The sequence below is a fragment of the Oncorhynchus masou genome, unplaced genomic scaffold (assembly GCF_036934945.1).
Source record: "Oncorhynchus masou masou isolate Uvic2021 unplaced genomic scaffold, UVic_Omas_1.1 unplaced_scaffold_1024, whole genome shotgun sequence".
NCBI classification, from domain to species: Eukaryota; Metazoa; Chordata; class Actinopteri; order Salmoniformes; family Salmonidae; genus Oncorhynchus; species Oncorhynchus masou.
The window spans coordinates 141,632-213,720 of NW_026999929.1; the positions used below are offsets into that span (position 1 = coordinate 141,632).

Below are 72,089 nucleotides of genomic sequence, written 5' to 3' on the forward strand. Positions count from 1 at the left end.
AATTTTCATTTAGATAGAATGTAGATTAATCACAGACAATAATTTTGAGATACTATTCTAAATTAAATGAAACCGTTCCACGAAAATGTGCATATGAAAATCATTACTGGCACACAGATTGGTAGAAATGGTCAGATACATTTGCACTCCAACTGGAAAAGGTTGCATACTGCTGCTGTAGTCTATTACTAGTCTATCTATCTGTAGTCTATTACTGCAAACTTCAGGAGCAGAACGGCAGAATTTACAAAGTCCAGCAGCGGAGGGGGCTCCCTCCGGTCAAAGTCCAGCAGTCGGAGGGGGCTCCCCGGTCAGGTTGTGTCAGGTTGTGTTGACGAGCGGCTCCCTCCGGTCAGGTTGTGTTGACAGCGGCTCCTCCGGTCCGGTCAGGTTGTGTTGACGAGGGGCTCCCTCCGGTCAGGTTGTGTTGACGAGCGGCTCCCTCCGGTCAGGTTGTGTTGACGAGCGGCTCCCTCCGGTCAGGTTGTGTTGACGAGCGGCTCCCTCCGGTCAGGTTGTGTTGAGGTTGTGTTGACGAGCGGCTCCCTCCGGTCAGGTTGTGTTGACGAGCGGCTCCCTCCGGTCAGGTTGTGTTGACGAGCGGCTCCCCCGGTCAGGTTGTGTTGACGAGCGGCTCCCTCCGGTCAGGTTGTGTTGACGAGCGGATCCCTCCGGTCAGGTTGTGTTGACGAACGGCTCCCTCCAGTCAGGTTATGTTGACGAGCGGCTCCCTCTAGTTATGACGTCAAGTAATTTGTGTGTCTTAATTATTTAATTAAACAGAATGCTTCACTTCACTAGGGTAGGGGACAGCATTCAGAATTTTGGATGAAAAGCGTGCCTAAATTAAACTACCTGCTACTCAGGCCGAGAAGCTAGGATATGCATATAATTAGTAGATTTGGATAGAAAATATAAAGTTTCCAAAACTGTTAAAATAATGTCTGAGTATAACAGAACTGATATGGCAGGCAAAAACCTGAGGAAAATCCATCCAGGAAGTGCTATTATTTTGAAAGGCTGTTTTTCCATTGAAAGCCTATCCACCATACAAAGACTTAGGACCCAGGTCACGATCTCTATGGCTTCTTCTACATGTGGTCATTCTTTAGGCATTGTTTCAGGCTTTTACTCGGAAAAATGAGAGAGATACATATCCACCATAATTTGCAAATAAATTCATAAAAAATCCTACAATGTGATTTTCCGGATTTTTTTTCTCATTTTGTCTGTCATAGTTGAAGTGTACCTATGAAGAAAATTACAGGCCTCTCATCTTTTTAAGTGGGAGAACTTGCACAATTGGTGGCTGACAATACTTTTTTGCCCCACTGTACATCCTAGAAACCTGGTTAAACTATCATTATGACATAATGGATGAATTCTAGAATATACTATATAGCCTAGAAACCTGGTTAAACTATCATTATGACATCATGGATGGCCAGTCCTTGTATTCATAGTGTAGTGAATTCAGGGTGAGGCCCTGAGCTGAACTCAAACCTGGGTCCAGCGACTGTCAAGCCAAAACCTTAACTGTTACGCCAAGATGTCTGAACTTCTTGACGAGGTCGCTAGGTCTTGGGTTAAGGTTTCTTCAATATCGTTCTCTATGAATTTGAGAGTGGTTACACTTCTCCTTCCCCCATCGGTTAACCAAGTTTCTGGGCAGCCATTTTGTTGCTGTTTAAAAAAAACCCACAAAACCCAGCAATCTGCAGTTCAAACAATAACAAATCTATCATTCCACCACTATTTTGGTAATAAAAGATTATGGGGTTGGAGAAATGTAACTACAGACAGACCTATGGATGCAAGGACTGACCATCCATGATATCAACATTATAGTTTTAACCATTTTGAAGCAGCAGGGTAGCCTAGTGGTTAGAGCGTTGGACTAGTAACCGGTTGTAACCAGTAACCAGAACAGGGCTCCGGGCAGCCGAGCGGAAATGGAGGAAAACTCGCTCCCTGCGGACCTGGCATCCTTTCACTCCCTCCTCTCTACATTTTCCTCCTCTGTCTCTGCTGCTAAAGCCACTTTCTACCACTCCAAATTCCAAGCATCTGCCTCTAACCCTAGGAAGCTCTTTGCCACCTTCTCCTCCCTCCTGAATCCTCCTCCCCCTCCCCCCCTCCTCCCTCTCTGCAGATGACTTCGTCAACCATTTTGAAAAGAAGGTCGACGACATCCGATCCTCGTTTGCTAAGTCAAACGACACCGCTGGTTCTGCTCACACTGCCCTACCCTGTGCTCTGACCTCTTTCTCCCCTCTCTCTCCAGATGAAATCTCGCTTCTTGTGACGGCCGGCCGCCCAACAACCTGCCCGCTTGACCCTATCCCCTCCTCTCTTCTCCAGACCATTTCCGGAGACCGTCTCCCTTACCTCACCTCGCTCATCAACTCATCCCTGACCGCTGGCTATGTCCCTTCCGTCTTCAAGAGAGCGAGAGTTGCACCCCTTCTGAAAAAACCTACACTCGATCCCTCCGATGTCAACAACTACAGACCAGTATCCCTTCTTTCTTTTCTCTCCAAAACTCTTGAACGTGCCGTCCTTGGCCAGCTCTCCCGCTATCTCTCTCAGAATGACCTTCTTGATCCAAATCAGTCAGGTTTCAAGACTAGTCATTCAACTGAGACTGCTCTTCTCTGTATCACGGAGGCGCTCCGCACTGCTAAAGCTAACTCTCTCTCCTCTGCTCTCATCCTTCTAGACCTATCGGCTGCCTTCGATACTGTGAACCATCAGATCCTCCTCTCCACCCTCTCCGAGTTGGGCATCTCCGGCGCGGCCCACGCTTGGATTGCGTCCTACCTGACAGGTCGCTCCTACCAGGTGGCGTGGCGAGAATCTGTCTCCTCACCACGCGCTCTCACCACTGGTGTCCCCCAGGGCTCTGTTCTAGGCCCTCTCCTATTCTCGCTATACACCAAGTCACTTGGCTCTGTCATAACCTCACATGGTCTCTCCTATCATTGCTATGCAGACGACACACAATTAATCTTCTCCTTTCCCCCTTCTGATGACCAGGTGGCGAATCGCATCTCTGCATGTCTGGCAGACATATCAGTGTGGATGACGGATCACCACCTCAAGCTGAACCTCGGCAAGACGGAGCTGCTCTTCCTCCCGGGGAAGGACTGCCCGTTCCATGATCTCGCCATCACGGTTGACAACTCCATTGTGTCCTCCTCCCAGAGCGCTAAGAACCTTGGCGTGATCCTGGACAACACCCTGTCGTTCTCAACTAACATCAAGGCGGTGGCCCGTTCCTGTAGGTTCATGCTCTACAACATCCGCAGAGTACGACCCTGCCTCACACAGGAAGCGGCGCAGGTCCTAATCCAGGCACTTGTCATCTCCCGTCTGGATTACTGCAACTCGCTGTTGGCTGGGCTCCCTGCCTGTGCCATTAAACCCCTACAACTCATCCAGAACGCCGCAGCCCGTCTGGTGTTCAACCTTCCCAAGTTCTCTCACATCACCCCGCTCCTCCGCTCTCTCCACTGGCTTCCAGTTGAAGCTCGCATCCGCTACAAGACCATGGTGCTTGCCTACGGAGCTGTGAGGGGAACAGCACCGCAGTACCTCCAGGCTCTGATCAGGCCCTACACCCAAACAAGGGCACTGCGTTCATCCACCTCTGGCCTGCTCGCCTCCCTACCACTGAGGAAGTACAGTTCCCACTCAGCCCAGTCAAAACTGTTCGCTGCTCTGGCCCCCCAATGGTGGAACAAACTCCCTCACGACGCCAGGACAGCGGAGTCAATCACCACCTTCCGGAGACACCTGAAACCCCACCTCTTTAAGGAATACCTAGGATAGGACAAAGTAATCCTTCTCACCCCCCTTAAATGATTTAGATGCACTATTGTAAAGTGGCTGTTCCACTGGATGTCATAAGGTGAATTCACCAATTTGTAAGTCGCTCTGGATAAGAGCGTCTGCCAAATGACTTAAATGTAAATGTAATGTAAATGGTTGCAAGTTCATATCCCTGAGCTGACATGGTACACATCTGTCAATTAACCCACTGTTCCTAGTCCGTTATTGAAAATAAGAATTTGTTCTTAACTGCTATTCGGTGTTGATTAACATTGTTTCTAAACATTATAGTAAAAAAAGCTTATTTGGGGTTCTGATGGGGTACAACAGTTGTACTAAGCTGATGAGGCATGTGTTATATTCTTCAAGAATCAATGGCTGTAAATAAATAATTTAAAAGTCACAATATGGATGTAGCAATTGCAGATTTCCGCCTTAACACCAAACATCAGTTCAACTGCAGAGTTTGTGCCTCTGTTGTTAAGACAGTACTTACTAGTGTTAATCAGGGCCCGTTCATCGTTAGGACCATTGGATGCCTTAAGATGCGTTTGGGAAACCGGGCCCAGATATCCAGGTTCCTCCTCCTTTTTCGATGTAACAGTCATCTCCTCCCCCTCCTCTTTCACGCCATAAACTGCATCTTCCTCTCCTTTTACTGTGACATCATCCTCCTCTTTCACTCTGAACGCGTCCTCCTCTTCTTTCACAGTAACGGCCACCCTCCCTACTTCTTGTTTTACTGTGATATCTTCCTCGTCTTTCACTCTGAACGCGTCCTCCTCTTCTTTCACAGTAACGGCCCCACTCCCTACTTCTTGTTTTACTGTGATATCTTCCTCGTCTTTCACTCTGAACGCGTCCTCCTCTTCTTTCACAGTAACGGCCCCACTCTCTACTTCTTGTTTTACTGTGATATCCTTCTCTTCATTAGAAGGAGAGTTGCTTAGTGACCGCATGGTCGGGGATGTTAGCTAGGCTAATGCTAACTTAACCAGCCCGCTAGCTGAATAATAACAACACCGTAAATATGAAATTAAATCGGAGAACTAACTAGACGATAGAAGTGGGTTTAAACACAGTGGCTAATATACACTAAAGCGTCTAAAGTAATGTATTGTTTCGCCTATTTTGTCCTGCAAGCTACCGTGCTGTCTGACTAACTGTTGTTGCTGATGAAAGAAGCGTTCCGTCCACTAGATTATACGTCACACCAGCAGCATCGCCTTAAAGTCTCAGACCGCCATCTGCTGACTGGAGTGGGGAACGCAGTTGAGTAAAATGTATATTTTATCTTCAGACAACAAGTTAAAGTGTAGGAAGCATGAGTTTTTACTCACCAGTGTAACAACACAGTGTGGTTAAATACTTAGTAAGCTATTTGTTGTCACGATATGGTTACCTATAAGGACAAACAGTTATGTTTTTGCGTTATTACATATTTATTAACTTATTTTGTGAACTCTTCCAAACTACCCAAAATGCAGTATTTCTTAAATATATTTATCCTTTATTTAACTAGGCAAATCAGTTAAGAACAAATTCTTATTTACATTGACGGCCTGCCCCTGCCAAACCTAACCCAGAGAGGATGCTGGGCCAATTGTGGGAAGAGTTACTCCCAGATTCCGTGTGGTTTTTGAGCTGTTAGTTGTGTGCTGCCCTAAGGGACTCCCAATCACGGCCTGTTATGATACAGCCTGGATTTGAACCAGGATCTGTAGTGACGCCTCCAGCGAAATGCAGTGCCTTAGACTGCTGCGCAGCTCGTGTGATAAAGGTATGGGATTCTGGGTAATCCACAGCAGATTTATGGAGAACTTGAAAATGTAGTGGTCCTGAGATAGAAATGTATAAAATTGACATTACGTTTTAAATCATACATTAGCAATTTATGTTTTAGTAACTACTGTTGTTGGTTTGGCGTCAAGTCAGCCTCTCTTTATATGTTATTTGACAAATCTCAGTTTTCCATGTGGGTTTTATGCTAAAGTTCCCTCTTTCAAGTTGGTATCTAACTGGAAAATGCATCTTCTTTAGGTTTGCTATTTTTACCCTGTCGTCTACTGATCATTCATCCACACTGTGTGTCTCATCAATGCAGGTCATTTATGACAAATGTATAAAGTACACGTTTTATAAACTCATGAACACCAGCCAGTTTATCAGCCGGTTTTATTAGTTTAGGTGTATTATACTTCTTCGCCACCAGAGGGGGACGTTGGGTAATATTTCAGGTGAATTTGATAATTTTTTGATACTAAAATGGATGACAGTTTATTCTGATGTAGTGAATATGAGACACATGGAAATAATGTATTTATTTTTCTTATTGTATATTATGAATTAGTAGGAATTGTTAAATCCACCATACGATCACAATAACTTTGATAGACATTTCAGCTGTTTTTTTGTTAGTATATTACAGGGCAGATTAATGTAGAATTGCTGTGGGAGTGCTATTTATATCCCGTCACTACTGATCATTCATCCATACTGTGTGTGTCCCATCATTACAGCTTTGGAAATAAATTAACTATCCATCCATTGCTCCTTCCTGTGTTGACTCACTGACTTGAGAGACCAGGAAGGTCACACTAGCTCAATAGGTTGATATCGAGCTCAAGCTTCACCTCATATGAACTGTGTGGTTGTGTTATCTACTGGGAACGCGTTCGCACGGTAGGCTCTGGGGCTTTCTTGCCGTGGGATCAAAACGACAGAGGAAATCAACCTGCTTGCTCTTTTTTGTTTTGTCAACTTTTCAATGGGGATGTTATGTTTGATACCGGAGGTACGAGGCACGCGTCCAAATCGCTCAGCAGTAAACTTCAAAGCAGTGTGCTGATGCCTGTATCACTTTATCAGCAGCATGTCATCAATGACGTCTGAGGCTTCGTTTCATCGATCAACCACCTGATTGGTTTGGTATTGGGCTTGTTTGACTCTGTAGGCGACTGCCAACTGACTGATCTTCAAATCACCTTACATCATAAATAACGACTCATTATTATTTAAGCAGTGTGTCCCTTTATCAGCATTGATCAATGACTTTTGAAGATGAATTTTCTCCCATCATTCTCTATGTCTCTGATCTTTTGAACTGCAAACACGTTTACGTTTTGTTAGTTTGGTTCAAAATGGTCTCGGTGCTGGTTGGTTTTTTGTTGTTGTTGATACAATTGTCTGGAAATGCTTTGTTTCAGGAAGCTTTGTTTCCCCATCACTACTTTTCAGCATGTTTTCTGTGAATTAGACTACGGGAGTTTTGTAAATTTTCCGGTAGTTGGTCTCTGCTGACCATAACCGCGCTGGTTGGTTATGCCGTTTAGGCTAATAGCTAGTTGGCTAAATAGCTGCATATAGCTAACGTTATCTGGCTGGCTAAGATAAGAGCATATAGCTAACATTCTTTGATATTTGGTTAGATGGTGTTATATTTTTCCAAAACGTTGGTTTACTTTAAACACTCAAGTAATGAGTGCAAACGATTAGTTTAATTTAAAGTTCTACATTTTAAATGATTTCGGTTGTAGTTTACATCATAGGGACTAGGCTGGTCCTCCATATTACTTCACACCTGACTTTGGCATTCTCCTGAATTCTGATTGGTTTAATGTAATAACTCCAAATATACAACTGTGAGGTGTTACTTTGCAGTGGGAAAAATATTTTATTTATCTTTTTATAAACAATACAAAACATACAAAGGACAACATCATACAAACATGAAGTACATCACACCTGCCCAGACCCACTAGAACACACCTCCATCTCCATTAACTACATCACACCTGCCCAGACCCACTAGAACACACCTCCTTCTCCATTAACTACATCACACCTGTCCAGACCCACAAAAACACACCTCCATCTCCCTTAACGACATCACACCTCCAACTGTCAGTTGGTTGCATGAATAACTATGATTACTAAATGTTACATAATTGTAAATATGAATTATCAAAAACAAATGTACACCGCTTTGTTAATATGTATTGGCAATACTTCACTTAATGGTGAGGCATGGAATAATAAAACATGTATATTTTGTCAGGCCTGAATGTTTGAAATATGAGGTGATTTCAGTCATGCTTCTTCAGTAGTGGAATTAAGACAATTAGCACTTGAATGTTGTCAAGAAATACAGGAGTGATGTTAGATTGTTAATAACATTGATTATAGACTCAATTTATTATACTGCGTCCAGGCTGCAAGTACGTTGAAATTAAGTTGTTTTCAAGTCATTGAAAAAAAACGACCCAAAAGACATAATAATATAATAATAATATATCCCATTTAGCAGACGCTTTTTGTCCAAAACTTTTGGGGCCACTACTTTTTGCAATGGGTGGCCCCAGTGGAATAGAAACACGCTTGGCGTTGCAAGCGCCATGCTCTACCGACTGAGCCACACAGGACATCTTAACTTTCACTTTCAACCAACATATATTGGACTTCAGGCATCTTTTTAATGACATTTTGGGGTGTCCAAATCGATAACCAATACGCATTAACAGTTTGATAAATTGAAAATCATAAAATTTAAACAAACGTGCAACAATAATCATTTTACTTTTTAAAACAAGCTCCACAAGCACCAGAAACACTGTTATTTTGACAGTAGCAATAAATCACTGATATCGATTAGAAATCAGGTTGTACATGATGTTGGAACGAACACACACAAAAAAAACACCTGGAAATGGGAGATATCTTTTACCTCACTGGTTAGAGGACAACCTGCAGAAGACAGTCAGCTACATTTTGGAGTGATGCATTTAAATGTAGGGGTCGCTAAACAAAGGAACGCAACACTTATTTGTCATCACTCATCGATATCACGTTGAAATCAATTGTGCCGAGAGGGGAGAGATGAGGCTGCAAGTCCTGTTAAAACTAACGCAGCAAAAACCACACGGAATCTGGGAATAATGTGTACACCACTGGTTAGAGGACAATTAGGAGAAAACAGCCAGATACATTTTGAAGTGTTGCATATTGAATGAGGTGGGTCACCAACGTGGTCAGTGGAACAACTCTTTTTTTGTTAGTCACTTTTTGTGACCAATTCAGGCCTAGATTTCCCCCCTGAGGCTAATATCCATATCATGTTGAAATCAATAGAACAGGGGACAAACATTTAGGGTTCTACATTGTGACGTCATTAAAATACTTCCTCTACAATGTTAAAACATTCTACATTGTGACATTATTTCATTGATATCATGAAACAACTCCTTCAACTATGTATTTTCTGATGTTTAATCAGAGATCTTTTATCAGAGTATCTCTTGTCACATTGATCACAGCTATGAGGTTTCTCTCCTGTGTGTGTTCTCTGATGTGATACCAGGCTGTTTGACTGAGTAAAACTCTTCCCACATTGAGTACAGCTATAAGGATTCTGTCCTGTGTGTGTTCTCTGGTGCAAAGTCAGCTGGCTAGATGTGGTAAAACTCTTCCCACAGTGATCACAGCTGTAAGGTTTCTCTCCTGTGTGTGTTCTCTGGTGTATTGTCAGACGACCAGATGAAAGAAAACTCTTCCCACACTGATCACAGTTATAAGGTTTCTCTCCTGTGTGTGTTCTCTGGTGTACTATCAAGCTGCTTGAGTGAGTAAAACTCTTCCCACATTGAGTACAGCTATAGGGTTTCTCTACTTTGTGTGTTCTCTGGTGAGATTTTAAATGTCCTGAAGAAACAAAACTCTTTCCACAGTCAGAGCAGCTAAAAGGTTTCTCTCCTGTGTGGATTCTCTGATGTCTTTTAAGGTCTGCCGAGGAGGTGAATTTCTTCCCACAGTCAGAGCAGCAAAAAGGTTTCTCTCCAGTGTGACTTCTCTGGTGTAGTTTCAGTGAATCTGATCTTAAGTAACTCTTCCCACAGTCAGAGCAGCAGTGAGTTTTCGTTTTGGGTCTCCGCTGGGGTTTCTTCAGGTGTTTTGATCTGGTTGCGGAGAGACTCTTCACTTTCTTGTCAGCATCATGATGTTGTTGAGGCTCCCCAGAGGATCCACGATTGGCCCGTCTCTCTCCTGTGTGAACAACAAAGTCAGATGATTAAAGGCCAACAACAGCAGAAGTCCACTGTAAAAGGTGATGCCAACAGCGTAGCCATGATGTTGTACAACAATTGTCTCTAATGAATGATTATTTGACAATGGACTGCACTGTTTTTTTTTTTTTTTTTTTTTTTTTTAAATCACATGAGAAGTAACATCGACGAGTGTAGGCGAGAAAGTTATTACAGTTGCTGAACCCCTAAGCAGTGTGCCAGACGACTGTCGCCCTTTCTAAAATTGCCGCACAATTGCCATATGTTCAGTTGAGGTCGGATGTTTAAATGTATTTGGCTAAGGCATGTAAACTCAGTTTTTCACAATTCCTGACATTTTAATCCTAGTAAAAATTCCCTGTTTTAGGTCAGTTAGGATCACCACTTTATTTTTATGAATGTGAAATGTCAGAATAATAGTAGAGAGAATGATTTATTTCAGCTTTTATTTCTTTCATCACATTCCCAGTGGGTCAGAAGTTTACACCCACTCAATTAGTATTTGGTAGCATTGCATTTAAATTCCTCCTGACAGAGCTGGTGTAACGGAGTCAGGTTTGTAAGGCCTCCTTGCTCACACACACTTTTTCAGTTCTGCCCACAAACCTTCCATGGGATTGAAGTCAGGGCTTTGTGATGGTCACTCCAGTACCTTGACAATGTCAAAACACCAGTCTCAACGATGCTGGCCTTCGAGGCAGAGTTGCAAACAAAATGCCATATCTCAGACTGGCCAATAAAATAAAATAAATTAAGATTGGCAAAAGAACACAGATACTGGACAGAGGAACTCTGGGAATTCAAGCTACCCATGTTTACTATTATAATAAATAAACTTTTACTGTTAAAATAAATGGAAAATCTAAATACAAATGACAGATTTCTCAGGCATTTATTTTGTGGATGTATCGAAACCGTCTAGAATGCATCCACGATGTCATAATGATAGTTTAACCAGGTTTCTAGGCTATATAGTAGCATCCACGATGTCATAATGATAGTTTAACCAGGTTTTATGATTTTTCATACCGATTATTGCAGGACCTTAAAAAAAGCCGATACCGATTAATCGGCCGATTTAAAAATAAAAATAAATGATTTGTAGTAATGACAATTACAACAATACTGAATGAACACTTATTTTAACTTAATATAATACATCAATAAAATCAATTTAGCCTCAAATAAATAATGAAACATGTTCAATTTGGTTTAAATAATGCAAAAACAAAGTGTTGGAGAAGAAAGTAAAAGTGCAATATGTGCCATGTAAGAAAGCTAACGTTTAAGTTCCTTGCTCAGAACATGAGAATATGAAAGCTGGTGGTTCCTATACCATGAGTCTTCAATATTCCCAGGTAAGAAGTTTTAGGTTGTCGTTGTTATAGGAATTATAGGACTATGTCCCTCTATACCATTAGTCTTTCATTAACCTTTGACTATTGGATGTTCTTATAGGCACTTTAGTATTGCCAGTGTAACAGTATAGCTTCCATCCCTCTCCTCACTCCTACCTGGGCTTGAACCAGGAACACAACGACAACAGCCACCCTCAAAGCAGCGTTACCCATGCAGAGAAAGGGGAAAAACTACTCCAAGTCTCAGAGCGAGTGACGTTTGAAACTCTATTAGCGCGCACTCTGCTAACTAGCTAGCCATTTCACATCGGTTACACCAGCCTCATCTCGGGAATTGATTGGCTTGAAGCACAGCGAAGAGCTTCTGGCAAAGCGCAGGAAAGTGCTGTTTGAATGAATGCTTACGAGCCTGCTGCTGCCTACCACCGCTCAGTCAGACTGCTCTATCAAATCATAGACTTAATTATAATATAATAACACACAGAAATACGAGCCTTAGGTCATTAATATGGTCGAATCCGGAAACTATTATCTCGAATACAAGACGTATATTCTTTCAGTGAAATACGGAACCGTTCCGTATTTTATCGAACAGGTGAGTCTAAATATCCCTGTTACATTGCACAACCTTCAATGTTATGTCATAATTACGTAAAATTCTGGCAAATTAGGCGGCCCAAACTGCTGCATATACACTGACTCTGCGTGCAATGAATGCATGAGAAGTGACACAATTTCACCTGGTTAATATTGCCTGCTAACCTGGATTTCTTTTAGCTAAATATGCAGGTTTAAAAATATATACTTCTGTGTATTGATTTTAAGAAAGGCATTGATGTTTATGGTTAGGTACACATTGGAGCTACGATACGCACTGCATCGATTATATGCAACGCAGGACACGCTAGATAAACTAGTAAATATCAACCAATCAACCACGTGTATTTAACTAGTGATTATGATTGATTGATTGTTTTTTTACAAGATAAGTTTAATGCTAGCTAGCAACTTACCTTGGCTTCTACTGCATTCGTGTAACAGGCAGACTCCTCGTGGAGTGCAATGTAATCAGGTGGTTAGAGCGTTGGACTAGTTAACTGTAAGGTTGCAAGATTGAATCCCTCGAGCTGACAAGGTAAAAATCTATTGTTCTGCCCCTGAACGAGGCAGTTAACCCACCGTTCCTAGGCCATCATTGAAAACAAGAATGTGTTCTTAACTGACTTGCCTAGTTAAATAAAGATTAAATAAAGGTGTAAAAAATATATTTTAAAATAATAAAAATCGGCCAAATCGGTGTCCAAAAATACCGATTTCCGATTGTTATGAAAACTTGAAATCGGCCCTAATTAAATCAGCCATTCCGATTAATCGGTCGACCTCTAGTACCGTCACGCCACTGTTCCGTATCATACAGAACCGTGAGTTTTGTGAACCGTGAAACACACGGTGCGGTACGCGACACCACAGTATATGGTTTAGGGACATCAACAATATCTATACACACACTACCGGTCTAAAGTTTTAGAACACCTACTCATTCAAGGGTTTTCATTTGACTATTTTCTACATTGTAGAATAATAGTGAAGACATCAAAATTATGAAGTAACTCATGGAATCATGTAGTAACCACAAAAGTGTTAAACAAAACAAACTATCTTTTATATTTGGGATTCTTCAAAGTAGCCACCCGTTACCATGACAGCTTTGCACACGCTTGGCGTTCTCTCAACCAGCATCATGAGGTAGTTTACCTGGAATTCATTTCAATTAACAGGTGTGCCTTGTTAAAATTTTAATTTATTTTCTTAATTTTTGGAAAAATAATGTTACCAAAGTAAACAGGCTATTTCTCAGGACCAGATGCTAGAATATGCATATAATTGACAGCTTAGGATAGAAAACACTAACGTTTCCAAAACTCTAAAAATATTGTATGTGAATATAACAGAACTGATATTGCAGGCGAAAGCCTGAGAAAATCCAATCAGGAAGTGACTCTTATTTTGAAAGCTCTGTGTTCCTATGCATCCCTATTGACCATTGAAAGGGATATCAACCAGATTTTCCTATGGCTTCCCTAATGTGTCTACAGACTTTAGACATAGTTTCAGGCTTTTATTTTGAAAAATGAGCGTGAACGACAACATTGCGTCAGTGGTCAGGTGGTGGCTCTCAGAGTGATTTGTGCGTAATAGACAAAGGCGGCCATTGTTCTTCTTACTCCTACTGAAAAGCCAATTGTCCCGGTTGATATATTATCAAATAGATATTTGTAAAACACCTTGAGGATTGATTATAAAAAACGTTTGCCATGTTTCTGTCAATATTATGGATCTAATTTGTACATTTTTTCAGCGTTGTCATGACCACAATTTCCGGTGGATTTCTCAACAAAACGTGAACAACAAAAAAGGCTATAAAAATAATCTTTATGGAACAAAATGAACATTTGCTGTCTAACTGCGAGTCTCATGAGTGAAAACATCCGAAGCTCATCAAAGGTAAACAATTTAATTTGATTGCTTTTTGAGTATCGTGACCAAGCTTCCTGCCAGTACGGTTTTTATATTTTTTAATTTGACCTTTATTTAACTAGGCAAGTCAGTTAAGAACAAATTCTTATTTTCAATGACGGCCTAGGAACAGTGGGTTAACTGCCTGTTCAGGGGCAGAACGACAGATTTGTACCTTGTCAGCTCGGGGATATAAGAGGACCAGGAGCTCCAATATACTGTTGATCTGATATAAGAGGAACAGGAGTTCCACTATACTGTTGATCTGATATTCTATAAGAGGAACAGCCCAAGTCAAGCTTCTTATCCTTTGTGCAAACAGCTGTGTCTGTCCTGAGCTCACTGGAGCAGGAAACTCAGAATATTTCATACAATGTTTCCAGTTGGCTAGCACCAGGCTTGGGCTGGACCGTTGATACAATGTTTCCAGTTGGCTAGCACCAGGCTTAGGCTGGACCGTTGATACAATGTTTTCAGTTGGCTAGCACCAGCCTTGTTGGGTGGACAGTTAATAATAATAATAATACATCCCATTTAGCAGACGCATTTTGTAGAAATTTGATTAACCAATCGGCAATGATTTTGGGCCACTAATTTTACATATGGGTGGCCCCAGCAGATTGGTAGAAATGGTCAAATAAATTGGCATTCCCACGACGCTGACTCCTTGTGTTGCAAGCGCTTCATGGAATCTGACCGACTGAGCCACACAGGACCCAGTTGATACAATGTTTACAGTTTGTTGCAGACAGGCCATGCTTAGCCAATGTGATTTATAGTATATTTATTAGGATATTTTCAGCCATGCAGGCTGCAATGTTTTTATTTGTTGGCTTTATGTAGGGTATTTTTATCGAGTTGCTAACGGCGATAAAAGTGACATGTTTTTAGGTTTAATTTTCATTTAGATAGAAATTTGATTAACCAATCGGCAATGATTTTGAGATTTGAAAACGTTAGGTTGAAATGAAACTGATCCACGAAAAATGTGGATATGAAAACCATAACTGAGACAGCCAGCAGATTGGTAGAAATGGTCAAATAAATTGGCCACAGAGAAAAGGTCGAGAACTGTCAGGTTAAGTTGCCCAGCAACTTCAGGTGGAATCTGAGACAGCCAGCAGGAGAGAGAGGAGAACTGTCAGGTTCAGTTGTTTTTAACTTCAGGTGGAATCTGAGACAGCCAGCAGGAGAGAGAGGAGAACTGTCAGGTTCAGTTGTTTTTAACTTCAGGTGGAATCTGAGACAGCCAGCAGGAGAGAGAGGAGAACTGTCAGGTTCAGTTGTTTTTAACTTCAGGTGGAATCTGAGACAGCCAGCAGGAGAGAGAGGAGAACTGTCAGGTTCAGTTGTTTTTAACTTCAGGTGGAATCTGAGACAGCCAGCAGGAGAGAGAGGAGAACTGTCAGGTTCAGTTGTTTTTAACTTCAGGTGGAATCTGAGACCGCCAGCAGGAGAGAGAGGAGAACTGTCAGGTTCAGTTGTTTTTAACTTCAGGTGGAATCTGAGACCGCCAGCAGGAGAGAGAGGAGAACTGTCAGGTTCAGTTGTTTTTAACTTCAGGTGGAATCTGAGACAGCCAGCAGGAGAGAGAGGAGAACTGTCAGGTTCAGTTGTTTTTAACTTCAGGTGGAATCTGAGACCGCCAGCAGGAGAGAGAGGAGAACTGTCAGGTTCAGTTCTTTTTTTCCTTCTGGTTAACAAGATCTCTGGCTCCCTCTTGAGTCATTTGTGTGTCTGTAATCATTTAATCAAACAGCTTAAAGCATCACTTCAGTACATATAGTTGATTTAATTAAAACACATGGGCTGTGTCTATATATGGGGAAATACACGTAACATTTCAACCAATCGATTGGTGGAAAGAGCAGACGACTTTCGGTGGACAAACATTGTTTTGTCGTCAGGGACTGCCCTATACACTATATATACACATACACAAAAGTATGTGGACACCCCTTCAAATTAGTGGATTTGGCTATTTCAGCCACACCCATTGCTGACAGGTGTATAAAATGGAAAACACCGCCATGCAATCTCCATAGACAAACACTGCCAGTAGAATGGCCTTACTGAAGAGCTCAGTGACTTTCAATGTGGCACAGTCATAGAATACCACCTTTCAAACAAGTCAGTTTGTCAAATTTCTGCCCTGCTTGAGCTGCCTCGGTCATCTGTATGTGCTGTTATTGTGAAGTGGAAACGTCTTGGAGCAACAATGGCTCAGCCGCGAAGTGGTAGGCCACGCAAGCTCACAGGACGGGACCGCAGAGTGCTGAAGCGAGCGGCACGTAAAAATCATCTGTGCTCGATTGTAACACTCACTACTGAGTTCCCAACTGCCTCTGGATGCAAGGTCAACACAATAACTGTTCGTAGGGAGCGTCATGAAAGGGTCTCCATGGCAGAGCAGCCGCACACAAGGCTAAGATCACCATGCTCAATGCCAAGCGCCGGCTGTAGTGATGTACAGTTCACCACCATTGAAATGTGGAGCGTTGACCTGAGTGGGGTAAAGCTCGTCCCCATTGGCCTGAGTGGTGTAAAGCTCATCCCCATTGGACTGAGTGGTGTAAAGCTCATCCCATTGGACTGAGTGGTGTAAACCTCGTCCCCATTGGCCTGAGTGGTGTTAAGCTCGTCCCCATTGGACTGAGTGGTGTAAACCTCGTCCCCATTGGCCTCGTCCCCATTGGACTGAGTGGTGTAAACCTCGTCCCCCATTGGCCTCGTCCCCATTGGCCTGAGTGGTGTTAAGCTCGTCCCCATTGGACTGAGTGGTGTAAAGCTCGTCCCCATTGGACTGTGGAGCGTTGGCCTGAGTGGTGTAAACCTCGTCCCCATTGGCCTGAGTGGTGTAAACCTCGTCCCCATTGGCCTGAGTGGTGTAAAGCTCGTCCCCATTGGATGTCAATCACCCATTTAGTAAGCTCGTCTCCATTGGACTGAGTGGTATAAAGCTCTTCCCCATTGGACTGAGTGGTGTAAACCTCGTCCCCATTGGACTGAGTGGTGTAAAGCTCGTCCCCATTGGCCTCTGATGTTATGTTTGCCGTGTTTTACTTTGTGGATGTCAATCACCCATTTAGTATGTGTTATTAAATCACAATTTGTATTATATGTTACAAATTTGCAAACACTAAATATGTTATGAATTTCCAAAACAAACTATATGTTACAATGTTTTTTTTTTAAATGATATGTTACGAATTCTCGCTAGGTGGCTAATAGCTAGGGTAGGGGTTAAGGTTACATGTAGGAGTAAGGTTGAAGAGGATAGGGGAAGGGTTAGCTAACATGCTAAGCAGCTAGGTGGCTAACGTTAGCTCGTCTAGGGGTTAAAGGTGAAATGTAGGAGTTAGGTTAAAGGGGATAGGGGAAGGGTTTTGCTAACATGCTAAGCAGTTGTAAAGTAGCAAAAAAAAGTAGTTGTAGTTGAAACTGTGATTCGAACTCACAACCTTTGGGTTGCTAGGCGTTTGTGTTTACATCAATAAATGATCTCTTCTCTCTCCTTTCTTTTTTTGTTTTGAGAGAGTAGAGGTTCCATCCTCCCTGGAGTAGGATCCTTTAGGGTTAAAGTAGTGGGATGGTGTAGGATCCTTTAGGGTTAAAGTAGTGGGATGGTGTTGGATCCTTTAGGGTTACAGTAGTGGGCTGGGATGGTGTAGGATCCTTTAGGGTTAAAGTAGTGGGCTGGTGTTGGATCCTTTAGGGTTAAAGTAGTGGGCTGGGATGGTGTTGGATCCTTTAGGGTTAAAGTAGTGGGATGGTGTAGGATCCTTTAGGGTTAAAGTAGTGGGATGGTGTAGGATCCTTTAGGGTTAAAGTAGTGGGATGGTGTTGGATCCTTTAGGGTTAAAGTAGTGGGATGGTGTAGGATCCTTTAGGGTTAAAGTAGTGGGATGGTGTAGGATCCTTTAGGGTTAAAGTAGTGGGATGGTGTAGGATCCTTCAGGGCTAAAGTAGTGGGATGGTGTTGGATCCTTTAGGGTTAAAGTAGTGGGATGGGATGGTGTTGGATCCTTTAGGGTTAAAGTAGTGGGCTGGGATGGTGTAGGATCCTTTAGGGTTAAAGTAGTGGGATGGTGTAGGATCCTTTAGGGTTAAAGTAGTGGGATGGTGTAGGACCCTTTAGGGTTAAAGTAGTGGGATGGTGTAGGATCCTTTAGGGTTAAAGTAGTGGGATGGTGTTGGATCCTTTAGGGTTAAAGTAGTGGGATGGTGTAGGATCCTTTAGGGCTGAAGTAGTGGGCTGGGATGGTGTTGGATCCTTTAGGGTTAAAGTAGTGGGATGGTGTTGGATCCTTTAGGGTTAAAGTAGTGGGATGGTGTAGGATCCTTTAGGGTTAAAGTAGTGGGCTGGGATGGTGTTGGATCCTTTAGGGTTAAAGTAGTGGGATGGTGTTGGATCCTTTAGGGTTAAAGTAGTGGGATGGTGTAGGATCCTTTAGGGTTAAAGTAGTGGGCTGGTGTTGGATCCTTTAGGGCTGAAGTAGTGGGCTGGGATGGTGTTGGATCCTTTAGGGTTAAAGTAGTGGGATGGTGTTGGATCCTTTAGGGTTAAAGTAGTGGGATGGTGTTGGTGTAGGATCCTTTAGGGTTAAAGTAGTGGGATGGGATGGTGTTGGATCCTTTAGGGTTAAAGTAGTGGGATGGTGTTGGTGTAGGATCCTTTAGGGTTAAAGTAGTGGGATGGTGTTGGTGTAGGATCCTTTAGGGTTAAAGTAGTGGGCTGGGATGGTGTAGGATCCTTTAGGGCTAAAGTAGTGGGTTTGGGGGGATAGTGTATAGCTGCAGGGTTCGATGGTGGTGCAATTTACATTTTTCCTCATTCCCCTTTTTTGGGGAGATCAAAATATGCAAAACTGCGCTCTGACCTGCGAAAGGCAGCAATATGCAACACAGCGTCTCGTTTGACGAAAAGTCACACGAAGAAGAACAAGAAGGGCTCAGAGAGCAAGACCTGATTGTAACAACAACAACAACAACATATACGACCGTTTTGATAGTGGGAGTGTGACTCTGTTAGTTTGCCCTTTATTTCAACAACAGCGTATGTTTTTAAGATCGTACTTACTGGTGTTAATCCGATCTCCTGTCTCTTCCTCTTCCAATGTGACAGTTATCTCTCCCTTCTCCTTCACTCCCAACACAGTAACCTCCTCTTCCTCTTTCACTGTAACATCCTGCTCTTCCTCTACTTTTGTTACTGTGATATCCTCCTCTTCATTCTCCTCTTTCACGACAACGTTCAGCCACAGACCCTCTTTCTCCGTCCAGCAGACCTCCTCCTCCTCTTCATCAGGAGGCGAGGAGCTTGGTGAACTCATGGTCGAGGGATGATAGCTAACAGTTAGCTAACAAGGCTAATGCTAACTTAACCAGCCAGCTACCGTTAGCTAACTAATAACAATAACAACGTAAATATGCAATGAAATTATATAATTAGCTAGATTGGCAGAAGTGTGTTCAAAACACAGTGGCTAATATACATTAAAGCGGGTTAATATTTCGGCTAGCAAGCTACCATGGTGGCTGACCAATTTCCAATGAACTATAAAATAACGTGGCTGGGTTGTCCCTAGTTACCACAGCCACAAAGTCAGAATTGGCTTCGGTAAAAATAAAAAAATACAAATACAAATAGTTATTTTTATTTTTGGGTCTTAATTTAAAAGGTAGGGTTGGACATAAGGTTATTAATGTGGTTAAGATTAGGTTTAAATTATTATTTTTGAAATCTGATTTTTAGTAAGAAAGAGGTTGTAGAAATGGGCGTGGTTTATGTCTTTGTGACTGTGGTAACTAGTGTCGACCGAATAGCTTGTTGTTGAAGAAGCGTCCGGTCTACTTGCGCCTGACTCCGGGGAAGACCTGCCTGAAACACACACATCGCCGTCTGCTGACCGGAGTGTGTAAAGCAGATTGAGGGAAAGTTAGTTTTTTTAATTTTTCAAACAAAAAGTTAATAATTTTCTTCAACGATTTTATTTCATATATCACGTTTAATATAGAGGGAACCATAAAATTCAAATTGAACATTTAGACTGGGATCGCTCCACACAGTCGACTCATTGCAGTTCTCTACGGAAGCCCTCTTTCAACACAGTAGCAGTTCATTTTTTAAATAATATATGTAGAACCTAGTCCCCAAGCATGACATGTTATGAAGGTGGACTTGGTGGCGTTTATTGCATTGGTAAACAAGTGCACAGCGCAAACAGAGAGAAAACACATTTTTCTTGGATTTATCATTGTGAGTGTGACTGAGCGCATCACAGGGAATCCTGCCGATGAATGCTTCGTCCTGACCCGCAGCTGAGCCTGTTCAGGGATGTGACACCTTAAAGTTGGTTAGAGTTCCGATATTCGCTAGACAGTCAGACCTTTAAACTTCGCAAACGACGTGACCGTCATACCTCAGGTTAGCCTCTGTTAGGAAAGACATTCCACAGGTATTTTCCCGATTACTCCCCGAGTTTCATACTCACACGGCAAAACCTCAAGCATTCTGGTGCACCGTCAAAAGCAACTAGTTAGGGACCGTCAACAAAGTGCATTATCACAATATTCAAATGTCAATAGCTCTTCGACCACTTGATTTAGCAACAATCTCAATTGTCCATTATTATTTATACTTAGAGAGGCATGTTGCATACTCTTGGGATTTCTCATACAATTATTCAAATTTGTAGATATATACACTACCAGCCAAATGTTTGGACACACCTACTCATTCAAGGGTTTTTCTTTATTTGTACTATTTTCTACATTGTAGAATAATTGTGAAGACATCAAAGCTATGAGAACACATATGGAATGATGTAGTAACCAAAACAAGTGTTAAACAAATCAAAATATATTTTAGATTTTTCAAAGTAGCCACCCTTTGCCCTTGATAACAGAGTTGCACACTCTTGAGATTCTCTCAACCAGCTTCACCAGGAATTATTTGCCAACAGTCTTGGAAGGAATTCCCACATATGCGGAGTACTTGTTGGCTGCTTTTCCTTCACTCTGCAGTCCAATTTATCCCAAGCCATCTCAATTGGGTTGAGGTCGGGTGATTGTGACGCAGCATTCCCTCAACTCTCCTTCTTGGTCAAATAGTCCCTTCACAGCCTGGAGATGTTTTGGGTCATTGTCCATTTGAAAAACAAATGATAATCCCACTAAGCCCAAACCAGATGGAATGGCATATAGCTGCAAAAATACTGTGGTATCCATGCTGGTTAAGTGTGCCTTGAAATCTAAATAAATATAGTGTCACCAGCAAAGCACCCCACACCATCACACGCCTCCTCCATGCTTCACGGTGGGAAATAGGCATGCAGATATCATCCGTTCACCTCTGCATCTCACGAAGACACGGCGGTTGGAAAGGACAGTTTTACACCGGTCGAATGTTCATTGCTCGTGTTTCTTGGCCCATGCAAGTCTCCTCTTATTACTGGTGTCCTTTAGTAGTTTGTATCTTTGCAGCAATTCGAACATGAAGGCCTGATTCACACAGTCTCCTCTGAACAGTTGATGTTGAGATGTTACTTGAACTATGTGAAGCATTTATTTGGGCTGCAATTTCCGAGGCAGGTAACTCTAACCCTCTGGGTCTTCCTTTCCTGTGGCTGTCCTCGTGAGAGCCATTTTCATCATAGTGCTTGATTGTTTTTGCTTCTGCACTTAAAGAAACTTTGAAAGTTCTGTACATTTTTCAGAAATGACTGAACTTCATGTGATGATGGCCTGTTGTTTGGTCTTTCACCAAATCACCCCTACCTTGTCACAACACAACTGATTGGCTCAAACGCATTAAGAAGGAAAGAAATTCCACAAATTAACTTTTAGCAAGGCATACCTGTTAATTGAAATGCATTCCAGGTGACTACCTCAGGAAGCTGGTTGAGAGAATGCCAAGAGTGTGCAAAGCTGTCATCAAGGCCAAGGGTGGCTACTTTGAAGAATTTAAAATATGTTTTTCAGTTGCAAACCGTAGTCTGCCTTTTTTTATGGCTGTTCTGGAGCAGTGTCTTCTTCCTTGCTTTTTCGCCTTGCAGGTTATGTCGATATAGGACTCGTTTTACTGTGGATATAGATACTTTTGTACCCGTTTCCTCCAGCATCTTCACAAGGTCCTTTGCTGTTGTTCTGGGATTGATTTGCACTTTTCACACCAAAGTAGGTTCATCTCTAGGAGACAGAACCGGTCTCCTTTCTGAGCGGTATGATGGCTGCGTGGTCCCATGGAGTTTATACTTGCGAACTATTGTTTGTACAGATGAATGTGGTACCCTCAGGCATTTGGATATTGCTCCCAAGGATGAACCAGACTTGTGGAGGTCTACAATTTCTTTTCTGAGGTGTTGGCTTATTTCTTTTGATTTTCCTTACGATGTCAAGCAAAGAGGTACTGGGTTTGAAGGTAGGCCTTGAAATACATCCACAGGTACACCTCCAATTGACTCAAATGTTGTCAATTAGCCTATCAGAAGCTTCTAAAGCTATGACATCATTTTCTGGAATTTTCAAAGCTGTTTAAAGGCACAGTCAACTTAGTGAATGTGATCTTCTGACCCACAGGAATTGTGATACAGTGAATTATAAGTGAAATAATCTGTCTGTAAACAATTGTTGGAAAATGTATGTCATGCACAAAGTAGATGTCCTTACCTACATGCCAAAACTATAGTTTAACAAGAAATTTGTGGAGTGGTTGAAAAACGTTTTTTAATGACTCCAACCTAAGTGTATATAAACTTCCGACTTCAACTGTATGTTTACACACAAATATATACAGTATGCACATTTGCAAAAATATGTTGAGTCTTTACTAAGGGCCACTTCTCTCAGCTTCATGACCACAGACAGATGTTGAGTCTTTACTAGGGGCCACCTCTCTCAGCTTCATGACCACAGACAGATGTTGAGTCTTTACTAGGGGCCACCTCTCTCAGCTTCATGACCACAGACAGATGTTGAGTCTTTACTAGGGGCCACCTCTCTCAGCTTCATGACCACAGACAGATGTTGAGTCTTTACTAGGGGCCACCTCTCTCAGCTTCATGACCACAGACAGATGTTGAGTCTTTACTAGGGGCCACCTCTCTCCGCTTCATGACCACAGACAGATGTTGAGTCTTTACTAGGGGCCACCCTCTCCGCTTCATGACCACAGACAGATGTTGAGTCTTTACTAGGGGCCACCTCTCTCCGCTTCATGACCACAGACAGATGTTGAGTCTTTACTAGGGGCCAACTCTCTCAGCTTCATGACCACAGACAGATGTTGAGTCTTTACTAGGGGCCACCTCTCTCAGCTTCATGACCACAGACAGATGTTGAGTCTTTACTAGGGGCCAACTCTCTCCACTTCATGACCACAGACAGATGTTGAGTCTTTACTAGGGGCCACCTCTCTCAGCTTCTAGCTTTGTGACTACAGAGAGAGGGGAAATGTCAATCATTTCAAGCCTAGTTGAATACTCATGGACACAACTGACAACAATAACAAAACAGAATAAATGTGTTTTATTTCTCTCTCTCTCTCTCTCTCTCTCTCTCTCTCTCTCACACACACACACACACACACACACACACACACACACACACACACACACACACACACACACACACACACACACACACACACACACACACACACACACACACACACACACACAAACATGCACCTTTCCTCTGTATAATCATGGGAAGGGCTACAGAATCAGTGTTAAGTTCAAGACAGTCAATAAGAGTGAGTCATGATTCAGTGATACCATTGACTGAGTGATTCAGTGAATCAGTGATACAGTTTATTCAGTGATTCAGTTATCCCATTGACTGAGTGATTCAGTGAATCAGTGATACAGTTTATTCAGTGATTCAGTTATACAGTTTATTCAGTGACTCAGCGATTCAGTGATAGTTTATTCAGTGATTCAGAGATACCATTGACTCAGTGAATCAGTTTATTCAGTGATTCAGTTGTTCAACCTTTCCTCACGACTGACTCCACTAAACGGTTCAGTGGTTGCTAGGCCGTCCAGCTCTTCTCCAGTTCCACCAGCTCCATACCTTCACAGTAGGACCGAGGACGCAGCGCCCTCACCTGGACAAACAAACAAACAACAGCTTACCATCTCTAACTCTACCTCTGTCTCTTTCTCCCTCTCTATCTCTTCCTCTGTCTCTTTCTCTCTCTCTACCTCTGTCTCTTTCTGTCTCTTTCTGTCTCTCTCTTCTCCCTCTCTATCTCTTCCTCTGTCTCTTTCTCTCTATCTATCTCTTCCTCTGTCTCTTTCTGTCTCTCTCTTCTCCCTCTCTATCTCTTCCTCTGTCTCTTTCTCCCTCTCCATCTCTTCCTCTGTCTCTTTCTGTCTCTCTCTATCTCTACCTCTGTCTCTTTCTCCTTCTATATCTCTTCCTCTGTCTCTTTCTGTCTCTCTTTTCTCCTTCTCTATCTCTTCCTCTGTCTCTTTCTGTCTCTCTCTTCTCCCTCTCTATCTCTACCCCTGTCTCTTCCTGTCTCTCTCTTCTCCCTCTCTAACTCTACCTCTCTCTTTCTCCTTCTCTATCTCTTCCTCTGTCTCTCTCTTCTCCCTCTATCTCTTCCCCTGTCTCTTTCTCCCTCTCTATCTCTACCTCTCTCTTTCTCCTTCTCTATCTCGTCCTCTGTCTCTTTCTCCCTCTCTATCTCTTCCTCTGTCTCTCTCTTCTCCTCTCTATCTAGGATAGTTGCTGTAGCAGGGTGAAGGGTTGTAGTCTGTAGGTACCGGGGTGGTTCTGTGTGTAGAGGATAGTTGCTGTAGCAGGGGGAAGGGTTGTAGTCTGTAGGTACCGGGGTGGTTCTGTGTGTAGAGGATAGTTGCTGTAGCAGGGGAAGGGTTGTAGTCTGTAGGTACCGGGGTGGTTCTGTGTGTAGAGGATAGTTGCTGTAGCAGGGGGAAGGGTTGTAGTCTGTAGGTACCGGGGTGGTTCTGTGTGTAGAGGATAGTTGCTGTAGCAGGGGAAGGGTTGTAGTCTGTAGGTACCGGGGTGGTTCTGTGTGTAGAGGATAGTTGCTGTAGCAGGGGGAAGGGTTGTAGTCTGTAGGTACCGGGGTGGTTCTGTGTGTAGAGGATAGTTGCTGTAGCAGGGGGAAGGGTTGTAGTCTGTAGGTACCGGGGTGGTTCTGTGTGTAGAGGATAGTTGCTGTAGCAGGGGGAAGGGTTGTAGTCTGTAGGTACCGGGGTGGTTCTGTGTGTAGAGGATAGTTGCTGTAGCAGGGGGAAGGGTTGTAGTCTGTAGGTACCGGGGTGGTTCTGTGTGTAGAGGATAGTTGCTGTAGCAGGGGGAAGGGTTGTAGTCTGTAGGTACCGGGGTGGTTCTGTGTGTTAAGGATAGTTGCTGTAGCAGGGGGAAGGGTTGTAGTCTGTAGGTACCGGGGTGGTTCTGTGTGTAGAGGATAGTTGCTGTAGCAGGGGGAAGGGTTGTAGTCTGTAGGTACCGGGGTGGTTCTGTGTGTAGAGGATAGTTGCTGTAGCAGGGGGAAGGGTTGTAGTCTGTAGGTACCGGGGTGGTTCTGTGTGTAGAGGATAGTTGCTGTAGCAGGGGGAAGGGTTGTAGTCTGTAGGTACCGGGGTGGTTCTGTGTGTAGAGGATAGTTGCTGTAGCAGGGGGAAGGGTTGTAGTCTGTAGGTACCGGGGTGGTTCTGTGTGTAGAGGATAGTTGCTGTAGCAGGGGAAGGGTTGTAGTCTGTAGGTACCGGGGTGGTTCTGTGTGTAGAGGATAGTTGCTGTAGCAGGGGGAAGGGTTGTAGTCTGTAGGTACCGGGGTGGTTCTGTGTGTAGAGGATAGTTGCTGTAGCAGGGGGAAGGGTTGTAGTCTGTAGGTACCGGGGTGGTTCTGTGTGTAGAGGATAGTTGCTGTAGCAGGGGAAGGGTTGTAGTCTGTAGGTACCGGGGTGGTTCTGTGTGTAGAGGATAGTTGCTGTAGCAGGGGGAAGGGTTGTAGTCTGTAGGTACCGGGGTGGTTCTGTGTGTAGAGGATAGTTGCTGTAGCAGTGGGAAGGGTTGTAGTCTGTAGGTACCGGGGTGGTTCTGTGTGTAGAGGATAGTTGCTGTAGCAGGGGGAAGGGTTGTAGTCTGTAGGTACCGGGGTGGTTCTGTGTGTAGAGGATAGTTGCTGTAGCAGGGGAAGGGTTGTAGTCTGTAGGTACCGGGGTGGTTCTGTGTGTAGAGGATAGTTGCTGTAGCAGGGGGAAGGGTTGTAGTCTGTAGGTACCGGGGTGGTTCTGTGTGTAGAGGATAGTTGCTGTAGCAGGGGGAAGGGTTGTAGTCTGTAGGTACCGGGGTGGTTCTGTGTGTAGAGGATAGTTGCTGTAGCAGGGGGAAGGGTTGTAGTCTGTAGGTACCGGGGTGGTTCTGTGTGTTGAGGATAGTTGCTGTAGCAGGGGGAAGGGTTGTAGTCTGTAGGTACCGGGGTGGTTCTGTGTGTAGAGGATAGTTGCTGTAGCAGGGGGAAGGGTTGTAGTCTGTAGGTACCGGGTGGTTCTGTGTGTAGAGGATAGTTGCTGTAGCAGGGGGAAGGGTTGTAGTCTGTAGGTACCGGGGTGGTTCTGTGTGTAGAGGATAGTTGCTGTAGCAGGGGGAAGGGTTGTAGTCTGTAGGTACCGGGGTGGTTCTGTGTGTAGAGGATAGTTGCTGTAGCAGGGGGAAGGGTTGTAGTCTGTAGGTACCGGGGTGGTTCTGTGTGTAGAGGATAGTTGCTGTAGCAGGGGGAAGGGTTGTAGTCTGTAGGTACCGGGGTGGTTCTGTGTGTAGAGGATAGTTGCTGTAGCAGGGGGAAGGGTTGTAGTCTGTAGGTACCGGGGTGGTTCTGTGTGTAGAGGATAGTTGCTGTAGCAGGGGGAAGGGTTGTAGTCTGTAGGTACCGGGGTGGTTCTGTGTGTAGAGGATAGTTGCTGTAGCAGGGGGAAGGGTTGTAGTCTGTAGGTACCGGGGTGGTTCTGTGTGTAGAGGATAGTTGCTGTAGCAGGGGGAAGGGTTGTAGTCTGTAGGTACCGGGGTGGTTCTGTGTGTAGAGGATAGTTGCTGTAGCAGGGGGAAGGGTTGTAGTCTGTAGGTACCGGGGCGGTTCTGTGTGTAGAGGATAGTTGCTGTAGCAGGGGGAAGGGTTGTAGTCTGTAGGTACCGGGCGGTTCTGTGTGTAGAGGATAGTTGCTGTAGCAGGGGGAAGGGTTGTAGTCTGTAGGTACCGGGGCGGTTCTGTGTGTAGAGGATAGTTGCTGTAGCAGGGGAAGGGTTGTAGTCTGTAGGTACCGGGCGGTTCTGTGTGTAGAGGATAGTTGCTGTAGCAGGGGGAAGGGTTGTAGTCTGTAGGTACCGGGGCGGTTCTGTGTGTAGAGGATAGTTGCTGTAGCAGGGGAAGGGTTGTAGTCTGTAGGTACCGGGGCGGTTCTGTGTGTAGAGGATAGTTGCTGTAGCAGGGGGAAGGGTTGTAGTCTGTAGGTACCGGGGCGGTTCTGTGTGTAGAGGATAGTTGCTGTAGCAGGGGGAAGGGTTGTAGTCTGTAGGTACCGGGCGGTTCTGTGTGTAGAGGATAGTTGCTGTAGCAGGGGGAAGGGTTGTAGTCTGTAGGTACCGGGGCGGTTCTGTGTGTAGAGTATAGTTGCTGTAGCAGGGGGAAGGGTTGTAGTCTGTAGGTACCGGGGTGGTTCTGTGTGTAGAGGATAGTTGCTGTAGCAGGGGGAAGGGTTGTAGTCTGTAGGTACCGGGGTGGTTCTGTGTGTAGAGGATAGTTGCTGTAGCAGGGGGAAGGGTTGTAGTCTGTAGGTACCGGGGTGGTTCTGTGTGTAGAGGATAGTTGCTGTAGCAGGGGGAAGGGTTGTAGTCTGTAGGTACCGGGGCGGTTCTGTGTGTAGAGGATAGTTGCTGTAGCAGGGGGAAGGGTTGTAGTCTGTAGGTACCGGGGCGGTTCTGTGTGTAGAGGATAGTTGCTGTTGCAGGGGGAAGGGTTGTAGTCTGTAGGTACCGGGGCGGTTCTGTGTGTAGAGGATAGTTCCTGTAGCAGGGGGAAGGGTTGTAGTCTGTAGGTACCGGGGTGGTTCTGTGTGTAGAGGATAGTTGCTGTAGCAGGGGGAAGGGTTGTAGTCTGTAGGTACCGGGGTGGTTCTGTGTGTAGAGGATAGTTGCTGTAGCAGGGGGAAGGGTTGTAGTCTGTAGGTACCGGGGTGGTTCTGTGTGTAGAGGATAGTTGCTGTAGCAGGGGGAAGGGTTGTAGTCTGTAGGTACCGGGGTGGTTCTGTGTGTAGAGGATAGTTGCTGTAGCAGGGGGAAGGGTTGTAGTCTGTAGGTACCGGGGTGGTTCTGTGTGTAGAGGATAGTTGCTGTAGCAGGGGGAAGGGTTGTAGTCTGTAGGTACCGGGGTGGTTCTGTGTGTAGAGGATAGTTGCTGTAGCAGGGGGAAGGGTTGTAGTCTGTAGGTACCGGGGTGGTTCTGTGTGTAGAGGATAGTTGCTGTAGCAGGGGGAAGGGTTGTAGTCTGTAGGTACCGGGGTGGTTCTGTGTGTAGAGGATAGTTGCTGTAGCAGGGGAAGGGTTGTAGTCTGTAGGTACCGGGGTGGTTCTGTGTGTAGAGGATAGTTGCTGTAGCAGGGGGAAGGGTTGTAGTCTGTAGGTACCGGGGTGGTTCTGTGTGTAGAGGATAGTTGCTGTAGCAGGGGGAAGGGTTGTAGTCTGTAGGTACCGGGGTGGTTCTGTGTGTAGAGGATAGTTGCTGTAGCACCGGGGGGGGAAGGGTTGTAGTCTGTAGGTACCGGGGTGGTTCTGTGTGTAGAGGATAGTTGCTGTAGCAGGGGGAAGGGTTGTAGTCTGTAGGTACCGGGGTGGTTCTGTGTGTAGAGGATAGTTCCTGTAGCAGGGGGAAGGGTTGTAGTCTGTAGGTACCGGGGTGGTTCTGTGTGTAGAGGATAGTTGCTGTAGCAGGGGGAAGGGTTGTAGTCTGTAGGTACCGGGGTGGTTCTGTGTGTAGAGGATAGTTGCTGTAGCAGGGGGAAGGGTTGTAGTCTGTAGGTACCGGGGTGGTTCTGTGTGTTGTAGATAGTTGCTGTAGCAGGGGAAGGGTTGTAGTCTGTAAGTACCGGGGTGGTTCTGTGTGTAGAGGATAGTTGCTGTAGCAGGGGGAAGGGTTGTAGTCTATAGGTACCGGGGTGGTTCTGTGTGTAGAGGATAGTTGCTGTAGCAGGGGGAAGGGTTGTAGTCTGTAGGTACCGGGGTGGTTCTGTGTGTAGAGGATAGTTGCTGTAGCAGGGGGAAGGGTTGTAGTTGGTACCGGGGTGGTTCTGTGTGTAGAGGATAGTTGCTGTAGCAGGGGGAAGGGTTGTAGTCTGTAGGTACCGGGCGGTTCTGTGTGTAGAGGATAGTTGCTGTTGCAGGGGGAAGGGTTGTAGTCTGTAGGTACCGGGGCGGTTCTGTGTGTAGAGGATAGTTGCTGTAGCAGGGGGAAGGGTTGTAGTCTGTAGGTACCGGGGTGGTTCTGTGTGTAGAGGATAGTTGCTGTAGCAGGGGGAAGGGTTGTAGTCTGTAGGTACCGGGGTGGTTCTGTGTGTAGAGGATAGTTGCTGTAGCAGGGGGAAGGGTTGTAGTCTGTAGGTACCGGGGTGGTTCTGTGTGTAGAGGATAGTTGCTGTAGCAGGGGGAAGGGTTGTAGTCTGTAGGTACCGGGGTGGTTCTGTGTGTAGAGGATAGTTCCTGTAGCAGGGGAAGGGTTGTAGTCTGTAGGTACCGGGGTGGTTCTGTGTGTAGAGGATAGTTGCTGTAGCAGGGGGAAGGGTTGTAGTCTGTAGGTACCGGGGTGGTTCTGTGTGTAGAGGATAGTTGCTGTAGCAGGGGGGAAGGGTTGTAGTCTGTAGGTACCGGGGTGGTTCTGTGTGTAGAGGATAGTTGCTGTAGCAGGGGGAAGGGTTGTAGTCTGTAGGTACCGGGGTGGTTCTGTGTGTAGAGGATAGTTGCTGTAGCAGGGGGAAGGGTTGTAGTCTGTAGGTACCGGGGTGGTTCTGTGTGTAGAGGATAGTTGCTGTAGCAGGGGGAAGGGTTGTAGTCTGTAGGTACCGGGGTGGTTCTGTGTGTAGAGGATAGTTGCTGTAGCAGGGGGAAGGGTTGTAGTCTGTAGGTACCGGGGTGGTTCTGTGTGTAGAGGATAGTTGCTGTAGCAGGGGGAAGGGTTGTAGTCTGTAGGTACCGGGGTGGTTCTGTGTGTAGAGGATAGTTGCTGTAGCAGGGGGAAGGGTTGTAGTCTGTAGGTACCGGGGTGGTTCTGTGTGTAGAGGATAGTTCCTGTAGCAGGGGGAAGGGTTGTAGTCTGTAGGTACCGGGGTGGTTCTGTGTGTAGAGGATAGTTGCTGTAGCAGGGGGAAGGGTTGTAGTCTGTAGGTACCGGGGTGGTTCTGTGTGTAGAGGATAGTTGCTGTAGCAGGGGGAAGGGTTGTAGTCTGTAGGTACCGGGGTGGTTCTGTGTGTTGTAGATAGTTGCTGTAGCAGGGGAAGGGTTGTAGTCTGTAAGTACCGGGGTGGTTCTGTGTGTAGAGGATAGTTGCTGTAGCAGGGGGAAGGGTTGTAGTCTATAGGTACCGGGGTGGTTCTGTGTGTAGAGGATAGTTGCTGTAGCAGGGGGAAGGGTTGTAGTCTGTAGGTACCGGGGTGGTTCTGTGTGTAGAGGATAGTTGCTGTAGCAGGGGGAAGGGTTGTAGTCTGTAGGTACCGGGGTGGTTCTGTGTGTAGAGGATAGTTGCTGTAGCAGGGTGAAGGGTTGTAGTTGGTACCGGGGTGGTTCTGTGTGTAGAGGATAGTTGCTGTAGCAGGGGGAAGGGTTGTAGTCTGTAGGTACCGGGGTGGTTCTGTGTGTTGTAGATAGTTGCTGTAGCAGGGGGAAGGGTTGTAGTCTGTAGGTACCGGGGTGGTTCTGTGTGTAGAGGATAGTTGCTGTAGCAGGGGGAAGGGTTGTAGTCTGTAGGTACCGGGGTGGTTCTGTGTGTAGAGGATAGTTGCTGTAGCAGGGGGAAGGGTTGTAGTCTGTAGGTACCGGGGTGGTTCTGTGTGTAGAGGATAGTTGCTGTAGCAGGGGAAGGGTTGTAGTCTGTAGGTACCGGGGTGGTTCTGTGTGTAGAGGATAGTTGCTGTAGCAGGGGGAAGGGTTGTAGTCTGTAGGTACCGGGGTGGTTCTGTGTGTAGAGGATAGTTGCTGTAGCAGGGGAAGGGTTGTAGTCTGTAGGTACCGGGGTGGTTCTGTGTGTAGAGGATAGTTGCTGTAGCAGGGGGAAGGGTTGTAGTCTGTAGGTACCGGGGTGGTTCTGTGTGTAGAGGATAGTTGCTGTAGCAGGGGGAAGGGTTGTAGTCTGTAGGTACCGGGGTGGTTCTGTGTGTAGAGGATAGTTGCTGTAGCAGGGGGAAGGGTTGTAGTCTGTAGGTACCGGGGTGGTTCTGTGTGTAGAGGATAGTTGCTGTAGCAGGGGGAAGGGTTGTAGTCTGTAGGTACCGGGGTGGTTCTGTGTGTAGAGGATAGTTGCTGTAGCAGGGGGAAGGGTTGTAGTCTGTAGGTACCGGGCGGTTCTGTGTGTAGAGGATAGTTGCTGTAGCAGGGGAAGGGTTGTAGTCTGTAGGTACCGGGGCGGTTCTGTGTGTAGAGGATAGTTGCTGTAGCAGGGGGAAGGGTTGTAGTCTGTAGGTACCGGGGTGGTTCTGTGTGTAGAGGATAGTTGCTGTAGCAGGGGGAAGGGTTGTAGTCTGTAGGTACCGGGGTGGTTCTGTGTGTAGAGGATAGTTGCTGTAGCAGGGGGAAGGGTTGTAGTCTGTAGGTACCGGGGTGGTTCTGTGTGTAGAGGATAGTTGCTGTAGCAGGGGGAAGGGTTGTAGTCTGTAGGTACCGGGGTGGTTCTGTGTGTAGAGGATAGTTGCTGTAGCAGGGGGAAGGGTTGTAGTCTGTAGGTACCGGGCGGTTCTGTGTGTAGAGGATAGTTGCTGTAGCAGGGGAAGGGTTGTAGTCTGTAGGTACCGGGGCGGTTCTGTGTGTAGAGGATAGTTGCTGTTGCAGGGGGAAGGGTTGTAGTCTGTAGGTACCGGGGTGGTTCTGTGTGTAGAGGATAGTTGCTGTAGCAGGGGAAGGGTTGTAGTCTGTAGGTACCGGGGTGGTTCTGTGTGTAGAGGATAGTTGCTGTAGCAGGGGGAAGGGTTGTAGTCTGTAGGTACCGGGGTGGTTCTGTGTGTAGAGGATAGTTGCTGTAGCAGGGGGAAGGGTTGTAGTCTGTAGGTACCGGGGTGGTTCTGTGTGTAGAGGATAGTTGCTGTAGCAGGGGAAGGGTTGTAGTCTGTAGGTACCGGGGTGGTTCTGTGTGTAGAGGATAGTTGCTGTAGCAGGGGGAAGGGTTGTAGTCTGTAGGTACCGGGGTGGTTCTGTGTGTAGAGGATAGTTGCTGTAGCAGGGGGAAGGGTTGTAGTCTGTAGGTACCGGGGTGGTTCTGTGTGTAGAGGATAGTTGCTGTAGCAGGGGGAAGGGTTGTAGTCTGTAGGTACCGGGGTGGTTCTGTGTGTAGAGGATAGTTGCTGTAGCAGGGGGAAGGGTTGTAGTCTGTAGGTACCGGGGTGGTTCTGTGTGTAGAGGATAGTTGCTGTAGCAGGGGGAAGGGTTGTAGTCTGTAGGTACCGGGGTGATTCTGTGTGTAGAGGATAGTTGCTGTAGCAGGGGGAAGGGTTGTAGTCTGTAGGTACCGGGGTGGTTCTGTGTGTAGAGGATAGTTGCTGTAGCAGGGGGAAGGGTTGTAGTCTGTAGGTACCGGGGTGGTTCTGTGTGTAGAGGATAGTTGCTGTAGCAGGGGGAAGGGTTGTAGTCTGTAGGTACCGGGGTGGTTCTGTGTGTAGAGGATAGTTGCTGTAGCAGGGGAAGGGTTGTAGTCTGTAGGTACCGGGGTGGTTCTGTGTGTAGAGGATAGTTGCTGTAGCAGGGGAAGGGTTGTAGTCTGTAGGTACCGGGGTGGTTCTGTGTGTAGAGGATAGTTCCTGTAGCAGGGGGAAGGGTTGTAGTCTGTAGGTACCGGGGTGGTTCTGTGTGTAGAGGATAGTTGCTGTAGCAGGGGGAAGGGTTGTAGTCTGTAGGTACCGGGGTGGTTCTGTGTGTAGAGGATAGTTGCTGTAGCAGGGGGAAGGGTTGTAGTCTGTAGGTACCGGGGTGGTTCTGTGTGTGTTGTAGATAGTTGCTGTAGCAGGGGGAAGGGTTGTAGTCTGTAAGTACCGGGGTGGTTCTGTGTGTAGAGGATAGTTGCTGTAGCAGGGGAAGGGTTGTAGTCTATAGGTACCGGGGTGGTTCTGTGTGTAGAGGATAGTTGCTGTAGCAGGGGGAAGGGTTGTAGTCTGTAGGTACCGGGGTGGTTCTGTGTGTAGAGGATAGTTGCTGTAGCAGGGTGAAGGGTTGTAGTTGGTACCGGGGTGGTTCTGTGTGTAGAGGATAGTTGCTGTAGCAGGGGGAAGGGTTGTAGTCTGTAGGTACCGGGGCGGTTCTGTGTGTAGAGGATAGTTGCTGTAGCAGGGGGAAGGGTTGTAGTCTGTAGGTACCGGGGTGGTTCTGTGTGTAGAGGATAGTTGCTGTAGCAGGGGGAAGGGTTGTAGTCTGTAGGTACCGGGGTGGTTCTGTGTGTAGAGGATAGTTGCTGTAGCAGGGGGAAGGGTTGTAGTCTGTAGGTACCGGGGTGGTTCTGTGTGTAGAGGATAGTTGCTGTAGCAGGGGGAAGGGTTGTAGTCTGTAGGTACCGGGGTGGTTCTGTGTGTAGAGGATAGTTGCTGTAGCAGGGGGAAGGGTTGTAGTCTGTAGGTACCGGGGTGGTTCTGTGTGTAGAGGATAGTTGCTGTAGCAGGGGGAAGGGTTGTAGTCTGTAGGTACCGGGGTGGTTCTGTGTGTAGAGGATAGTTGCTGTAGCAGGGGGAAGGGTTGTAGTCTGTAGGTACCGGGGTGGTTCTGTGTGTAGAGGATAGTTGCTGTAGCAGGGGGAAGGGTTGTAGTCTGTAGGTACCGGGGTGGTTCTGTGTGTAGAGGATAGTTGCTGTAGCAGGGGGAAGGGTTGTAGTCTGTAGGTACCGGGGTGGTTCTGTGTGTAGAGGATAGTTGCTGTAGCAGGGGAAGGGTTGTAGTCTGTAGGTACCGGGGTGGTTCTGTGTGTAGAGGATAGTTGCTGTAGCAGGGGGAAGGGTTGTAGTCTGTAGGTACCGGGGTGGTTCTGTGTGTAGAGGATAGTTGCTGTAGCAGGGGGAAGGGTTGTAGTCTGTAGGTACCGGGGTGGTTCTGTGTGTAGAGGATAGTTGCTGTAGCAGGGGGAAGGGTTGTAGTCTGTAGGTACCGGGGTGGTTCTGTGTGTAGAGGATAGTTGCTGTAGCAGGGGGAAGGGTTGTAGTCTGTAGGTACCGGGGTGGTTCTGTGTGTAGAGGATAGTTGCTGTAGCAGGGGAAGGGTTGTAGTCTGTAGGTACCGGGGTGGTTCTGTGTGTAGAGGATAGTTGCTGTAGCAGGGGGAAGGGTTGTAGTCTGTAGGTACCGGGGTGGTTCTGTGTGTAGAGGATAGTTGCTGTAGCAGGGGAAGGGTTGTAGTCTGTAGGTACCGGGGTGGTTCTGTGTGTAGAGGATAGTTGCTGTAGCAGGGGGAAGGGTTGTAGTCTGTAGGTACCGGGGTGGTTCTGTGTGTAGAGGATAGTTGCTGTAGCAGGGGAAGGGTTGTAGTCTGTAGGTACCGGGGTGGTTCTGTGTGTAGAGGATAGTTGCTGTAGCAGGGGGAAGGGTTGTAGTCTGTAGGTACCGGGGTGGTTCTGTGTGTAGAGGATAGTTGCTGTAGCAGGGGGAAGGGTTGTAGTCTGTAGGTACCGGGGTGGTTCTGTGTGTAGAGGATAGTTGCTGTAGCAGGGGAAGGGTTGTAGTCTGTAGGTACCGGGGTGGTTCTGTGTGTAGAGGATAGTTGCTGTAGCAGGGGGAAGGGTTGGTTGTACCGGGGTGGTTCTGTGTGTAGAGGATAGTTGCTGTAGCGGGGTGGTTCTGTGTGTAGAGGATAGTTGCTGTAGCAGGGGGAAGGGTTGTAGTCTGTAGGTACCGGGGTGGTTCTGTGTGTAGAGGATAGTTGCTGTAGCAGGGGAAGGGTTGTAGTCTGTAGGTACCGGGGTGGTTCTGTGTGTAGAGGATAGTTGCTGTAGCAGGGGAAGGGTTGTAGTCTGTAGGTACCGGGGTGGTTCTGTGTGTAGAGGATAGTTGCTGTAGCAGGGGGAAGGGTTGTAGTCTGTAGGTACCGGGGTGGTTCTGTGTGTAGAGGATAGTTGCTGTAGCAGGGGGAAGGGTTGTAGTCTGTAGGTACCGGGGTGGTTCTGTGTGTAGAGGATAGTTGCTGTAGCAGGGGGAAGGGTTGTAGTCTGTAGGTACCGGGGTGGTTCTGTGTGTAGAGGATAGTTGCTGTAGCAGGGGGAAGGGTTGTAGTCTGTAGGTACCGGGGTGGTTCTGTGTGTAGAGGATAGTTGCTGTAGCAGGGGAAGGGTTGTAGTCTGTAGGTACCGGGGTGGTTCTGTGTGTAGAGGATAGTTGCTGTAGCAGGGGAAGGGTTGTAGTCTGTAGGTACCGGGGTGGTTCTGTGTGTAGAGGATAGTTGCTGTAGCAGGGGAAGGGTTGTAGTCTGTAGGTACCGGGGTGGTTCTGTGTGTAGAGGATAGTTGCTGTAGCAGGGGAAGGGTTGTAGTCTGTAGGTACCGGGGTGGTTCTGTGTGTAGAGGATAGTTGCTGTAGCAGGGGGGAAGGGTTGTAGTCTGTAGGTACCGGGGTGGTTCTGTGTGTAGAGGATAGTTGCTGTAGCAGGGGGAAGGGTTGTAGTCTGTAGGTACCGGGGTGGTTCTGTGTGTAGAGGATAGTTGCTGTAGCAGGGGGAAGGGTTGTAGTCTGTAGGTACCGGGGTGGTTCTGTGTGTAGAGGATAGTTGCTGTAGCAGGGGGAAGGGTTGTAGTCTGTAGGTACCGGGGTGGTTCTGTGTGTAGAGGATAGTTGCTGTAGCAGGGGGAAGGGTTGTAGTCTGTAGGTACCGGGGTGGTTCTGTGTGTAGAGGATAGTTGCTGTAGCAGGGGGAAGGGTTGTAGTCTGTAGGTACCGGGGTGGTTCTGTGTGTAGAGGATAGTTGCTGTAGCAGGGGGAAGGGTTGTAGTCTGTAGGTACCGGGGTGGTTCTGTGTGTAGAGGATAGTTGCTGTAGCAGGGGGAAGGGTTGTAGTCTGTAGGTACCGGGGTGGTTCTGTGTGTAGAGGATAGTTGCTGTAGCAGGGGGAAGGGTTGTAGTCTGTAGGTACCGGGGTGGTTCTGTGTGTAGAGGATAGTTGCTGTAGCAGGGGGAAGGGTTGTAGTCTGTAGGTACCGGGGTGGTTCTGTGTGTAGAGGATAGTTGCTGTAGCAGGGGGAAGGGTTGTAGTCTGTAGGTACCGGGGTGGTTCTGTGTGTAGAGGATAGTTGCTGTAGCAGGGGGAAGGGTTGTAGTCTGTAGGTACCGGGGTGGTTCTGTTGTAGAGGAGTCTGTAGGTACCGGGGTGGTTCTGTGTGTAGAGGATAGTTGCTGTAGCAGGGGAAGGGTTGTAGTCTGTAGGTACCGGGGTGGTTCTGTGTGTAGAGGATAGTTGCTGTAGCAGGGGGAAGGGTTGTAGTCTGTAGGTACCGGGGTGGTTCTGTGTGTAGAGGATAGTTGCTGTAGCAGGGGAAGGGTTGTAGTCTGTAGGTACCGGGGTGGTTCTGTGTGTAGAGGATAGTTGCTGTAGCAGGGGGAAGGGTTGTAGTCTGTAGGTACCGGGGTGGTTCTGTGTGTAGAGGATAGTTGCTGTAGCAGGGGGAAGGGTTGTAGTCTGTAGGTACCGGGGTGGTTCTGTGTGTAGAGGATAGTTGCTGTAGCAGGGGGAAGGGTTGTAGTCTGTAGGTACCGGGGTGGTTCTGTGTGTTGTAGATAGTTGCTGTAGCAGGGGGAATGGTGTCCACTGGATGGGTTCTATGGGCCAGCTGCACACTGACAGGTCACTGGCTTTCCCAGAATCCAACACACACTCCGCCAGGCTGACCTCGCTGACCGCCCAGCCGTACTGGGAACTGGTGGGGAGAAAGGGATGAGGTGGGAACCATGACAACGTTTTACTATAGTTCTCTCTCATACACCTGTGTTACAGTTTGTGTGTTCTCTCTGTGTTACAGTTTACGTGTGTTCTCTCTGTGTTACAGTATGTGTGTGTTCTCTCTGTGTTACAGTATGTGTGTGTTCTCTCTGTGTTACAGTTTGTGTGTGTTCTCTCTGTGTTACAGTATGTGTGTGTTCTCTCTGTGTTACAGTTTATGTGTGTGTTCTCTCTGTGTTACAGTTTGTGTGTGTTCTCTCTGTGTTACAGTTTATGTGTGTGTTCTCTCTGTGTTACAGTTTATGTGTGTTCTCTCTGTGTTACAGTTTACGTGTGTTCTCTCTGTGTTACAGTTTGTGTGTGTTCTCTCTGTGTTACAGTATGTGTGTGTTCTCTCTGTGTTACACTATGTGTGTGTTCTCTCTGTGTTACAGTTTATGTGTGTGTTCTCTCTGTGTTACAGTTTGTGTGTGTTCTCTCTGTGTTACAGTTTATGTGTGTGTTCTCTCTGTGTTACAGTATGTGTGTGTTCTCTCTGTGTTACAGTATGTGTGTGTTCTCTCTGTGTTACAGTATGTGTGTGTTCTCTGTGTTACAGTTTATGTGTGTGTTCTCTCTGTGTTACAGTTTGTGTGTGTTCTCTCTGTGTTACAGTTTGTGTGTGTTCTCTCTGTGTTACAGTATGTGTGTGTTCTCTCTGTGTGTGTGTTCTCTCTGTGTGTGTTCTCTGTGTGTGTGTGTTCTCTCTGTGTGTGTGTGTTCTCTGTGTGTGTGTTCTCTGTGTGTGTGTGTTCTCTCTGTGTGTGTGTTCTCTGTGTGTGTGTTCTCTGTGTGTGTGTGTTCTCTGTGTGTGTTCTCTGTGTGTGTGTTCTCTCTGTGTGTGTGTTCTCTGTGGGTGTTCTCTCTGTGTGTATTCTCTCTGTGTGTGTTCTCTCTGTGTGTGTGTGTTCTCTGTGTTAGTGTATGTGTGTGTTCTCTCTGTGTGTGTGTTCTCTCTGTGTGTGTTCTCTCTGTGTGTGTGTTCTCTGTGTGTGTGTGTTCTCTGTGTGTGTGTGTCACCAACTTGTGTGGGTAGACGGTGTTGAGTTGTGTTCTCTCTGTGTGTGTTCTCTCTGTGTGTGTGTTCTCTGTGTGTGTTCTGTGTGTGTGTGTGTTCTCTCTGTGTGTGTTCTCTGTGTGTGTGTGTCACCAACTTGTGTGGGTAGACTGTGTTGAGGTGTGTTCCGTTGCTAGGGCAGGTGGAGGCCAGGGACAGCGTATCGTCGTGGTAACAGCAGGTGCGGTCGAGCGCCCTCCGGTGTAGCAACTCGTCGGAGCGGGTGAAGACGGGGTTATCCAACGAGTCAGCTGATCCACCGATGGACCGCCCCAGAAACGACCGACAGCTCGTCAAAGTGGTTGAACCTACGGTAGCTAACACACACGCATGCACGCACACACGCACACGCACATGCACGCACACACGCACACGCACAAAGGTCAATAAACCAGGTTATGTTATGATATCTATAACACACACACACACACACTCTGTCGGAAGGGAGACGCCCGTGTTTTCACACCAGAAACAGGAAGTCAGGTTGAACAGGAAGTGCGATGCCAGGAAACAGGGAGGGTCAGTTGTCAGTTGTTTCTGAAGTAACTTTAGAACCTGGTAGTGGATCAGAGAGAGACGGTACCAACCTGAACAGAGATGGGTTGGATCAGAGAGAGACGGTACCAACCAGAACAGAGATGGGTTGGATCAGAGAGAGACGGTACCAACCAGAACAGAGATGGGTTGGATCAGAGAGAGACGGTACCAACCAGAACAGAGATGGGTTGGATCAGACACAGAGAGAGAGATAGTACCAACCTGAACAGAGATGGGTTGGATCAGAGAGAGACGGTACCAACCAGAACAGAGATGGGTTGGATCAGACACAGAGAGAGAGAGATAGTACCAACCAGAACAGAGATGGGTTGGATCAGAGAGAGACAGTACCAACCAGAACAGAGATGGGTTGGATCAGACACAGAGAGAGAGAGAGATAGTACCAACCAGAACAGAGATGGGTTGGATCAGAGAGAGACGGTACCAACCAGAACAGAGATGGGTTGGATCAGAGAGAGACGGTACCAACCAGAACAGAGATGGGTTGGATCAGAGAGAGACAGTACCAACCTGAACAGAGATGGGTTGGATCAGAGAGAGACGGTACCAACCAGAACAGAGATGGGTTGGATCAGACACAGAGAGAGAGAGAGACGGTACCAACCAGAACAGAGATGGGTTGGATCAGAGAGAGACAGTACCAACCAGAACAGAGATGGGTTGGATCAGAGAGAGACAGTACCAACCAGAACAGAGATGGGTTTATAATGTAATTCAATATGAACCAGTTCAGTACCAGAACAGAGATGGGTTTATAATGTAATTCAATATGAACCAGTTCAGTACCAGAACAGAGATGGGTTTATAATGTAATACAATAGAAACCAGTTCAGTACCAGAACAGAGATGGGTTTATAATGTAATACAATAGAAACCAGTTCAGTACCAGAACAGAGATGGGTTTATAATGTAATACAATAGAAACCAGTTCAGTACCAGAACAGAGATGGGTTTATAATGTAATACAATAGGAACCAGTTCAGTACCAACCAGAACAGAGATGGGTTTATAATGTAATTCAATATGAACCAGTTCAGTACCAACCAGAACAGAGATGGGTTTATAATGTAATACAATAGAAACCAGTTCAGTACCAGAACAGAGATGGGTTTATAATGTAATACAATATGAACCAGTTCAGTACCAGAACAGAGATGGGTTTATAATGTAATACAATAGAAACCAGTTCAGTACCAGAACAGAGATGGGTTTATAATGTAATACAATAGGAACCAGTTCAGTACCAGAACAGAGATGGGTTTATAATGTAATACAATAGGAACCAGTTCAGTACCAGAACAGAGATGGGTTTATAATGTAATACAATAGAAACCAGTTCAGTACCAGAACAGAGATGGGTTTATAATGTAATACAATATGAACCAGTTCAGTACCAGAACAGAGATGGGTTTATAATGTAATACAATATGAACCAGTTCAGTACCAGAACAGAGATGGGTTTATAATGTAATACAATATGAACCAGTTCAGTACCAACCAGAACAGAGATGGGTTTATAATGTAATTCAATATGAACCAGTTCAGTACCAGAACAGAGATGGGTTTATAATGTAATACAATAGAAACCAGTTCAGTACCAGAACAGAGATGGGTTTATAATGTAATACAATATGAACCAGTTCAGTACCAGAACAGAGATGGGTTTATAATGTAATACAATAGAAACCAGTTCAGTACCAGAACAGAGATGGGTTTATAATGTAATACAATATGAACCAGTTCAGTACCAGAACAGAGATGGGTTTATAATGTAATACAATAGAAACCAGTTCAGTACCAGAACAGAGATGGGTTTATAATGTAATACAATAGAAACCAGTTCAGTACCAGAACAGAGATGGGTTTATAATGTAATACAATAGAAACCAGTTCAGTACCAGAACAGAGATGGGTTTATAATGTAATACAATATGAACCAGTTCAGTACCAACCAGAACAGAGATGGGTTTATAATGTAATACAATAGAAACCAGTTCAGTACCAGAACAGAGATGGGTTTATAATGTAATACAATAGGAACCAGTTCAGTACCAGAACAGAGATGGGTTTATAATGTAATACAATAGAAACCAGTTCAGTACCAGAACAGAGATGGGTTTATAATGTAATACAATAGGAACCAGTTCAGTACCAACCAGAACAGAGATGGGTTTATAATGTAATACAATAGAAACCAGTTCAGTACCAGAACAGAGATGGGTTTATAATGTAATACAATAGGAACCAGTTCAGTACCAACCAGAGATGGGTTTATAATGTAATACAATAGAAACCAGTTCAGTACCAGAACAGAGATGGGTTTATAATGTAATACAATAGAAACCAGTTCAGTACCAGAACAGAGATGGGTTTATAATGTAATAGAAACCAGTTCAGTACCAGAACAGAGATGGGTTTATAATGTAATACAATAGAAACCAGTTCAGTACCAGAACAGAGATGGGTTTATAATGTAATACAATAGAAACCAGTTCAGTACCAGAACAGAGATGGGTTTATAATGTAATACAATATGAACCAGTTCAGTACCAACCAGAACAGAGATGGGTTTATAATGTAATTCAATATGAACCAGTTCAGTACCAACCAGAACAGAGATGGGTTTATAATGTAATACAATAGAAACCAGTTCAGTACCAGAACAGAGATGGGTTTATAATGTAATACAATAGAAACCAGTTCAGTACCAACCAGAACAGAGATGGGTTTATAATGTAATACAATAGAAACCAGTTCAGTACCAACCAGAACAGAGATGGGTTTATAATGTAATACAATAGAAACCAGTTCAGTACCAACCAGAACAGAGATGGGTTTATAATGTAATACAATAGAAACCAGTTCAGTACCAGAACAGAGATGGGTTTATAATGTAATACAATAGAAACCAGTTCAGTACCAACCAGAACAGAGATGGGTTTATAATGTAATACAATAGGAACCAGTTCAGTACCAACCAGAAGAGAGATGGGTTTATAATGTAATACAATAGAAACCAGTTCAGTACCAACCAGAACAGAGATGGGTTTATAATGTAATACAATAGAAACCAGTTCAGTACCAGAACAGAGATGGGTTTATAATGTAATACAATAGAAACCAGTTCAGTACCAACCAGAACAGAGATGGGTTTATAATGTAATACAATAGGAACCAGTTCAGTACCAACCAGAACAGAGATGGGTTTATAATGTAATACAATATGAACCAGTTCAGTACCAGAACAGAGATGGGTTTATAATGTAATACAATAGAAACCAGTTCAGTACCAGAACAGAGATGGGTTTATAATGTAATACAATAGGAACCAGTTCAGTTCCTCCACCCATCATTTCCTGGTTCTATTTTCACTACTCTACTCCCTCAATACTAACAAATAGAGCTACTAACAGGTGTGTGTGTGTGGTGTGGTGTTGTGTGTGGTGTTGTGTGGTGTGGTGTGTGTGTGGTATGTGTGTGTGTGGGTGTGGTGGGTGTGGTGTGGTGTGTGTGGTGTGTGTGGTGTTGTGTGGTGTGTGTGTGGTATGTGTGTGTGTGGGTGTGGTGGGCGTGGTGTGGTGATTGTGGTGTGTGGTGTGTGGTGTTGTGTGGTGGGTGTGGTTGGTGTGGTGTGTGTGGTGTGGTGTGGTGAGTGTGGTGGGTGTGGTGGCGTGTGGTGTGGTGTGTGGTGGGTGGGTAGTGTGGTGGGTGTGTGGTGGGTGGGTAGTGTGGTGGGTGTGTGTGGGTGTGGTGTGTGGTTTGGTGGTGGGTGGTGTGGGGTGTGGTGTGTGGTGGGTGGTGGGTGGTGTGTGGTGTGGTTTGTGGTGTGGTGGGTGGCGTGGCGTGGTGGGTGGGTGGTGGGTGGTGTGTGGTGTGGTGGGTGGTATGGTGTGGTGTGTGGTATGGTGTGGTGGGTGATTGTGTGGTGTGTGGTGTGGTGGGTGATTGTGTGGTGTGTGGTGTGTGGTTTGGTGGTGGGTGGTGTGGTGTGTGGTGTGGTGTGTGGTGTGGTGTGTGGTGTGGTGGGTGTGGTGGGTGTGTGTGTGGTGTGTGGTTTGGTGGGTGTGGTGTGTGGTGTGGTGGGTGTGGTGTGGTGTGGTGGGTGTGGTGGGTGTGTGTGTGGTGGGTGTGTGTGTGGGAGGGGTGTTGGGTGTGGTGGCGTGTGGTGTGGTGTGGTGGGTGGGTGTGTGGTTGGTGTGGTGGTGTGTGGTGTGGTGGGTGTGGTGTGTGGGTGGTGTGGTGGGTGGGTGGGTGTGGTGTGGTGTGTGTGGTGGGTGTGGTGGTGTGTGGTGTGGTGTGGTGTGTGGGTGGTGTGGTGTGTGGGTGGTGTGGTGGGTGTGTGTGTGGTGTGGTGTGTGGTTTGGTGGTGGGTGGTGTGGGGTGTGGTGTGTGGTGGGTGGGTGGTGTGTGGTGTGGTGTGTGGTGTGGTTTGTGGTGTGGTGGGTGGTGTGGTGGGTGTGTGTGTGGTGTGGTGTGTGGTGGGTGGGTGTGGTGGGTGGTGTGGTGGTGTGTGGTGTGGTGTGGTGGGTGGGTGGGTGTGTGGTGTGGTGTGTGGTGTGGTGGGTGGTGTGGTGGTGTGTGGTGTGGTGTGGTGGGTGGGTGGGTGTGTGGTGTGTGGTGTGGTGTGGTGTGGTGGGTGGGTGGGTGGGTGTGTGGTGTGGTGTGTGGTGTGGTGGGTGTGGTGGGTGTGTGTGTGGTGTGTGGTATGGTGTGTGGTGTGGTGGGTGTGGTGGGTGTGGTGGGTGTGTGTGTGGTGTGTGGTTTGGTGGGTGTTTTGGGTGTATTGTGTGGTGTGGTGTGTGGTGTGGTGGGTGTGGTGGGTGTGTGTGTGGGGGGGTGTTGGGTGTGGTGTGTGGTGGGTGTGGTGGCGTGTGGTGTGGTGGGTGGGTGTGGTGGGTGTGGTGTTATGGGTGTGGTGTGGCGGGTGTGGTGTGATGGGTGTGGTGTGGTGTGTGGTGTGTGGTGTGTGGTGTGGTGGGTGGGTGTGTGGTGTGGTGGGTGTGGTGTGGTGTGATGGGTGTGGTGTGGTGTGTGGTGTGTGGTGTGTGGTGTGGTGGGTACCTGCTCCGTGTCTGGTCTACTTTAGTCTTTATCAACATGGCTCTGTATCGTCGCACCGCCAGCCAGGCCACGGCGCCAATTAGTGTAACTATGGCAACCAGCACACCAAGGCACGCCCCCACCAGCCACTGCTGCGTCATCCTCACGTCACAACGACGACCCATGAACCAGAAATGATCCCCCACAGGGCACCTGGAGAGAGAGAATACAGAGCACCTGGAAAGAGAGAATACAGAGCACCTGGAAAGAGAGACAGAGCACCTGGAGAGAGACGGAGCACCTGGAGAGAGAGACAGAGCACCTGGAGAGAGAGAATACAGAGCACCTGGAAAGAGAGACAGAGCACCTGGAGAGAGACGGAGCACCTGGGAGAGACGGAGCACCTGGAGAGAGACGGAGCACCTGGAGAGAGAGACAGAGCACCTGGAGAGAGAGAATACAGAGCACCTGGAGAGAGAGAATACAGAGCACCTGGAGAGAGAGAATACAGAGCACCTGGAGAGAGAGACAGAGCACCTGGAGAGAGAGAATACAGAGCACCTGGAGAGAGAGAATACAGAGCACCTGGAGAGAGAATACAGAGCACCTGGAGAGAGAGACAGAGCACCTGGAGAGAGAGAATACAGAGCACCTGGAGAGAGAGACAGAGCACCTGGAGAGAGAGACGGAGCACCTGGAGAGAGACGGAGTGCAGGTGCACGTATACAGTGCAGGTGCATTTATACGGAGACTTGATTACACACAGGTAGATTGTATTTATCATCATTAGTCATTTAGGTCAACATTGGATCATTCAGAGATCCTCACTGAACTTCTGGAGAGAGTTTGCTGCACTGAAAGTAAAGGGGGCTGAATAATTTTGCACGCCCAATTTTTCAGTTTGTGATTTGTCAAAAAGTTTGAAATATCCAATAAATGTCGTTCCACTTCATGATTGTGTCCCACTTGTTGTTGATTCTTCACAAACAAATACAGTTTTATATCTTTATGTTTGAAGCCTGAAATGTGGCAAAAGGTCGCAAAGTTCAAGGGGGCCGAATACTTTCACAAGGCACTGTACATTTATTAGCATGTCTTGTGATGTCTCTTTTTACTGTCTGTGTGTGTGTGTGTGTGTGTGTGTGTGTGTTCTTACTGGCAGAGGGGTGGTTGGTGAGGGTGGTGGGTACAGATGCCCTGGTTGTGACAGTAGTCAGAGTGACAGACCGAGGAACAGACGGCCATGTGACCTGGTCTGGACAAACACTCAAAACCTGCTGCAGGGCAGTTGAACAACCACAAACACACATCATCCTGCACACCTGGGGGAGGAGGAGAGGGAGAGAGAAGAGAGGGAAGGAGAGAACAGAGAAGGAAGAAGAGAAGAAGGAGAGAATGGAGAGGGAAGGAGAGAGGAGAGAGAAGGAGAGAACGGAGAGGGAGAGAGGGAACGAGAGAACGGAGAGAGAGAGAGGAGAGAGGGAGAGAGGAAGGGAGGAAAGGAGAGAGAGAGGAGAGAAGAGAGGGAGAGAGGAGGAGAGAGAAGAGAGGGAAGGAAAGAACGGAGAGAGAGAGGGAGAGAGAAGAGGGAAGGAGAGAAAGGAGAGGGAGAGGATAAGATAAGAAAAGAGGGAGGGAGGGAGAGAAAGGAGAGAGAGAGAAGAAGAAGAAAGGGAGAGAAGAACAGAAGGAAGGAGAGAATGGAGAGAATGGAGAGGAGAGAAGAAGGAGAGTAGGAAGGAAAGAGGGAGAGTAGGAGAGAAGGAGAGAGAAGAAAGGGAAGGAGAGAAGAGAGAGGGAGATTGAGAAGAAAGAGGAGGAGAGAGAAGGAGAGAACGGAGAGGGAGAGAGGGAACGAGAGAACGGAGAGGGAGAGGAGAGAGGAAGAGAGGGAACGAGAGAACGGAGAGGGAGAGGAGAGAGGGAGAGAGGAAGAGAGGGAAGGAGAGAATGGAGAGAGGGAGATTGAGAAGAAAGAGGAGGAGAGAGAAGAGAGCGAAGGAGAAAAAGGAGAGGGGATGAGGAGAGAAGAAGAGAGAGATTTTTTAACAAAAAGCTTTGACCAAAAAGCTAACAGTGTTTAATAGTTGAACAGTTCTGAGGATCTGGAGAACTCAAACAGAGCAGGCTTTGGTTACAGCCCAGCACTAACACACCCAATTACACCGAGCAAGGCCTTGAGGAGCAGTTCATTGGTTGAGCGGTATTAGTGCTGGGCTAAAACAAAACCTTGCACCGTCTGGCAGACCCCTGACTCACCTCCCACAGTAACGTTCGTAACCTTTGACCCTCTGAAGCTCCGCCCCTCTCTGACAGCCTGGGCCAATCCGGTGCGTTCCAGCAGAGACCCCGCTCCTGATACGCCCAGCCAGGCCAACGCTCCTGAGGTCCTAAACACCACCACACTCTGCACCACTCGACCTCTAGAGGATAGTTTAATATATTAATCACACTCTGTACCTCTAGAGGTTTAATATATTAATCACACTCTGTACCACTAGAGGTTTAATATATTAATCACACTCTGTACCACTAGAGGTTTAATATATTAATCACACTCTGTACCTCTAGAGGTTTAATATATTAATCACACTCTGTACCTCTAGAGGATAGTTTAATATATTAATCACACTCTGTACCTCTAGAGGTTTAATATATTAATCACACTCTGTACCTCTAGAGGTTTAATATATTAATCACACTCTGTACCTCTAGAGGTTTAATATATTAATCACACTCTGTACCTCTAGAGGTTTAATATATTAATCACACTCTGTACCTCTAGAGGTTTAATATATTAATCACACTCTGTACCTCTAGAGGTTTAATATATTAATCACACTCTGTACCTCTAGAGGATAGTTTAATATATTAATCACACTCTGTACCTCTTGAGGTTTAATATATTAATCACACTCTGTACCTCTAGAGGTTTAATATATTAATCACACTCTGTACCTCTAGAGGTTCAATATATTAATCACACTCTGTACCTCTAGAGGTTTAATATATTAATCACACTCTGTACCTCTAGAGGTTTAATATATTAATCACATTCTGTACCTCTAGAGGTTTAATATATTAATCACACTCTGTACCTCTAGAGGTTTAATATATTAATCACACTCTGTACCACTAGAGGATAGTTTAATATATTAATCACACTCTGTACCTCTAGAGGTTTAATATATTAATCACACTCTGTACCACTAGAGGATAGTTTAATATATTAATCACACTCTGTACCTCTAGAGGTTTAATATATTAATCACACTCTGTACCTCTAGAGGTTTAATATATTAATCACACTCTGTACCTCTAGAGGATAGTTTAATATATTAATCACACTCTGTACCTCTAGAGGATAGTTTAATATATTAATCACACTCTGTACCTCTAGAGGTTTAATATATTAATCACACTCTGTACCTCTAGAGGATAGTTCAATATATTAATCACACTCTGTACCTCTAGAGGATAGTTCAATATATTAATCACACTCTGTACCTCTAGAGGATAGTTTAATATATTAATCACACTCTGTACCTCTAGAGGTTTAATATATTAATCACACTCTGTACCACTAGAGGTTTAATATATTAATCACACTCTGTACCTCTAGAGGTTTAATATATTAATCACACTCTGTACCTCTAGAGGTTTAATATATTAATCACACTCTGTACCTCTAGAGGTTTAATATATTAATCACACTCTGTACCACTAGAGGTTTAATATATTAATCACACTCTGTACCACTAGAGGTTCAATATATTAATCACACTCTGTACCACTAGAGGTTTAATATATTAATCACACTCTGTACCTCTAGAGGATAGTTTAATATATTAATCACACTCTGTACCTCTAGAGGTTTAATATATTAATCACACTCTGTACCTCTAGAGGTTTAATATATTAATCACACTCTGTACCTCTAGAGGATAGTTTAATATATTAATCACACTCTGTACCTCTAGAGGTTTTAATATATTAATCACACTCTGTACCTCTAGAGGATAGTTTAATATATTAATCACACTCTGTACCTCTAGAGGTTTAATATATTAATCACACTCTGTACCACTAGAGGATAGTTTAATATATTAATCACACTCTGTACCTCTAGAGGTTTAATATATTAATCACACTCTGTACCTCTAGAGGATAGTTCAATATATTAATCACACTCTGTACCTCTAGAGGTTTAATATATTAATCACACTCTGTACCTCTAGAGGATAGTTTAATATATTAATCACACTCTGTACCTCTAGAGGATAGTTCAATATATTAATCACACTCTGTACCTCTAGACTCTAGAGGATAGTTCAATATATTAATCACACTCTGTACCTCTAGAGGATAGTTTAATATATTAATCACACTCTGTACCTCTAGAGGTTTAATATATTAATCACACTCTGTACCACTAGAGGTTTAATATATTAATCACACTCTGTACCACTAGAGGTTCAATATATTAATCACACTCTGTACCACTAGAGGTTTAATATATTAATCACACTCTGTACCTCTAGAGGATAGTTTAATATATTAATCACACTGTACCTCTAGAGGTTAAATATATTAATCACACTCTGTACCTCTAGAGGTTTAATATATTAATCACACTCTGTACCTCTAGAGGATAGTTTAATATATTAATCACACTCTGTACCACTAGAGGTTTAATATATTAATCACACTCTGTACCTCTAGAGGTTTCATATATTAATCACACTCTGTACCTCTAGAGGTTTAATATATTAATCACACTCTGTACCTCTAGAGGATAGTTTAATATATTAATCACACTCTGTACCTCTAGAGGTTTAATATATTAATCACACTCTGTACCTCTAGAGGATAGTTTAATATATTAATCACACTCTGTACCTCTAGAGGTTTAATATATTAATCACACTCTGTACCTCTAGAGGTTTAATATATTAATCACACTCTGTACCTCTAGAGGTTTAATATATTAATCACACTCTGTACCTCTAGAGGATAGTTTAATATATTAATCACACTCTGTACCTCTAGAGGATAGTTTAATATATTAATCACACTCTGTACCACTAGAGGATAGTTCAATATATTAATCACACTCTGTACCTCTAGAGGATAGTTCAATATATTAATCACACTCTGTACCTCTAGAGGTTTAATATATTAATCACACTCTGTACCTCTAGAGGATAGTTCAATATATTAATCACACTCTGTACCTCTAGAGGATAGTTCAATATATTAATCACACTCTGTACCTCTAGAGGATAGTTTAATATATTAATCACACTCTGTACCTCTAGAGGTTTAATATATTAATCACACTCTGTACCACTAGAGGTTTAATATATTAATCACACTCTGTACCTCTAGAGGTTTAATATATTAATCACACTCTGTACCTCTAGAGGTTTAATATATTAATCACACTCTGTACCTCTAGAGGTTTAATATATTAATCACACTCTGTACCACTAGAGGTTTAATATATTAATCACACTCTGTACCACTAGAGGTTCAATATATTAATCACACTCTGTACCACTAGAGGTTTAATATATTAATCACACTCTGTACCTCTAGAGGATAGTTTAATATATTAATCACACTCTGTACCTCTAGAGGTTTAATATATTAATCACACTCTGTACCTCTAGAGGTTTAATATATTAATCACACTCTGTACCTCTAGAGGATAGTTTAATATATTAATCACACTCTGTACCTCTAGAGGTTTTAATATATTAATCACACTCTGTACCTCTAGAGGATAGTTTAATATATTAATCACACTCTGTACCTCTAGAGGTTTAATATATTAATCACACTCTGTACCACTAGAGGATAGTTTAATATATTAATCACACTCTGTACCTCTAGAGGTTTAATATATTAATCACACTCTGTACCTCTAGAGGATAGTTCAATATATTAATCACACTCTGTACCTCTAGAGGTTTAATATATTAATCACACTCTGTACCTCTAGAGGATAGTTTAATATATTAATCACACTCTGTACCTCTAGAGGATAGTTCAATATATTAATCACACTCTGTACCTCTAGAGGTTAAATATATTAATCACACTCTGTACCTCTAGAGGATAGTTTAATATATTAATCACACTCTGTACCTCTAGAGGTTTAATATATTAATCACACTCTGTACCACTAGAGGTTTAATATATTAATCACACTCTGTACCACTAGAGGTTCAATATATTAATCACACTCTGTACCACTAGAGGTTTAATATATTAATCACACTCTGTACCTCTAGAGGATAGTTTAATATATTAATCACACTGTACCTCTAGAGGTTAAATATATTAATCACACTCTGTACCTCTAGAGGTTTAATATATTAATCACACTCTGTACCTCTAGAGGATAGTTTAATATATTAATCACACTCTGTACCACTAGAGGTTTAATATATTAATCACACTCTGTACCTCTAGAGGTTTCATATATTAATCACACTCTGTACCTCTAGAGGTTTAATATATTAATCACACTCTGTACCTCTAGAGGATAGTTTAATATATTAATCACACTCTGTACCTCTAGAGGTTTAATATATTAATCACACTCTGTACCTCTAGAGGTTTAATATATTAATCACACTCTGTACCTCTAGAGGTTTAATATATTAATCACACTCTGTACCACTAGAGGATAGTTTAATATATTAATCACACTCTGTACCTCTAGAGGATAGTTTAATATATTAATCACACTCTGTACCTCTAGAGGATAGTTCAATATATTAATCACACTCTGTACCTCTAGAGGTTTAATATATTAATCACACTCTGTACCTCTAGAGGTTTAATATATTAATCACACTCTGTACCACTAGAGGTTTAATATATTAATCACACTCTGTACCTCTAGAGGATAGTTTAATATATTAATCACACTCTGTACCTCTAGAGGTTTAATATATTAATCACACTCTGTACCTCTAGAGGTTTAATATATTAATCACACTCTGTATCTCTAGAGGTTTAATATATTAATCACACTCTGTACCTCTAGAGGATAGTTCAAATATTAATCACACTCTGTACCTCTAGAGGATAGTTCAATATATTAATCACACTCTGTACCTCTAGAGGATAGTTTAATATATTAATCACACTCTGTACCTCTAGAGGTTTAATATATTAATCACACTCTGTACCTCTAGAGGTTTAATATATTAATCACACTCTGTACCTCTAGAGGTTTAATATATTAATCACACTCTGTACCTCTAGAGGATAGTTTAATATATTAATCACACTCTGTACATCTAGAGGTTTAATATATTAATCACACTCTGTACCTCTAGAGGATAGTTTAATATATTAATCACACTCTGTACCTCTAGAGGTTTAATATATTAATCACACTCTGTACCTCTAGAGGTTTAATATATTAATCACACTCTGTACCTCTAGAGGTTTAATATATTAATCACACTCTGTACCTCTAGAGGATAGTTTAATATATTAATCACACTCTGTACCTCTAGAGGATAGTTTAATATATTAATCACACTCTGTACCACTAGAGGATAGTTCAATATATTAATCACACTCTGTACCTCTAGAGGATAGTTCAATATATTAATCACACTCTGTACCTCTAGAGGTTTAATATATTAATCACACTCTGTACCTCTAGAGGATAGTTCAATATATTAATCACACTCTGTACCTCTAGAGGATAGTTCAATATATTAATCACACTCTGTACCTCTAGAGGATAGTTTAATATATTAATCACACTCTGTACCTCTAGAGGTTTAATATATTAATCACACTCTGTACCACTAGAGGTTTAATATATTAATCACACTCTGTACCTCTAGAGGTTTAATATATTAATCACACTCTGTACCTCTAGAGGTTTAATATATTAATCACACTCTGTACCTCTAGAGGTTTAATATATTAATCACACTCTGTACCACTAGAGGTTTAATATATTAATCACACTCTGTACCACTAGAGGTTCAATATATTAATCACACTCTGTACCACTAGAGGTTTAATATATTAATCACACTCTGTACCTCTAGAGGATAGTTTAATATATTAATCACACTCTGTACCTCTAGAGGTTTAATATATTAATCACACTCTGTACCTCTAGAGGTTTAATATATTAATCACACTCTGTACCTCTAGAGGATAGTTTAATATATTAATCACACTCTGTACCTCTAGAGGTTTTAATATATTAATCACACTCTGTACCTCTAGAGGATAGTTTAATATATTAATCACACTCTGTACCTCTAGAGGTTTAATATATTAATCACACTCTGTACCACTAGAGGATAGTTTAATATATTAATCACACTCTGTACCTCTAGAGGTTTAATATATTAATCACACTCTGTACCTCTAGAGGATAGTTCAATATATTAATCACACTCTGTACCTCTAGAGGTTTAATATATTAATCACACTCTGTACCTCTAGAGGATAGTTTAATATATTAATCACACTCTGTACCTCTAGAGGATAGTTCAATATATTAATCACACTCTGTACCTCTAGAGGTTAAATATATTAATCACACTCTGTACCTCTAGAGGATAGTTTAATATATTAATCACACTCTGTACCTCTAGAGGTTTAATATATTAATCACACTCTGTACCACTAGAGGTTTAATATATTAATCACACTCTGTACCACTAGAGGTTCAATATATTAATCACACTCTGTACCACTAGAGGTTTAATATATTAATCACACTCTGTACCTCTAGAGGATAGTTTAATATATTAATCACACTGTACCTCTAGAGGTTAAATATATTAATCACACTCTGTACCTCTAGAGGTTTAATATATTAATCACACTCTGTACCTCTAGAGGATAGTTTAATATATTAATCACACTCTGTACCACTAGAGGTTTAATATATTAATCACACTCTGTACCTCTAGAGGTTTCATATATTAATCACACTCTGTACCTCTAGAGGTTTAATATATTAATCACACTCTGTACCTCTAGAGGATAGTTTAATATATTAATCACACTCTGTACCTCTAGAGGTTTAATATATTAATCACACTCTGTACCTCTAGAGGTTTAATATATTAATCACACTCTGTACCTCTAGAGGTTTAATATATTAATCACACTCTGTACCACTAGAGGATAGTTTAATATATTAATCACACTCTGTACCTCTAGAGGATAGTTTAATATATTAATCACACTCTGTACCTCTAGAGGATAGTTCAATATATTAATCACACTCTGTACCTCTAGAGGTTTAATATATTAATCACACTCTGTACCTCTAGAGGTTTAATATATTAATCACACTCTGTACCACTAGAGGTTTAATATATTAATCACACTCTGTACCTCTAGAGGATAGTTTAATATATTAATCACACTCTGTACCTCTAGAGGTTTAATATATTAATCACACTCTGTACCTCTAGAGGTTTAATATATTAATCACACTCTGTATCTCTAGAGGTTTAATATATTAATCACACTCTGTACCTCTAGAGGATAGTTCAAATATTAATCACACTCTGTACCTCTAGAGGATAGTTCAATATATTAATCACACTCTGTACCTCTAGAGGATAGTTTAATATATTAATCACACTCTGTACCTCTAGAGGTTTAATATATTAATCACACTCTGTACCTCTAGAGGTTTAATATATTAATCACACTCTGTACCTCTAGAGGTTTAATATATTAATCACACTCTGTACCTCTAGAGGATAGTTTAATATATTAATCACACTCTGTACATCTAGAGGTTTAATATATTAATCACACTCTGTACCTCTAGAGGTTTAATATATTAATCACACTCTGTACCTCTAGAGGTTTAATATATTAATCACACTCTGTACCTCTAGAGGTTTAATATATTAATCACACTCTGTACCTCTAGAGGATAGTTTAATATATTAATCACACTCTGTACCACTAGAGGATAGTTTAATATATTAATCACACTCTGTACCTCTAGAGGTTAAATATATTAATCACACTCTGTACCTCTAGAGGTTTAATATATTAATCACACTCTGTACCTCTAGAGGATAGTTTAATATATTAATCACACTCTGTACCTCTAGAGGTTTAATATATTAATCACACTCTGTACCTCTAGAGGTTTAATATATTAATCACACTCTGTACCTCTAGAGGATAGTTTAATATATTAATCACACTCTGTACCTCTAGAGGATAGTTTAATATATTAATCACACTCTGTACCTCTAGAGGTTTAATATATTAATCACACTCTGTACCTCTAGAGGTTCAATATATTAATCACACTCTGTACCTCTAGAGGTTTAATATATTAATCACACTCTGTACCTCTAGAGGATAGTTTAATATATTAATCACACTCTGTACCACTAGAGGTTTAATATATTAATCACACTCTGTACCTCTAGAGGATAGTTTAATATATTAATCACACTCTGTACCTCTAGAGGTTTAATATATTAATCACACTCTGTACCTCTAGAGGTTTAATATATTAATCACACTCTGTACCACTAGAGGTTTAATATATTAATCACACTCTGTACCTCTAGAGGATAGTTTAATATATTAATCACAATCTGTACCTCTAGAGGTTTAATATATTAATCACACTCTGTACCACTAGAGGTTTAATATATTAATCACACTCTGTACCTCTAGAGGTTTAATATATTAATCACACTCTGTACCTCTAGAGGATAGTTTAATATATTAATCACACTCTGTACCTCTAGAGGATAGTTTAATATATTAATCACACTCTGTACCTCTAGAGGTTTAATATATTAATCACACTCTGTATCTCTAGAGGTTTAATATATTAATCACACTCTGTACCACTAGAGGTTTAATATATTAATCACACTCTGTACCTCTAGAGGTTTAATATATTAATCACACTCTGTACCTCTAGAGGATAGTTTAATATATTAATCACACTCTGTACCTCTAGAGGATAGTTTAATATATTAATCACACTCTGTACCACTAGAGGTTTAATATATTAATCACACTCTGTACCTCTAGAGGTTTAATATATTAATCACACTCTGTACCTCTAGAGGTTTAATATATTAATCACACTCTGTACCTCTAGAGGTTTAATATATTAATCACACTCTGTACCTCTAGAGGATAGTTTAATATATTAATCACACTCTGTACCTCTAGAGGATAGTTTAATATATTAATCACACTCTGTACCTCTAGAGGATAGTTTAATATATTAATCACACTCTGTACCTCTAGAGGTTTAATATATTAATCACACTCTGTATCTCTAGAGGTTTAATATATTAATCACACTCTGTACCTCTAGAGGTTTAATATATTAATCACACTCTGTACCTCTAGAGGATAGTTTAATATATTAATCACACTCTGTACCTCTAGAGGTTTAATATATTAATCACACTCTGTACCTCTAGAGGTTTAATATATTTATCACACTCTGTACCTCTAGAGGTTTAATATATTAATCACACTCTGTACCTCTAGAGGATAGTTTAATATATTAATCACACTCTGTACCTCTAGAGGTTTAATATATTAATCACACTCTGTACCTCTAGAGGTTTAATATATTAATCACACTCTGTACCTCTAGAGGTTTAATATATTAATCACACTCTGTACCTCTAGAGGTTTAATATATTAATCACACTCTGTACCTCTAGAGGATAGTTTAATATATTAATCACACTCTGTACCTCTAGAGGTTTAATATATTAATCACACTCTGTACCTCTAGAGGATAGTTTAATATATTAATCACACTCTGTACCTCTAGAGGTTTAATATATTAATCACACTCTGTACCTCTAGAGGTTTAATATATTAATCACACTCTGTACCTCTAGAGGATAGTTCAATATATTAATCACACTCTGTACCTCTAGAGGATAGTTTAATATATTAATCACACCTAATAAACTGGTCATGAGTGTACACTTTTGGTACATTTTTTAGCTAGCTCATCTGGTTAGTTAGCCCTCTGTCTCATTGACCACCCAACTGCGCTGACCTTAAGCGAGCTAGCCACTTAATGTAACTTGTTTTCTCTAAGTGTATGTTAGCTAGCTCTGTTAGCCATGTTATGAATAAAACTACCATCTTCTGTAGACATCAGGGTCAGATTTCAGAGCGCTAGTTAGCTCCAAATGTGGTTTTAGCTCCGACTGCATGCTGACAGTGGTAGTGAATTCAGTGGCCATTCAGTGGCTAGCGACACTACAAACATCATTTTACCAGTTTCCCGTTAAGCACATATAATGTCTGTCCACCACAACATAACAGAGAGTTTCCTGATTGACAGTCTGTGTTTAATTTCATTGTGTATCAGAAACACAGTCTCAATTCATTTCAATGTGTACCAGAAACACAGTCTCAATTCATTTCAATGTGTACCAGAAACACAGTCTCAATTCATTTCAATGTGTATCAGAAACACAGTCTCAATTCATTTCATTGTGTACCAGAAACACAGTCTCAATTCATTTCAATGTGTACCAGAAACACAGTCTCAATTCATTTCATTGTGTACCAGAAACACAGTCTCAATTCATTTCAATGTGTACCAGAAACACAGTCTCAATTCATTTCAATGTGTATCAGAAACACAGTCTCAATTCATTTCAATGTGTATCAGAAACACAGTCTCAATTCATTTCATTGTGTACCAGAAACACTGGTGTGGATAATAACCTGTTAACTACTACAGACTGGTGTGGAGTTAACTACTACAGACTGGTGTGGATATTAAGTCTTTACAATTCATTTCAATGTGTACCAGAAACACAGTCTCAATTCATTTCAATGTGTATCAGAAACACAGTCTCAATTCATTTCAATGTGTACCAGAAACACAGTCTCAATTCATTTCAATGTGTATCAGAAACACAGTCTCAATTCATTTCAATGTGAATAATCACCTGCTCCAAAACCCCTGCAGGTCCTGGAATCCCGGGGCTCTCTGGAGGTAGGGCGCCACCTGCAGGATGGGAGGAGGAAGTACACCGTCAATTCTCGACTACAGACTTGGGATCATTACAGAGAACTACAATGGATAATAACCTGTTAACTACTACAGACTGGTGTGGATAATAACCTGTTAACAGACTGGTGTGGATAATAACCTGTTAACTACTACAGACTGGTGTGGATAATAACCTGTTAACAGACTGGTGTGGATAATAACCTGTTAACTACTACAGACTGGTGTGGATAATAACCTGTTAACTACTACAGACTGGTGTGGATAATAACCTGTTAACAGACTGGTGTGGATAATAACCTGTTAACAGACTGGTGTGGATAATAACCTGTTAACTACTACAGACTGGTGTGGATAATAACCTGTTAACTACTACAGACTGGTGTGGATAATAACCTGTTAACTACTACAGACTGGTGTGGATAATAACCTGTTAACAGACTGGTGTGGATAATAACCTGTTAACAGACTGGTGTGGATAATAACCTGTTAACAGACTGGTGTGGATAATAACCTGTTAACAGACTGGTGTGGATAATAACCTGTTAACAGACTGGTGTGGATAATAACCTGTTAACAGACTGGTGTGGATAATAACCTGTTAACTACTACAGACTGGTGTGGATAATAACCTGTTAACAGACTGGTGTGGATAATAACCTGTTAACTACTACAGACTGGTGTGGATAATAACCTGTTAACTACTACAGACTGGTGTGGATAATAACCTGTTAACAGACTGGTGTGGATAATAACCTGTTAACAGACTGGTGTGGATAATAACCTGTTAACTACTACAGACTGGTGTGGATAATAACCTGTTAACTACTACAGACTGGTGTGGATAATAACCTGTTAACAGACTGGTGTGGATAACCTGTTAACCTGTTAACAGACTGGTGTGGATAATAACCTGTTAACTACTACAGACTGGTGTGGATAATAACCTGTTAACTACTGTTACAGACTGGTGTGGATAATAACCTGTTAACAGACTGGTGTGGATAATAACCTGTTAACAGACTGGTGTGGATAATAACCTGTTAACAGACTGGTGTGGATAATAACCTGTTAACAGACTGGTGTGGATAATAACCTGTTAACAGACTGGTGTGGATAATAACCTGTTAACTGGTGTGGATACTACAGACTGGTGTGGATAATAACCTGTTAACAGACTGGTGTGGATAATAACCTGTTAACTACTACAGACTGGTGTGGATAATAACCTGTTAACAGACTGGTGTGGATAATAACCTGTTAACAGACTGGTGTGGATAATAACCTGTTAACAGACTGGTGTGGATAATAACCTGTTAACAGACTGGTGTGGATAATAACCTGTTTACTACAGACTGGTGTGGATAATAACCTGTTAACAGACTGGTGTGGATAATAACCTGTTAACTACTACAGACTGGTGTGGATAATAACCTGTTAACAGACTGGTGTGGATAATAACCTGTTTAACAGACTGGTGTGGATAATAACCTGTTAACAGACTGGTGTGGATAATAACCTGTTAACTACTACAGACTGGTGTGGATAATAACCTGTTAACTACTACAGACTGGTGTGGATAATAACCTGTTAACTACTACAGACTGGTGTGGATAATAACCTGGATTAACTGTTACTACAGACTGGTGTGGATAATAACCTGTTAACTAACAGACTGGTGTGGATAATAACCTGTTAACTACTACAGACTGGTGTGGATAATAACCTGTTAACTACTACAGACTGGTGTGGATAATAACCTGTTAACAGACTGGTGTGGATAATAACCTGTTAACTACTACAGACTGGTGTGGATAATAACCTGTTAACTACTACAGACTGGTGTGGATAATAACCTGTTAACTACTACAGACTGGTGTGGATAATAACCTGTTAACTACTACAGACTGGTGTGGATAATAACCTGTTAACAGACTGGTGTGGATAATAACCTGTTAACAGACTGGTGTGGATAATAACCTGTTTACTACAGACTGGTGTGGATAATAACCTGTTAACAGACTACTGTTACAGACTGGTGTGGATAATAACCTGTTAACTACTACAGACTGGTGTGGATAATAACCTGTTAACTACTACAGACTGGTGTGGATAATAACCTGTTAACAGACTGGTGTGGATAATACTGTTACAGACTGGTGTGGATAATAACCTGTTTACTACAGACTGGTGTGGATAATAACCTGTTAACAGACTGGTGTGGATAATAACCTGTTAACAGACTGGTGTGGATAATAACCTGTTAACTACTACAGACTGGTGTGGATAATAACCTGTTAACAGACTGGTGTGGATAATAACCTGTTAACTACTACAGACTGGTGTGGATAATAACCTGTTAACTACTACAGACTGGTGTGGATAATAACCTGTTAACAGACTGGTGTGGATAATAACCTGTTAACTACTACAGACTGTGGATAATAACCTGTTAACTACTACAGACTGGTGTGGATAATAACCTGTTAACAGACTGGTGTGGATAATAACCTGTTTAACAGACTGGTGTGGATAATAACCTGTTAACTACTACAGACTGGTGTGGATAATAACCTGTTAACAGACTGGTGTGGATAATAACCTGTTACAGACTGGTGTGGATAATAACCTGTTAACTAACAGACTGGTGATAATAACCTGTTACTACAGACTGGTGTGGATAATAACCTGTTAACAGACTGGTGTGGATAATAACCTGTTAACAGACTGGTGTGGATAATAACCTGTTAACAGACTGGTGTGGATAATAACCTGTTTAACAGACTGGTGTGGATAATAACCTGTTTAACAGACTGGTGTGGATAATAACCTGTTAACAGACTGGTGTGGATAATAACCTGTTAACTACTACAGACTGGTGTGGATAATAACCTGGTGTGGATAATAACCTGTTAACAGACTGGTGTGGATAATAACCTGTTAACTAACAGACTGGTGTGGATAATAACCTGTTTAACAGACTGGTGTGGATAATAACCTGTTAACTACTACAGACTGGTGTGGATAATAACCTGTTAACAGACTGGTGTGGATAATAACCTGTGTGGATAATAACCTGTTAACTACTACAGACTGGTGTGGATAATAACCTGTTAACAGACTGGTGTGGATAATAACCTGTTAACAGACTGGTGTGGATAATAACCTGTTAACTACTACAGACTGGTGATAATAACCTGTTAACTAACAGACTGGTGTGGATAATAACCTGTTAACAGACTGGTGTGGATAATAACCTGTTAACAGACTGGTGTGGATAATAACCTGTTAACTACTACAGACTGGTGTGGATAATAACCTGTTAACTACTACAGACTGGTGTGGATAATAACCTGTTAACAGACTGGTGTGGATAATAACCTGTTAACAGACTGGTGTGGATAATAACCTGTTAACTACTACAGACTGGTGTGGATAATAACCTGTTAACAGACTGGTGTGGATAATAACCTGTTAACAGACTGGTGTGGATAATAACCTGTTAACTACTACAGACTGGTGTGGATAATAACCTGTTAACAGACTGGTGTGGATAATAACCTGTTAACTACTACAGACTGGTGTGGATAATAACCTGTTAACAGACTGGTGTGGATAATAACCTGTTAACTACTACAGACTGGTGTGGATAATAACCTGTTAACAGACTGGTGTGGATAATAACCTGTTAACTACTACAGACTGGTGTGGATAATAACCTGTTAACTACTACAGACTGGTGTGGATAATAACCTGTTAACTACTACAGACTGGTGTGGATAATAACCTGTTAACAGACTGGTGTGGATAATAACCTGTTAACTACTACAGACTGGTGTGGATAATAACCTGTTAACTACTACAGACTGGTGTGGATAATAACCTGTTAACAGACTGGTGTGGATAATAACCTGTTTAACAGACTGGTGTGGATAATAACCTGTTAACAGACTGGTGTGGATAATAACCTGTTAACAGACTGGTGTGGATAATAACCTGTTTAACAGACTGGTGTGGATAATAACCTGTTAACAGACTGGTGTGGATAATAACCTGTTAACAGACTGGTGTGGATAATAACCTGTTAACAGACTGGTGACTGGTGTGGATAATAACCTGTTAACTACTACAGACTGGTGTGTTTAACAGACTGGTGTAATAACCTGTTAACAGACTGGTGTGGATAATAACCTGTTAACAGACTGGTGTGGATAATAACCTGTTAACAGACTGGTGTGGATAATAACCTGTTAACTACTACAGACTGGTGTGGATAATAACCTGTTAACTACTACAGACTGGTGTGGATAATAACCTGTTAACAGACTGGTGTGGATAATAACCTGTTAACTACTACAGACTGGTGTGGATAATAACCTGTTAACAGACTGGTGTGGATAATAACCTGTTAACAGACTGGTGTGGATAATAACCTGTTAACTACTACAGACTGGTGTGGATAATAATAACAGACTGGTGTGGATAATAACTACAGACTGGTGTGGATAATAACCTGTTAACTACTACAGACTGGTGTGGATAATAACCTGTTAACAGACTGGTGTGGATAATAACCTGTTAACAGACTGGTGTGGATAATAACCTGTTAACAGACTGGTGTGGATAATAACCTGTTAACAGACTGGTGTGGATAATAACCTGTTAACAGACTGGTGTGGATAATAACCTGTTAACTACTACAGACTGGTGTGGATAATAACCTGTTAACTACTACAGACTGGTGTGGATAATAACCTGTTAACAGACTGGTGTGGATAATAACCTGTTAACTACTACAGACTGGTGTGGATAATAACCTGTTAACTAACAGACTGGTGTGGATAATAACCTGTTTACTACAGACTGGTGTGGATAATAACCTGTTAACTACTACAGACTGGTGTGGATAATAATACTACAGACTGGTGTGGATAATAACCTGTTAACAGACTGGTGTGGATAATAACCTGTTAACTACTACAGACTGGTGTGGATAATAACCTGTTAACTACTACAGACTGGTGTGGATAATAACCTGTTAACAGACTGGTGTGGATAATAACCTGTTAACAGACTGGTGTGGATAATAACCTGTTAACAGACTGGTGGATAATAACAGACTGGTGTGATAATAACCTGTTACTACAGACTGGTGTGGATAATAACCTGTTAACAGACTGGTGTGGATAATAACCTGTTAACTACTACAGATAATAACTGTTAACAGACTGGTGGATAATAACCTGTTAACAGACTGGTGTGGATAATAACCTGTTTAACAGACTGGTGTGGATAATAACCTGTTAACTACTACAGACTGGTGTGGATAATAACCTGTTAACAGACTGGTGTGGATAATAACCTGTTAACAGACTGGTGTGGATAATAACCTGTTACAGACTACTGTTAACAGACTGGTGTGGATAATAACCTGTTAACTACTACAGACTGGTGTGGATAATAACCTGTTAACAGACTGGTGTGGATAATAACCTGTTAACTACTACAGACTGGTGTGGATAATAACCTGTTAACAGACTGGTGTGGATAATAACCTGTTAACTACTACAGACTGGTGTGGATAATAACCTGTTAACTACTACAGACTGGTGTGGATAATAACCTGTTAACAGACTGGTGTGGATAATAACCTGTTAACTACTACAGACTGGTGTGGATAATAACCTGTTAACTACTACAGACTGGTGTGGATAATAACCTGTTAACTACTACAGACTGGTGTGGATAATAACCTGTTAACTTACAGACTGGTGTGGATAATAACCTGTTAACAGACTGGTGTGGATAATAACCTGTTAACTACTACAGACTGGTGTGGATAATAACCTGTTAACAGACTGGTGTGGATAATAACCTGTTAACAGACTGGTGTGGTTAACAGACTGGTGTGGATAATAACCTGTTAACAGACTGGTGTGGATAATAACCTGTTAACTACTACAGACTGGTGTGGATAATAACCTGTTAACAGACTGGTGTGGATAATAACCTGTTAACTACTACAGACTGGTGTGGATAATAACCTGTTAACAGACTGGTGTGGATAATAACCTGTTAACAGACTGGTGTGGATAATAACCTGTTAACTACTACAGACTGGTGTGGATAATAACCTGTTAACCAGACTGGTGTGGATAATAACCTGTTAACTACTACAGACTGGTGTGGATAATAACCTGTTAACTACTACAGACTGGATAATAACCTGTTAACAGACTGGTGTGGATAATAACCTGTTAACAGACTGGTGTGGATAATAACCTGTTAACTACTACAGACTGGTGTGGATAATAACCTGTTAACAGACTGGTGTGGATAATAACCTGTTAACAGACTGGTGTGGATAATAACCTGTTAACTACTACAGACTGGTGTGGATAATAACCTGTTAACAGACTGGTGTGGATAATAACCTGTTAACAGACTGGTGTGGATAATAATAACTAACAGACTGGTGTGATAATAACCTGTTAACTACTACAGACTGGTGTGGATAATAACCTGTTAACAGACTGGTGTGGATAATAACCTGTTAACTACTACAGACTGGTGTGGATAATAACCTGTTAACAGACTGGTGTGGATAATAACCTGTTAACAGACTGGTGTGGATAATAACCTACAGACTGGTGTGGATAATAACCTGTTAACAGACTGGTGTGGATAATAACCTGTTAACAGACTGGTGTGGATAATAACCTGTTAACAGACTGGTGTGGATAATAACCTGTTAACAGACTGGTGTGGATAATAACCTGTTAACTACTACAGACTGGTGTGGATAATAACCTGTTAACAGACTGGTGTGGATAATAACCTGTTAACTACTACAGACTGGTGTGGATAATAACCTGTTAACAGACTGGTGTGGATAATAACCTGTTAACTACTACAGACTGGTGTGGATAATAACCTGTTAGACTGGTGTGGATAATACCTGTTACAGACTGGTGTGGATAATAACCTGTTAACTACTACAGACTGGTGTGGATAATAACCTGTTAACAGACTGGTGTGGATAATAACCTGTTAACAGACTGGTGTGGATAATAACCTGTTAACTACTACAGACTGGTGTGGATAATAACCTGTTTACTACAGACTGGTGTGGATAATAACCTGTTAACAGACTGGTGTGGATAATAACCTGTTAACTACTACAGACTGGTGTGGATAATAACCTGTTAACAGACTGGTGTGGATAATAACCTGTTACTACAGACTGGTGTGGATAATAACCTGTTAACAGACTGGTGTGGATAATAACCTGTTACTACAGACTGGTGTGGATAATAACCTGTTAACAGACTGGTGTGGATAATAACCTGTTAACTACTACAGACTGGTGTGGATAATAACCTGTTAACAGACTGGTGTGGATAATAACCTGTTAACAGACTGGTGTGGATAATAACCTGTTAACTACTACAGACTGGTGTGGATAATAACCTGTTAACAGACTGGTGTGGATAATAACCTGTTAACAGACAGGTGTGGATAATAACCTGTTAACAGACTGGTGTGGATAATAACCTGTTAACTACTACAGACTGGTGTGGATAATAACCTGTTAACAGACTGGTGTGGATAATAACCTGTTAACAGACTGGTGTGGATAATAACCTGTTAACAGACTGGTGTGGATAATAACCTGTTAACTACAGACTGGTGTGGATAATAACCTGTTAACAGACTGGTGTGGATAATAACCTGTTAACAGACTGGTGTGGATAATAACCTGTTACAGACTGGTGTGGATAATAACCTGTAACTACTACAGACTGGTGTGGATAATAACCTGTTAACTACTACAGACTGGTGTGGATAATAACCTGTTAACAGACTGGTGTGGATAATAACCTGTTAACTACTACAGACTGGTGTGGATAATAATAATAACCTGTTAACAGACTGGTGTGGATAATAACCTGTTAACAGACTGGTGTGGATAATAACCTGTTAACTACTACAGACTGGTGTGGATAATAACCTGTTAACAGACTGGTGTGGATAATAACCTGTTAACAGACTGGTGTGGATAATAACCTGTTAGACTGGTGTGGATAATAACCTGTTAACAGACTGGTGTGGATAATAACCTGTTTAACAGACTGGTGTGGATAATAACCTGTTACAGACTGGTGTGGATAATAACCTGTTAACAGACTGGTGTGGATAATAACCTGTTAACAGACTGGTGTGGATAATAACCTGTTAACTACTACAGACTGGTGTGGATAATAACCTGTTAACAGACTGGTGTGGATAATAACCTGTTAACTACTACAGACTGGTGTGGATAATAACCTGTTAACAGACTGGTGTGGATAATAACCTACAGACTGGTGTGGATAATAACCTGTTAACTACTACAGACTGGTGTGGATAATAACCTGTTAACAGACTGGTGTGGATAATAACCTGTTAACAGACTGGTGTGGATAATAACCTGTTAACAGACTGGTGTGGATAATAACCTAACCTGTTAACAGACTGGTGTGGATAATAACCTGTTAACAGACTGGTGTGGATAATAACCTGTTAACAGACTGGTGTGGATAATAACCTGTTAACTACTACAGACTGGTGTGGATAATAACCTGTTAACAGACTGGTGTGGATAATAACCTGTTAACTAACAGACTGGTGTGGATAATAACCTGTTAACTACTACAGACTGGTGTGGATAATAACCTGTTAACAGACTGGTGTGATAATAACCTGTTAACTACTACAGACTGGTGTGGATAATAACCTGTTTACTACAGACTGGTGTGGATAATAACCTGTTAACAGACTGGTGTGGATAATACTGTTACAGACTGGTGTGGATAATAACCTGTTAACTACTACAGACTGGTGTGGATAATAACCTGTTAACTACTACAGACTGGTGTGGATAATAACCTGTTAACAGACTGGTGTGGATAATAACCTGTTAACTACTACAGACTGGTGTGGATAATAACCTGTTAACAGACTGGTGTGGATAATAACCTGTTAACAGACTGGTGTGGATAATAACCTAACTTACAGACTGGTGTGGATAATAACCTGTTTAACAGACTGGTGTGGATAATAACCTGTTTAACAGACTGGTGTGGATAATAACCTGTTAACTACTACAGACTGGTGTGGATAATAACCTGTAACTAACAGACTGGTGTGGATAATAACCTGTTAACAGACTGGTGTGGATAATAACCTGTTAACTACTACAGACTGGTGTGGATAATAACCTGTTAACAGACTGGTGTGGATAATAACCTGTTAACTACTACAGACTGGTGTGGATAATAACCTGTTTAACAGACTGGTGTGGATAATAACCTGTTAACTACTACAGACTGGTGTGGATAATAACCTGTTAACAGACTGGTGTGGATAATAACCTGGTGTGGATAACTACTAACAGACTGGTGTGGATAATAATACCTGTTAACAGACTGGTGTGGATAATAACCTGTTAACAGACTGGTGTGGATAATAACCTGTTAACTACTACAGACTGGTGTGGATAATAACCTGTTAACAGACTGGTGTGGATAATAATACTACAGACTGGTGTGGATAACCTGTTAACAGACTGGTGTGGATAATAACCTGTTAACAGACTGGTGTGGATAATAACCTGTTAACTACTACAGACTGGTGTGGATAATAACCTGTTAACAGACTGGTGTGGATAATAACCTGTTAACAGACTGGTGTGGATAATACCCAGGATGTTGTCTACTCCAGACTGCTGTGTGGATAATAACCTGTTAACTACTCCAGACTGGTGTGCATACCTCAATGGACAGACTGGTGTGGATAATAACCTGTTAACTACACACACACACACTGGTGTGGACAATAACCACACACTACTACAGACTGGTGTGGATAACACACACACACACACACACACACACACACACACAATAACCTGTTAACAGACTGGTGTGGATAATAACCTGTTAACTACTACAGACTGGTGTGGATAATAACACTGTTAACTACTACAGACTGGTGTGGATAATAACCTGTTAACACACTGGTGTGGATCCTAACCTGTTGACGGTACTACAGCCGGTGTGGATAATAACTCTGGGTCTGTGTGTGGAGCTGATGGTGGATAATAAGGACCTGTTAAGGGGGACTGGTGAGGATAATAACCTGTTAACAGACTGATGGGCTGCCCTGGCTAACAGGCGGTGTGGGTGGGGGCCTGGTAGTCCTGAGCCTGGGGAACGACTGTGTGGAAGAGATTGGTTGTGTTGTGGTTGTGGATGGTTGTGTTGTGGTTGTGGATGGTTGTTTAACAGACTGGTTGTGGATGGTTGTGTTAACTGGATGGTTGTTTTGTGGTCAGACTGGTGGTGGATTGTGTTAACAGACTGGTTTTGTGGATGGTTGTGGACCTGTTGTGTTGTGGATGTGGATGGTTAACCTGGTCAGTGGTGGTTGTGTTGTGGTTGTGGATGGTTGTTTCGTGGTCAGTGGTGGTTGTGTTGTGGTTGTGGTGGTGACCATAGGACTGGTTGGACGACAGGTTAGAGGGGACTGTGTTGGACCACGGGGAAGGTCAGAGCTGTTGGGTCGGGGTCAGAACAGACTGGTGTGGCAGGATGGGTGCGGTGTGTTCCTGGATAGGATTGAGTGGTGAGGCGGGATAATAACCTGAACACTACAGACTGGTTGTGGACAGTACAGGTGTCTGTGAGAGAGGTGTGGGTGTTTGGATGGTGTGTGTAGTGTGTGTGTGTTCAGGTGTGTGTGTAGCGTGTGTGTGTGAGAGACTGGGTGTGTAACCGTCTCTGGACATTGTGATTCACTGTCTGTCGTCGTGGTGCTGGTCATCGTGGTAACCAGTAGACTGGTCGATCAGGGGTCAGAGGTGAACGATGGTCTGGTCTACATCTCCCAGAGGCAGCTCTGCTGTGGTGAATGGAGAGGAGATGAAGGGATTTGTAGTACCTTTGTAGTCTCTATCTCTGTCAGGACTGAGGGGTGAGGAGGAGGAGAGGGGTGAGTCAGGGAGGGTATGGAGACAGACTGGAGAGGAATAAGGAAGACTACAGAGGAGAGGAAGGGGGGACTACTGGGACTGGAGGGTGGAGGATAAGAGTTAACAGACTGGTGAGGAGGAGGAGGAGGACTGGTGTGGGAGGAGGAGACTGGGTGAGTCATGGACTGGTGGGAGGAGATGTTAACAGACTGGTGTGGAGGAGGAAGGAAGACTGGTGTGGATAATAACCTGGACTACTAGGGACTGGTGTGGAGGACCTGGAACAGAGGTGGAGGAGGAGGAGGAGGAGAGGGGTGAGTCATGGAGGGTAGACTGGGAGGAGAGGAGGAGATGAGGAGGAGGAGGAGGAGGAGGAGGACAGACTGGTGAGTAATGGAGGGTAGGGACTACAGAGGGATAATAACCTGGAGAGGGTGTGGAGGAGGAGGAGGAGGAGGAGAGGGGTGAGTCATGGAGGGTAGGGGGGAGGAGGAGAGACTGGTGAGGAGGAGGACCTGTTAACAGTGGGGAGGGAGGAGAGGAACAGACTGGTGGAGGAGGAGGAGGGGGGGTGAGGAAGACCTGGAAGAGTAGAAGGTGGGAGGATAAGGGGTGAGTCAGACTGGAGGGGGGAGAGAAGAGGACAGATGGGAGGAGGAGGGGTGGGTTAACAGACTGGTGGATAGAGGGGTAGAAGGACTGGTGTGGAGTCAACAGGGGTGTGGGAGGGGGACTACTACAGGGACTGGTGTGGATAGAGGGAGGAGGAGGAGGAGGAGGAGGAGGGGTGAGTCAGGGAGGGAAGGGAGGAGAGGAGAGGAAGAGGAGGAGGAGGAGGAGGAAAGGGGTGAGTCAGTGGGGGTGTTTGGGGGAGTGTGTGTGGGGTGTGTTAGGATGGGAGGAGTCAGAGTGATTTGTGATGTTAGAGTGTTTGAGGGAGATAGAGATCCACTAGTAATGTCTGTCTCTAAAGAGAATGATGAATCTGTTCCACTGTTGATTTCTGTCCTGGTTGTCTGTCTTTGATTACTTCTGTCTGGATCCGGAGAGGAGGATGTTGGTGTTAACGACTAGTGATGTCTGATTCAGGTAGCCCCTCAGTCACAGGTCCGCTGGTCTGACTCAAGGTGACCTCAGAGGTGACCTTTAACCCCTCAGGGTCAGGGGTCATCCCAGGTCCCCTCTCACCCCGCCCTACTCTGACGCTCCTGGTGCTCCTCCCCCCAGGGGTGGCCCCGCTCCGTCAGCCCAGCCAGGGTGTATCGTTGTGGGGTTAGCGTCCGGCCAGGCTTTCCTGGGCCTGCTAGAGGGCTGGAGGTCAGACTGGTGAGACGCAGGGCTCTGGGGACCTGGAGATGGATGGGTCTCTGTGAGAGGTGTGTTGGTCTGACTGGGTGAATCTGTTAGGTGAGTGTGTGTGTTGGGCTCTGAGTGGGTGAGTGTGTGGGTGAGTGTGTGGGTGAGTCTGTGGGTGAGTGTGTGGGTGAGTGTGTGTGTTGGTCTGTGGGTGAATGTGTGGGTGAGTGTGTGTGTTGGTCTGTGGGTGAGTGTGTGGGTGAGTGTGTGGGTGAGTCTGTGGATGAGTGTGTGGGTGAGTGTGTGGGTGAGTCTGTGGGTGAGTGTGTGGGTGAGTGTGTGTGTTGGTCTGTGGGTGAGTGTGTGTGTTGGTCTGTGGGTGAGTGTGTGGGTGAGTGTGTGTGTTGGTCTGTGGGTGAGTGTGTGTGTTGGTCTGTGAGACACATGTGTCAGTGTGTGTGTCCTGTGTGTGTGTTCATTCCGTGAGTGGGTCACATGGGTAAGTGTGTGTGTCCGTGTGTGTGTTCATTCTGGCAGGGTCCATGGGTAAGGTGTGTGTGTCAGTGTGTGGGTCCGTGTGTGTGTTCATTCCGGCAGGGTCCATGGGTAAGGTGTGTGTGTCAGTGTGTGTGTCCGTGTGTGTGTTCATTCCGGCAGGGTCCATGGGTAAGGTGTGTGTGTCAGTGTGTGTGTCCGTGTGTGTGTTCATTCCGGCAGGGTCCATGGGTAAGGTGTGTGTGTCAGTGTGTGTGTCCGTGTGTGTGTTCATTCTGGCAGGGTCCATGGGTAAGTGTGTGGTAGTGTGTGTCCCCGTGTGTGTGTTCATTCCGGCAGGGTCCATGGTAAGGTGTGTGTGTCAGTGTGTGTGTCCGTGTGTGTGTTCATTCCGGCAGGGTCCATGGGTAAGGTGTGTGTGTCAGTGTGTGTGTCCGTGTGTGTGTTCATTCCGGCAGGGTCCATGGGTAAGGTGTGTGTGTCAGTGTGTGTGTTCATTCCGGCAGGGTCCATGGGTAAGGTGTGTGTGTCAGGGTCGCACCCTGTAGTGACGTGGTCAACAGACTGAGGAGTTCCAGACGTATCCCTTCTATTGTCTGGTTCTTCCTCAGGAAGCAGGGGGACTTCCCTATCGGCATGCCCAGCCACGGTGAGCCCCGCCTGTGGGAGAGGACCGGGTTGACGGCCCCTGTAGGGTGGGGGTAGAACCAGGGATCCAGTCCAACTCTAAATCTCCCACAAAGCTTTCAGATGGTTGAAGACTGCCCTGGATAATCCAACCCCTCTCTCCCCTCTCCCCTCTCTCCTCCATCACCCCTCTCTCCCATCTCCTCTCCTCCATCATAATCACCCCTCTCTGGTGTCATCCCCCATCACCCTCCGTCCCGTCAGAGTCAACATGTATTTGGTCATGTTCCGGGCAGTTCCATCGCCATTGAAGCTTTCGGAGCGTTGGACTGAAGACACGCCCATCCAAGGGCCTTGACGTCCGAGGACTGCAGTCGGCTTCCTGACCTGGAAACCGCAGGAACATGGACACACACACACACACACACACACACACACACACACACACACACACACACACACACACACACACACACACACACACACACACACACACACACACACACACACACACACACACACACACACACACACACACACACACACACACACACTGTCACACACACACACACACACACACACACACACACACACACACACACAGTCACAGGATGAAGACAACAGTCACTGTGTGTGGAGCATGGTCAGGGGGAGGAAACACAGGATCAACATGGGTGCACTGGCTGGGGTGAGCGGAACAGCATGGGGACACATCCTCACAAACACACAGAGTTCCATCTAGTATCAGCAATTGTGGATGGTTGTTTTGTGGTCAACACAGTCACATGGTTGTACAGTGGTCAGTGGGGTTGGTCTGGCTGTGGATGGTTGTTTAGTACAGTGGTGGTTGTGTTGTGGTTGTGGATGGTAGGGATGTGGATGGTTGCGTGGTCTGGTGGTTGTGTTGTAGTGTGGACTGTTTAGTGGAATGGTGGTTGTGTTGTGGTTGTGGTGGTCCACTAGGATGGTTGGAACAGGGCTCTGGTAACAAAACAGTGTAGTCCACTACACAGGGAATAGTCAGGCATGTTGGGGTCTGGTCAGAACAGTAGTCCACTATATGGGTGAATAGTGTGTTCTGGATAGGATTGAACAGAAGTCGGGGGACACGGTTGAGGACATATAGGGAATAGAGGCTCTGGCCTATAGTAGAACCACTATCAGGTAGGGAATAGAGTGTCAACAGTCAACAGTAGTCCACTATATAGGGAATAGGGCTCTGGTCTCAAGGGGTGTGTCCGTCTCTGGCCAGTAGTCCACTATATAGGAATAGGGCTCTGGTCTATACGGTAGTCCACTATATAGGGAATAGGGCTCTGGTCTATAGTAGTACCACTATAGGAGGGAATAGGGCTCTGGTCAGGGATAGTAGAACACTATATAGGGAATAGGGCTCTGGTCAACAGTAGTCCACTGGGATAGGGAGGTAATAGGGTCTCTAGAGGAATAGAGCGTGACTAGGTGGATATAGGGAATAGGGTCTCTGGAGGGTAGGGAGGTGACTAGTAGGAATAGAGCTCTCTCTCTCTAAGGTCATGGAGGGTGGACTATAGTAGTAGGTCCACAATATAGGGAATAGAGCTCTGGTCATGGAGGGTAGGGTGTGACTATATAGGGTATAGAGCTCTCTCTCTAAGGTCAGGGCGTGACTATATAGGGAATAGAGTGAGTCTCTAAGGTAGGGGTGTGACTATATAGGGAATAGGGCTCTGAGGAGGAGTCATCCCAGGTGTGACTATATAGGGAATAGAGCTCTCTCTCTAAGGTCAGGGTGTGACTATATAGGAATAGAGCTCTCTCTAAGGTCAGGCGTGACTATATAGGGAATAGAGCTCTGGGTCTCTAAGGTCAGGGTGTGACTATATAGGGAATAGAGCTCTGGAGGGTCTCTAAGGTCAGGCGTGACTATAGGAGGAGGAATAGGGTCTCTAAGGTCAGGGTGTGACTATATAGGAATAGAGGTCTCTAAGGTCAGGGCGTGAGGATATAGGGAATAGAGCTCTCTCTCTAAGGTCAGGGTGACTA

The 72,089-nt window shown here is 43.8% G+C and overlaps 2 protein-coding genes and 1 pseudogene across 2 annotated transcripts; all 3 read right to left on the reverse strand.

Moving 5' to 3' along the window:
• The window catches only part of LOC135528712 (zinc finger protein 436-like), a 14,978-nt pseudogene extending 9,971 nt beyond the window's left edge, over positions 1-5,007 (reverse strand).
• A 3,243-nt stretch (positions 5,008-8,250) lies between these two features.
• LOC135528717 (gastrula zinc finger protein XlCGF17.1-like) lies at positions 8,251-19,328 on the reverse strand. Its single transcript, XM_064957811.1, has 2 exons — positions 18,846-19,328; positions 8,251-9,870 (listed from the first exon to the last, which is right to left on the reverse strand). Exons 1-2 carry the CDS (start codon positions 19,096-19,098, stop codon positions 9,074-9,076), a joined length of 1,050 nt encoding a protein of 349 aa, XP_064813883.1. The 5' UTR covers positions 19,099-19,328; the 3' UTR covers positions 8,251-9,073.
• A 4,470-nt stretch (positions 19,329-23,798) lies between these two features.
• Positions 23,799-46,024, reverse strand: LOC135528713 (interphotoreceptor matrix proteoglycan 2-like). Its single transcript, XM_064957807.1, has 6 exons — positions 45,853-46,024; positions 44,750-44,915; positions 43,615-43,806; positions 38,256-38,312; positions 36,798-36,876; positions 23,799-23,873 (listed from the first exon to the last, which is right to left on the reverse strand). Exons 2-6 carry the CDS (start codon positions 44,836-44,838, stop codon positions 23,799-23,801), a joined length of 492 nt encoding a protein of 163 aa, XP_064813879.1. The 5' UTR covers positions 44,839-44,915; positions 45,853-46,024.
• Between the last annotated feature and the right edge of the window lie 26,065 nt (positions 46,025-72,089).

Excerpts from the sequence above, each read along its gene's own strand:
- LOC135528717 (XM_064957811.1), bottom strand. The coding sequence starts at position 19,098 with ATGAGTTCACCAAGCTCCTCGCCTCCTGATGAAGAGGAGGAGGAGGTC. Across the intron at positions 9,871-18,845 it reads AGGAGATCGGATTAACACCA|GAGAGAGACGGGCCAATCGT; the intron begins GTAAGTACGATC and ends TTGTTCACACAG.
- LOC135528713 (XM_064957807.1), bottom strand. The coding sequence starts at position 44,838 with ATGGCCGTCTGTTCCTCGGTCTGTCACTCTGACTACTGTCACAACCAG. Across the intron at positions 36,877-38,255 it reads GTTTCTGGGGCGGTCCATCG|TTCCCAGTACGGCTGGGCGG; the intron begins GTGGATCAGCTG and ends TCTCCCCACCAG. Across the intron at positions 23,874-36,797 it reads GGAAAGCCAGTGACCTGTCA|GTGAGGGCGCTGCGTCCTCG; the intron begins GTGTGCAGCTGG and ends TTGTTTGTCCAG.